Here is a 72,089-nt window from a genome sequence, read left to right on the forward strand (position 1 = left end):
GCCATTATCTTTAATAATGCTTCATCTCTTATCAAAAAGCAAATCCCATGTATTAAAAAGCAAATCCCATGTATCTTATCCTCTTGTAAGCTATATTCTTTTAATTTAAGATGTTCTGGTCCAAATCGCCCAATTCGAATGGATGAACCTTACCAACATTCCCTGTATGTTTTCGTTCACATAATCCTGAGTTGGAAGATTTTCTTTCAACAAAGAATTGCCCTCTTGTTTGGAGCTCCAAGACTGGCACAAATTCTTGCTTCTCCTGAGCCTTTCATCTTTCCTTCCATGAATTATGATCTCACCTTTGATGTATTTATCTTTATCTTAACCTAGGGAGAGAAAGAGAGAAAGGGAGGTGAGGAGGCTATGAGATTCCATACAAGTGTGTTTTGATTCTAAGAAGTGACCGAAGTCAAAACCCCAACTTTGTGTCACATCTTTTGGTGGAGTCGACGGGTAGGTTTTACTTAGATTTTTTCTATTTTAACCTCAAGGTCTCGCATGATTAAAGAAAAGTTTTTTTGAAATAAGTAAATTTTCCTTGTTGCTACTCATCTTTTGTGCAAGATGTTCAACATTCCGGTGTTCCAAGGATCGAAAAGAGAAGACCCGAGGAGTTATCTTTGAGAGTTTAACTGAGCATGCTGCTTAGTAACGGGTTGGTCTATGAAGGAGAGGGCAGAAATACTTCTAGATTTCTTGGAGGGTGTGGCCTTAACTTGGCATCATGAGGATTTGCCAGAGGAGTCCAAGAATGATTGGGAAAGGTTGAGCAAAGCAATGAAGGAGAGATTTGGGACACTGGAGTCACCAAATGCTTTACTATTGCAATTGCATCAGATTTTTCACCAAAAGAAAGGAGAGTCAGTTTCTGCCTTTTCATTGAGGTATGAAGCCTTATTCATCAAATATCAACAAGTTGTTTTACATGTTGTTGCTTCTTCTTTTTCACCTTCTATGGTTGATTCAATGAGTTCTTTAGCAATGGAGCACCTTAAGATGAGCAAGTTTTTATCATGGCTTTAGATCCCCGCTTGCATGGAAAAGTTCTTAGCAAAGATCCCACTAATTTTATAGAGGCTCTTCATATGAAGAAGGAGGCCACTCTTCATATTGAGTCCACATTCACAACACAAAGCACCTACAGACGTACACATAAACACGTTTACTCAACTAAAAAAAAACTTACGGGCGCGTCTATTTGCACATCTATTAGTGCATCTACAGACTCGCGTCTAAAGGCGCATTTAAAAGATAGCAAACAGACACACCTATAGACGCGCATATAGACGCACAAATAGATGCTCGGGGAAAAATTTAAAAAAAAAGATAGACTCATGAATAGACACGTTTATAGACGTAATTATAGACGTGTTTGTAGATGCGCAAATAGATGCTTCTTGAACAGACAGACGCGTATATAGATGCGTTAATAGATGCGCTACATAATATTTTTTAAATTTTGTGTGCTTGAACAGAATGCTATGTATGTTGTGTATGCTATGTAGTTACAGGAATCCCATTTCCACATTGTGTAATTCAATTCTTACAGCCAACCGCATTTTAATTAGCACTCTTGCAAGCACGTCTATAGCCGACATTAATTACAATTCCAAATAAAACATTACAACTCTAAAACGTTTAGTTACAAGGCATTAATTGTTGATAGCTCAAAAAGTGCTTGTATGTACATATAGCACGAAGCTAAGCCCTGTCCTGTGGCTTCAAGTACCAAAAATAAGAGGAGTGTATATACAAGAGGCACGAAGCCAAGCCAATGGCTAAGTACAAAAAAGAGTAGCTAGCACTACTTCTACGACTAATCTAAGTTCTCCACATCCTCGCTCCCTTCTGCGCTCCCTTCCCCACCTCCTTCTTTCTTGTCTTCTTCCTCATCTTCTTATGTAGGGTCCTGTAAACAAGGGACAACATATATCAATGTATAAAAAATCAAATCTTTATTTATAATATTAACATTATTTAATTACTTTCAAATACCTCGGGGGGACTCTCTAGTAGCCCGGATATACTAATCAACCTGTCATTATAGAAGTGCCTCCATGTATCTCCTTTGCGATGGTAGCGGTGGTAGGCTGTCTCGACAGGAGTAGGGTACCTGCCCACGATATCAAGCTGCAAGATGACACAATTTGCGGAGGGGTTAGTACAAAGAAACAACCTCCTAATAAACTACATAAACAATATAATTTGAGATCGATACTTACAAACTAGGCCTCCCATGATTCAACACCCCCTGCTCCAAAATGCATGCTTCCATATTACTCCATTCCACATGCTTTAGATTGGGTTCCTCCTTTGTTGACTTCATTTCTTTCTTCCACTCACGCTTGTGAGCGGTGTGGGGAGGGCCCCTTGGTGGTTGACCTCCCTGGAGCCTAGCAAGCTCCCCTAGTGCATGCCTCTTAAACGAAGATCTTTTATTGCTAAGTATCGAAACAATCTCTGACTTGGCCCATTTATCTATGAACTGAACATTGGGGGGGTTAGGATACCTAGAGCAAACAGCAGCAAGGGTCTCATCAGCCAACCTCTTTGGTTGATCTTTGTAGTGAGTAAAGCAATCTCTGTAATTGTTAGCAATTACAAAGCACATGAAGGCCATGATGTCCTTCCCCCGTGCATCCATCAAGATGCCTCCTATTTGAGTGATGTCATAGTAGATCGTACCATCACCCGCGGAGGCACATCTAAATCATCTGCATCATTCTCGTTCCCACCATCACCCCTCCCAAAGCACTGTGCCATGCATCCCCCACCGCTCTCCCTGCTACTACGCCTGCTATTGTGTCGTGTCGAGCTAGTACGCTGGCCACTCGTAGCTGGAGAACCAAGTCTCGATTGCACGGGAGTACGCCGATAGCTCTGCGAGGCAGAAGGGCCTCTTGACGGCATGGGGAAAGGGGCTCCGCTATGTAGCCGGTTGGGCTGTGTTGATCCACTAGGGTAATCTCAGCTGGTGTGGGGTTGGGGTGGTTTGGAGTCTGTAGTGCCGACTCCTCGGGGGTGTTTAGAGTACCCGTCATGTAGCCGTATAACTTCCCAGGACTGGGAGGGTGTCCCAAAAGGTTATATAACTCCCGAAAGATGGTCTCCCGAAGATCAGGTGAGCCTGAAGAGCTTCCTGGCCACATGATGAATTGGAAAAAAGAAAAAAGAAGATTACTGATGAACTGAGAAGAGAAAAAGAGAGAAAAAGAGAGAAGGAAAGAGAGTAGAAAAGGCATGCATAGCGGGGATAAAAGAGAGGAGAAAGAAGAGGAAAAGAGAGGAGAAAAAGAGGGGATAAAAGAGAGAAAAAGAGAGGAGAAAAAAAGAGAGAAAAAGAGAGGAGATAAGAAAGAAAAAGAGAGACAAAAAGAGAAGGAAAGAGAAGGATAAAAGAGAGAAGGAAAAAGAGGAAAATATAGAGTGCAATCCATTTTTTCAATCATGCTTTCCCTTTCCATCATTCATGCAATCCCCTTCTTCAGTCATGCAATCCCTTTCCATCATTCATGCAATCCCTTTCTTCATTCATGCAATCACTTATTTCCATGAAAGGAGAGGAAAAGAGAGGAGAAAAAGAGAGAAAAAGTGGGGATAAAAGAGAAGAGAAAGGAGAGGAAAAGAGAGGAGAAAAAAAGACAAAAAAAGAGAGGAGAAAAACAGCATCTATCTTCGTGTATTACTACGATGCAAAAAAAAGCTCTCTCTCTCTCTCTCTCTCTCTCTCTCTCTCTCTCTCACACACACACACACACACACACACACACAAAGAATTGGGATATTTTAGCCCTATATTGACTTTGCACTTGCAGCAAATTATGTATATTAATGAGTATCCATGGATTGCAAGCCAATCCTCCTACCATTGAGTGCACTCTCCACCACAAGATCATGATGTACTTCTTTGACTAGTCGTTGGAAGGGGGCACGTGGGATGAGAATATGGAAAGTCTTTTGGTATCCTCGGATCTCTCGAAGAGCCACTCTACCAGGCCTCCATTGGTGCTTAGGTTTCCTTTGAGGAGCCGAGAGTGCAAGCCGTGAAGCCCCAACTGTTGCGGCTGCTCTGTGGAAGAAGAGCCAGGCATCTCAGGCCTAGTTTTATAGGGATGAGGTTGCAAAGAAGTATGTTTTACACAAATCATTATAGTAACGAATAAAACAAAACTAGAAATTTAACTTATGTATATTAAAATTGGTCCACTTCATTACAAAAGTTCTATGTAGTGTAAGATTCCTCCCCAGCCTCTCAAGATGTCCAGCATCTTCCCCTGTAATCAATCCCCTCTTCAGAAATATAAAAGATCTTGTCTCTGCCTATTTTGACATAGAGAGAGAAAATCTTCTAGAGAGAGAATATTCAAATTTTGAATATTTTTAGATAGAAAAATTTCTCATATTATTAAAATGAATTTCCTTGAAACAGAAATTCAAAAAGAACTTTCCAATGTGCAATTGGAATTTATTGAAAATGGGTATAAAGGACCCTAGCCTAAGGGTCTAGATTTTTCGAAATTTTTAGATTATGGTCCAATTAAGGTTCCTGTGGGCCAATAGCATCAATCCATGTGTAGGGAGGAGATAAATCCAATTTGTAAAAGAAGATACCCAAAAATGAGTAAATGCTCACATAAGATGAAGAGTTGAAAATATACAAGGTTTATTAGTAAAAAACTATGAGCAATATTAAAAATATGAGATATTTTGGGTATCCAAAAATGAGTAAATTCTCACACAAGATGAAGAGTTGAAAATATACAAGGTTTATTAGTAAAAACCTATGAGCAATATTAAAAATATGAGATATTTTGGATATAATGATTCCATTTTGACACATATGTAAGGGGAGTTCTTTAAAGGAGGTGCATATTTCACATGCTTGAATGAGTTTTAAACTAAAAAATAATGTGATATTTTTATCTCTCCTCTCTCTTGAACCAAACCAAATCAAAATGGAACCAAACCGAATAAAAAAGTAACCAAACTAGATCCAAATCTAGTCCAAATTCAACCAAATTAAATTTGGAAAATTCTAGAATTCAGTAAGCTTTGGTTAGAGCTTCTCTCTCCTATAAATAGAACATGAGTCCTTTGAAAAAAATAGAAGAATTTTACTATACTAGAGTTATGCTCAAATAATGTCAATTTTTACTATTCTCTAAAATTCTCTCCAAATTGAAGAAATTGGAGCTTCCCTCTTTCTTCAATCCCCATTGGTGGCTCCATCAACATACTTAACCAATTGATTGGTTGGGGGTCTCTACCGCGAACAAAGAATCCAGCAATTTGTAAGGTAAATGGTGAATTCTGATCTTTTCTATAATTTCTCAATGCTTCTCTCTTCTCAACCCCTCTCAAGCTTGAGAAGCTTAATTGGAATGGTTTTTGAATGCTATTGAAGTTAATTGATGAATGGTAGTGAAGAGTTACATAATTTGATGAATGCTATTGAAGTTAATTGATTAATGATAGTTAAGAATTACATAAATTTCCATTTATGCTTAATTCAAATGGTTTTTATGGAATTTCTCTCTCTCACTCAAGAAATGGTCATACTCATGACTCATTCTCAATCCAAATGAAGCTTTTCATAAAGCTTTTCCTTAATCCAAGATTAATCTATGCTTGAGGCCAAAGTAATGGCTTTTTTCTATGCTTTTAGTTTATGTATTTCATGAATATTGATGATTCAATCCATTATGGATTAATGATTCAATTAGGGATCATTCTAATTATTTTCTTAATGATAAGCTTTATCCCTTAGAAAAATTGAGATTTATCAGCAGCAGCGGAGCTATGGCAAAATTTTTATAAAAATTACGCATAAAATAATTTCATTCAAAGCATAAAAAGAGGACTTCCTACCATATTCTAGGAATTATCATCCTAGATTAATTGAAAGATATTCATTATAATCCTAGAGAAATTGATTTTTATATTATGCATAATTGATTTTCATGCATAGAGGTATGCATAAAAGATTATTATTTTAACATAAAAGTGTTACTTTTATCATAATTAGATTTCATGCATAGAGGTATGCATAAAAGATTATTATTTTAATATAAAAGTGTTACTTTTATCATAATTGAATTTCAAGCATAGAGGTATGCATAAAAGTTAATTATTTTATTGTAAAAGTGTTACTTTTATCATATTGGATTTCATGCATAGAGGTATGCATAAAAGATATTCTTTTTTATACTAAAAGTGTGATTTTTCATCATAAATGGATTTTATGCATAACTTAGATGCATAAGAGAAATTCTTTTATTCTAAAAGTGTAATTCCTACCAAATTGAATTTATGCATAAGAAGATGCATAAAAGATTAATTTTTAATTCAAAAGTGTCATTCTCATCTAAATTGAATTTATGCATAGAAAAATGCATAAAAGATTAAAATTTAATTCAAAAGTGTCATTTTCATTTCAAATGAATTTATGCATAGGAAGATGTATAAAAGATTGATTTTTACTTCTAAAGTATTAATCTCCTTAAATAGAATTTATGCATAAATAAATGTGTAAAGAAATCTTATATCAAATATAAGAATTCTCTTGTATTCTATAAATAGATATGAGATGTGATAGGATGTGATAAGAGGTGTATAAGATGTGATAAGAGGTGATAAGATGCTTATGAAATAAGTTAGGAGGTGATAAGATGAATTAAGATGTGATAAGATGTGTATGGGATGAGGTAAGAAGTGTATGTGATAGGATAAGATGTATATGGGTTGTGATAGCGCGAGAATGGATGTGATGTAAAAGATTAGATGTGAAGGCATATGGAGTTATATGAATGGGAATGTGGAATTGGATGTATGTATGTGGATGTGTGGAGGTAGATATGGGAGTGTGGATGTATGAATGTGAAAATGGATGTATGCATGAAGATGTATATGCATAGATGTGAATGTGGATGTAGATGTGGATGTATAGATGTGAATGGGAATGTGGATGTGGATGTATGTGAATGTGGATGTAGATGTGGATGTATAGATGTGAATGTGGAACGTGGATGTGGATGTATGTATGTATGTGGATGTAGATGTGGATGTATAGATGTGAATGGGAATGTGGATGTGGATGTGTGTGAATGTGGATGTAGATGTGGATGTATAGATGTGAATGTGGAATGTGGATGTGGATGTATGTATGTATGTATGTGGATGTATAGATGTGAATGGAAATGTGGATGTGGATGTATGTGAATGTGGATGTAGATGTGGATGTATGTGAATGTGGATGTAGATGTGGATGTATAGATGTGGATGTATGTGAATGTGGATGTAGATGTGGATGTATAGATGTGAATGTGGAATGTGGATGTGGATGTATGTGAATGTGGATGTAGATGTGGATGTATAGATGTGAATGTAGATGTGGATGTATAGATGTGAATGTGGAATGTGGATGTGGATGTATGTATGTATGTGGATGTAGATGTGGATGTATAGATGTGAATGTGGAATGTGGATGTGGATGTATGAATGAGGACGTGATAGTGGATGTATGCATGTGGATGTGGATGTGGATGTGGATGTATGGATGTGGATATGGATGTGTATGTATGAATGTGGATATGGGATGTGGATGTATAAATGAGGATGTGAAAATGGAGGTAAGCATGTAGATGTGGATGTATGGATGTGAATGTGGATGTGGATGTGGGTGTATGGATGTGGATATGGATGTGAATATATGATATGTGATGTGAAGGAATCTGAAGTGAAGAGATGAAAAATGATACGATTGGATGAGTACACATATAAATGGAATGTGGACTAAGTAATGTGGATTAATGAGGGATAATGTGGAAAAATGAGAGTTAATATAGAAACTGTATTTGTAAACTGTTTGTAAATGCTGTTTGTAAATGGCTGTTTTATGTCAAGAATGCTGGGGAAGCATTTTGACCGTCTTATGATTAAGGTCGTGGAGACCTAACTGATAAAGTTGCAACTGCTGACGGAGAGTCAATGGAGGACGTCTCGCGTAGCAAAGTCGGCCGAGGTCTTGACTAGCCTCGGTTCGATTAAAATGGTGAGCTTCCGGTACGGTGGATGAGGGACCAAGGAAGCGGCCTATGAGTGAAGCGCTAGGTCACTTGCGAAGGATCCTAGAGGATGCTGACCATACGGTGCTCGGGCTCTGGGTCGCCTAGGATACCCACACGTGCGTCGAGGAAGATATTGGAACAAGGAGTAAGAGTTGTTTTTTGAAACCGGGCATGGATCTGGTTGATTGACCTTGCTGGTCTTCAATGGATGAGTCCATGGCTCTTTATATGGATCTGTTGGTTGATCTTGCTGATCTTCAACGAGAGTCCATCTTGATAAGTGATTATATTGCCGAGTATTATGGGCTAGGAACTATTGAAAAGGCCCCTGCTGATGAGTGGACAGGTGGTGAGCGTTCTAGTTGCCAATGATGCCATAGATACTCTAATGAAGGAATGATGGAAAATTAAGAATCAACTGGATAATCTGGAAGATTGTGATCAGTGATACTATGGTTCATTAAAGAATTGTTTTAAAACTGGTTGAATCTCTGAAAAAGGCAATTGACTATTGGGTGTGTAAGTAGTGTGACTAGTTTTATTTTTGCATGAACTTCCGGCTAGGGGGCCTGGGAACTCTTTCCCTGGTACCCGGGACAAAAATCAAATTCTAAATTGGATCCCATCACTACAGTGGTTTGGCGGTTGGCTAACCCATGGGACTGGATGGGGTTAGGCTGGACTGATGGATCCGTAAATCGAGACTCAAATTCTGTAATTATGATAGATGAAGTAAATTTCAGATAGTAATTGTTCTATGGATAGGAATAGCTGTGCCTCTTGATGGGAAAAAAAGCGTTGATCCAAATGATCCAAGTGCAAGTTTCTTCCTTGATCTGACCGAGTACCTTTATAGGTGCTGTCGGATCAGTTTGTTCAGTAATGGTCTTGACTACGTTAGAGTAAAGAGTTATCCTGGTGGAATCGCCCGTGCTTTCGGGGTAAAGGAAGTTTTTTCGTGTTCGATTTTGGATAAACCGACGGATTAGTCTCTTGTCCGGATATCCGTGGGCGAGGCCTCGAGTGTGGGACCCTGCCCCACGTAAGAAGTGCTACTTCCGCTGCTAGTACCCAGAATCCGTTGCGCGGTGGGAACAGGGATCTCACAGTTGGTATCAGAGCCAATTGGCTAATAAAGATTAACTGAGAAGCCAAATATGTCAAAAATTTATCAAGAAGCACAAAAAGATTGTAATTGTGTGATATAATTCATACAATTTGATGTTCAAACTGAAATTCGTAATTTGGTAATTGGGTCTTCAGATGGAAGTACCGCAATTATATAGAATCCCTTACTTGCTTGAGGCCTAGACATGATGGTATTTACCTTATAGTTCCAAGTATTATGATGACCCGTATATATCGAGGAGGGTATAACTGCAGCTCTTTACCGGCAGTATATACAAGTAAATCTAAGACTTGAAATTATAAGCGTTAATGTTATCTAGATGATGATTTCGAATGTGGTTGATATGATTTTAATTTTGTTTGAGAGTTGATGAATTGATTTGGATTCTGATTGAAAAATGACGATTTCTGAAATTTAGTTGAAATATAATAACCTGAGGAAAACCATAATGAGGATGAAATGGACGAGTCCCTGTGATGATAAATGATGATAATGATTTCAGCAAATCACTATGAGATTAGTGGATTGTGCTGTCAAATTGCTACTTATAATACTTGACCGGTAGATCAAGTTAAGGGATGACAAATTGAATACTTGCTTGACTGAAATTTCCGTGGAGGAATGTTCAGAATGAATATTTTCGGTCTAATGGACCATTATCATGTTAAAGATATGAATGATATGATCTGGATGAATTGTTATTTAATGATGAGTTCTATATAAGGGATATTTATCCCCGTATTCTGTTGGGTTGACCTGAATATAAGGAACCCCAGAATAAATTGGATCTTAAGAAAATGAGTTGTCCTCTACTTGCGAGATGAGGACATCTCGCACTTTTTAAGTGGGGTAGAATGTAAGATTCCTTCCCCCAACCTTCAAGGTATGCAGGAGTAAGAATCTCCCTTTCTGATCTTATAATTATTCCCTCTAAAATAAAAGAAAGATTCTGTTTAAAAAAGGAAGACCCTTTTCCTAGAATACTTCTCAGGAGTCCCACCTGTTTTAAGGATTCAGAACAATGAGTTCAGAAGTGAAAATCGGTGTTTTGGATATCAAGGTTTTGGTTTTCATTCGAGTACGGCCCAAAAGAAGTTCTTTATCTCTTAGGAAGTATAAGAAATTATCCCCCAGATATTGTGGACCAAAGAAAGTAGGTGACTTAGCCTACGAACTTCTTTTATCTCCTCATCTCAAAGTTCTTAATGCCTTCTATAGAAATTTGTGCCAAACCCAAATCATGGAGAGACGGTAAAACTTCAAAGGCAAGATACCCCGGTGGCTTCTAGGTTACGCTAGTTCCTTCTTTATATAAGTCGTAACTCTTACTTGGTAATCTTACTTCCATCGATCTCCTTTCTTTCTTAATCTCCTTTATGGCTTGGCAGCAGGAATTGGTTTTATCCATGATGATTTCTCACCTTCAAGATGCAAGTGAGTCTGTGAAGAAGGATTTTATAGAACTGTATGAGCGCTCACTTTTCCCTCACTTGGAAACTTCTGTAGCTCAGACCAAATGGCGGACCTATCAAGACATAACTAGGGTAACACCGTGGGGTCAACAGCACTTTTGTAACAATGTCGGCCTGGCTATGGTTATTGAAGCTTTGGGTTTGGGTCCCCGATACTATTGCGTGATGAGATCAAGACATGTTGGGTTTTCTGAGCGGGTCTTCTTACTGGCGTGTTTTCTTCCTCATCAGAAGATATGCCTTTATCCCATTTTTGGCTTGCCTCTCAGAGGTCCTTTTAATAGGTCACCTCATACCAGTGAGATAGGTGCGGCAATAACCAGCTGAATTATTCCCATAGATGAGTTACCTTATACGTGGGCAGCTTGTGAGTGCTACTTTTGTGACCATATGATGGACGGGCTTATGGAAGGATAAAGAGTTCTTCTATCTTTAGTGTTTATGTTCCAAGAATGAATAAAGTTGAAATCTTTATTCTTGTCTTGAGTCTTGCTCTCTTTGAGACTTTTCTTGGTGGTTAATCTTAATTAAAAATTTTCTCTCAGTCTCATATTCGTGCATCTTGCGAAATTACTCCCAGTTTGCGAGATGAGGGCATCTCGCGTTTTTCAAGTGGGAGAGAATGTAAGATTCCTCCCCAGCCTCTCAAGATGTCCAGCATCTTCCCCTGTAATCAATCCCCTCTTCAGAAATATAAAAGATCTTGTCTCTGCCTATTTTGACATAGAGAGAGAAAATATTCTAGAGAGAGAATATTCAGATTTTGAATATTTTTAGACAGAAAAATTTCTCATACTATTAAAATGAATTCCCTTGAAACAGAAATTCAAAAAGAACTTTCCAATGTGCAATTGAAATTTATTGGAAATGGGTATAAAGGACCTTAGCCTAAGGGTCTAGATTTTCTGAAATTTTTGGATTATGGTCCAATTAAGGTTCCTATGGGCCAATAGCATCAATCCATGTGTAGGGAGGAGATAAATCCAATTTGTAAAAGAAGATACCCAAAAATGAGTAAATGCTCACATAAGATGAAGAGTTGAAAATGTACAAGGTTTATTAGTAAAAAACTATGAGCAATATTAAAAATATGAGATATTTGGGTATTCAAAAATGAGTAAATTCTCACACAAGATGAATAGTTGAAAATGTACAAGGTTTATTAGTAAAGAACTATGAGCAATATTAAAAATATGAGATATTTTGGGTATAATGATTCCATTTTGACACATATGTAAGGAAGGGGAGTTCTTTAAAGGAGGTGCATATTTCACATGCTTGAATGAGTTTTAAACTAAAAAATAATGTGATATTTTTATCTCTCCTCTCTCTTGAACCAAAACAAATCAAAATGGAACCAAACCGAATCAAAAGTTAACCAAACTAGGTTCAAATCTAGTCCAAATTCAACCAAACTGAACTTGGAAAATACTAGAATTCAGTTAGCTTTGGTTAGAGCTTCCCTCTCCTATAAATAGAACATGAGTCCTTTGAAAAAAATAGAAGAATTTTACTATACTAGAGTTATGCCGAAATAATGCTAATTTCTACTATTCTCTAAAATTCTCTCCAAATTGAAGAAATTGGAGCTTCCCTCTTTCTTCAATCCCCATTGGTGGCTCCATCAACATCCTTAACCAATTTATTGGTTGGGGGCCTCTACCGTGAACAAAGAATCAAGCAATTTGTAAGGTAAATGGTGAATTTTGATCTTTTCTATAATTTCTCAATGCTTCTCTCTTCTCAACCCCTCTCAAGCTTGAGAAGCTTAATTGGAATGGTTTTTGAATGCTATTGAAGTTAATTGATGAATGGTAGTGAAGAGTTACATAATTTGATGAATGCTATTGAAGTTAAAATGATAGTTAAGAATTACATAAATTTCCATTTATGCTTAATTCAAATGGTTTTTATGTAATTTCTCTCTCTCACTCAAGAAATGGTCATACTCGTGACCCATTCTCAATCCAAATGAAGCTTTTCATAAAGCTTTTCCTTAATCCAAGATTAATCTATGCTTGAGGCCAAATTAATGGCTTTTTTCTATGCTTTTAGTTTATGTATTTCATGAATATTGATGATTCAATCCATTATGGATTAATGATTCAATTAGGGATCATTCTAATTATTTTCTTAATGATAAGCTTTATCCCTTAGAAAAATTGAGATTTATCAGTCATAGGAGCGGAGCTATGGCAAAATTTTTATAAAAATTACGCATGAAATAATTTCATTCAAAGCATAAAAAGAGGACTTCCTACCATATTCTAGGAATTATCATCCTAGATTAATTGAAAGATATTCACTGTAATCCTAGAGAAATTGATTTTTATATTATACATAATTGATTTTCATGCATAGAGGTATGCATAAAAGATTATTATTTTAACATAAAAGTGTTACTTTTATCATAATTAGATTTCATGCATAGAGGTATGCATAAAAGATTATTATTTTAATATAAAAGTGTTACTTTTATCATAATTGAATTTCATGCATAGAGGTATGCATAAAAGTTGATTATTTTATTGTAAAAGTATTACTTTTATCATATTGGATTTCATGCATAGAGGTATGCATAAAAGATATTCTTTTTTATACTAAAAGTGTGATTTTTCATCATAAATGGATTTTATGCATAGCTTAGATGCATAAGAGAAATTCTTTTATTCTAAAAGTGTAATTCCTACCAAATTGAATTTATGTATAAGAAGATGCATAAAAGATTGATTTTTAATTCAAAAGTGTCATTCTCATCTAAATTGAATTTATGCATAGGAAAATGCATAAAAGATTGAAATTTAATTCAAAAGTGTCATTTTCATTTAAAATGAACTTATGCATAGGAAGATGCATAAAAGATTGATTTTTACTTCGAAAGTATTAATCTCCTTAAATAGAATTTATGCATAAATAAATGTGTAAAGAAATCTTATATCAAATATAAGAATTCTCTTGTATTCTATAAATAGATATGAGATGTGATAGGATGTGATATGAGGTGTATAAGATGTGATAAGAGGTGATAAGATGCTTATGAAATAAGTTAGGATGTGATAGGATGTGATAAGAGGTGATAAGATGCTTATGAAATAAGTTAGGAGGTGATAAGATGAATTAAGATGTGATAAGATGTGTATGGGATGAGGTAAGAAGTGTATGTGATAGGATAAGATGTATATGGGTTGTGATAGCGCGAGAATGGATGTGATGTAAAAGATTAGATGTGAAGGCATATGGGGTTATATGAATGGGAATGTGGAATTGGATGTATGTATGTGGATGTGATGTAAAAGATTAGATGTGAAGGCATATGGGGTTATATGAATGAGAATGTGGAATTGGTGGATGTATGTATGTGGATGTGTGGAGGTAGAGATGGGAGTGTGGATGTATGAATGTGAAAATGGATGTATCCATGAAGATGTATATGCATAGATGTGAATGTGGATGTAGATGTGGATGTATAGATGTGAATGGGAATGTGGATGTGGATGTATGTGAATGTGGATGTAGATGTGGTTGTATAGATGTGAATGTGGAACATGGATGTGGATGTATGTATGTATTTGGATGTAGATGTGGATGTATAGATGTGAATGGGAATGTGGATGTGGATGTATGTGAATGTGGATGTATAGATGTGAATGTGGAATGTGGATGTGGATGTATGTATGTATGTATGTGGATGTATAGATGTGAATGGGAATGTGGATGTGGATGTATGTGAATGTGAATGTAGATGTGGATGTATAGATGTGAATGTGGAATGTGGATGTGGATGTATGTATGTATGTGGATGTAGATGTGGATGTATAGATGTGAATGGGAATGTGGATGTGGATGTATGTATGTATGTGGATGTGGATGTATGAATAAGGACGTGATAGTGGATGTATGCATGAGGATGTGGATGTATGGATGTGGATATGGATGTGTATGTATGAATGTGGATATGGGATGTGGATGTATAAATGAGGATGTGAAAATGGAGGTAAGCATGTAGATGTGGATGTATGGATGTGAATGTGGATGTGGATATGGGTGTATGGATGTGGATATGGATGTGAATATATGATATGTGATGTAAAGGAATCTGAAGTGAAGAGATGGAAAATGATGCGATTGGATGAGTACACATATAAATGGAATGTGGAATAAGTAATGTGGATTAATGAGGGATAATGTGGAAAAATGAGAGTTAATATAGAAACTGTATTTGTAAACTGTTTGTAAATGCTGTTTGTAAATGGCTGTTTTATGTCAAGAATGCTGGGGAAGCATTTTGACCGTCTTGTGATTAAGGTTGTGGAGACCTAACTGATAAAGTTGCAACTGCTGACGGAGAGTCAATGGAGGACGTCTCGCGTAGCAAAGTCGTCGGCCGAGGTCTTGACCAGCCTTGGTTCGATTAAAATGGTGAGCTTCCGCTACGGTGGATGAGGGACCAAGGAAGCGGCCTATGAGTGAAGCGCTAGGTCACCTGCGAAGGATCCTAGAGGGTGCTGACCATACGGTGCTCGGGCTCTGGGTCGCCTAGGATACCCACACGTGCGTCGAGGAAGATATTGGAACAAGGAGTAAGAGTTGTTTTCTGAAACCGGGCATGGATCTGGTTGATTGACCTTGCTGGTCTTCAATGGATGAGTCCATGGAACACCATATTGGGGAATATGGAAATTTCCCACAAGTTTGGGACACGTGGTCAAAAGTTTGGATTAACCATAACTTGAACACCACTAATCCAAAATGAGCGCTTTATAGCTCTTTAGATTCCATTTTTCAAGCGCTTTCCAACGATAGGTCATATGATAGGGTTTTGAGAAACTTACAAACATGTTATCCATGTCCCCTTTTTTAAGTATTCAAAAATGGGAATTGGGAAATTCCCAAATTCACTAATATGGTGTTATGGCTCTTTATATGGATCTGTTGGTTGATCTTGCTGATCTTCAACGATAGTCCATCTTGATAAGTAATTATATTGCGGAGTATTATGGGCTAGGAACTATTGAAAAGGCCCCTGAGTGGACAAGTGGTGAGCGTTCTGGTTGCCAATGATGCCATAGATACTCTGACGAAGGAATGATGGGAAGTTAAGAATCAACCGGATAAATTGGAAGATTGTGATCAGTGATACTATGGTTCATTAAAGAATTGTTTTAAAACTGGTTGAATCTGTGAAAAAGGCAATTTCATATTGGGTGTGTAAGTGGTGTGACTAGTTTTATTTTTGCATGAACTTCCGGCTAGGGGGCCTGGGAACTCTTTCCCTAGTACCCGGGACAAAAATCAAATTCTAAATTGGATCTCATCACTACAGTGGTTGGGCGGTTGGCTAACCCATGGGGCTGGATGGGGTTAGGCTGGACTGATGGATCCGTAAATCGAGACTCAAATTTTGTAATTATGATAGATGAAGTAAATTTCGGATAGTAATTGTTCTATGGATAGGAATCAACGGATGTGCCTCTTGATGGGGAAAAAAGCGTTAATCCAAATGATCCAAGTGCAAGTTTCTTCCTTGATCTGACCAAGTACCTTTATAGGTGCAGTCGGATCAGTTTGTTCAGTAATGGTCTTGACTACGTTAGAGTAAAGAGTTATCCTGGTGGAATTGCCCGTGCTTTCCGGGTAAAGGAAGTTTTTTCGGGTTCGGTTTTGGATAAACCAACGGATTAGTCTCTTGTTCGGATATCCTTGGGCGAGGCCCCGAGTGTGGGACCCTGCCCCGCGTAAGAAGTGCTACTTCCGCTGCTAGTACCCCGAATCCGTTGCGCGGTGGGAATATGGATCTCACATGTAGAGAGCTAGCTAGATTGTAGGCTAGTGTAAGGGGGTGGGGGTACAAGCCACCTATGTCCTATCCATGCATACACAAAGACATCACAGAAGGCACATATTCTTGTGGGTGATAGTGAGATGCTCGGCATGGATTGCAAGCCGATCCTCCTACCATTAAGCGCACTCTCTACCATAAGATCGTGATGTACTTCTTTGACTAGTCGTTGGAAGGGGGCACGTGGGATGAGAACATGGAAAGTCTTCTGGTATCCTTGGATCTCTCCAAGAGCCACTCTGCCAGGCCTCCATTGGTGCTTAGGTTTCCTTTGAGGAGCCGAGAGTGCAAGCCATGAAGCCCCAACTGTTGCGGCGGCTACTCTGTGGAAGAAAAGCCAGGCATCTCAGGCCTAGTTTTACAGGGATGAGGTTGCAAAGAAGTATGTTTTACACAAATCATTATAGTAATGAATAAAACAAAACTAAAAATTTAACTTATGTATATTAAAATTGGTCCACTTCACATTGGGCGGCCATCTCATAAAACTTACAAAATCCAAAATTTGATGTACAAAAGCATGGATGCTCCACAAAACAAAATTTGACATACAAAACCAAAATTTTATGTACAAAAGCTTAAAAATTATCATTTTACAAAAAAATACTCAAAATAAAATTTCATGAAATAAATGATACAATCGCTTTCATTACAACACAACCAAAATGATAGGCAACGATAGTGAATTGGGCAAGCACCGGCGAGACAAGGCATGTGGTTAGCTAATTTAACAAACTTCATATTGGCAATACAAAAAGATGCTAGAAATCCGCAATGTGATAATTCCTAATAACTCGAGCCTTCTTGGGGAAGCACACAATCAAGGCATGTTGTTATCCAACTCAAATGCATTGGCATTGTTGCGAAAACTTCACACTATATGCAAATCCTTGTTAGTCAAGGTTATGCGCTTGGCATGGATGGCAACATATTGCCCGTCATGTATCAAATCCACTAAATATGCTTCTGCTGTGCTGATTGTATGGCAAGTAAATCTACAACACACTAACAATGAGGAATTAAACCTTGAATATTCTTCCACCATCGGTTTATTGTATATATCCTACATAACTTCTCTCCAAACACAAGCAAATGTTGCCTTGGAATCAGCAATTGTTTGACTTATGATATTTTCTTATCTCCTCCTGAAGTGCTACAGCTTTGGGTCTCCATCTTCTCTTTTGTTGCTTGAAATGAGAAGGAGGATTTACCTTTGCCCCTTTCAACGGGCCTTTGGATAAATCCTTACCATCTTTCTTTGTAGAGCTGGTCCTTTGGATGGTTGAGATGGGCCTTTGGATGAACCTATACCAGCACCATTGGCGGTGGTGATGGCATGGTGAGGTGCAGGAGTAACCTTGGGAGATCTCCCTAGTTTTTTGACACATTTCTTTTGGTGAGCCATGGTTGCTATGTGAGTGAGATATGTGTGCAAAATAACCTCTAGTGTGTGCAAGAACAAGGGAGGTGCATAAATAAAGTTGTCTTCTCTTTAAAAGAGAAAATTGTAAAGTGTCCGTTCACACTTGGACAGTTTCCATTCACACCTAGCAAGTACCAGACATGCTTAGGAGGACAACCACATTCACCAAGAATTTCAAACTTAGCAAGTATCAAACATGAGCAACCACATTCACCAAAAAATTTCAAACTTATGATTTACACAAGTTTTTCAAACACGAGCAACCACATTCACCAAAATTTTCAAACTAATGATTCACACTTATCAAACACGAGCAACCACATTCACCAAAAACTTTCAAAATTATGATTGCATACAAACACATCATAATTCTATAAATCTCTAAGTATTAACACAATCCTCAAGAACATTATCAGTTTCATTGGGTACATCATGTATACTATGCAACCAGTTACGACCCACTCTATGTCAGCCTGTCCTCCATTCCGGGTGCCTCTCTCTTCTTGTAGAAAGGTTTTAGCTTGTTTTTTTTAAATTGTTTTCTTGCGATGGCCTCCACATCCACAGGTCTCTCTCTCAAATTTCTTAGTAAAGCGGACTGCAATCCTCCTGTACCACCATTGCACCAATCGAAGCATTGGATTGCTAGCAAATTGTGTATCACCACGAGCATCTTCATGACCGCTGTGAGATCACTGTCCCCACCATGCAATGGATTCGGGGTACTAGCAGCGGAAGTAGCACTTCTTGCACGGGGCAGGGTCCCACACTCGGGGCCTCGCCCATGGATATCCGGACAAGAGACTAATCCGTCGGTTTTTCCAAAACCAAACCCTGGAAAAACGTCCCTTATCCGGAAAGCACGAGCGAATCCACCAGGATAACTTTTTACTCTAACGTAGTCAAGACCATTACTGATCAAGCTGATCCGACCGCAACTATAAGATACTCGGTCAGATCAAGGAAGAAACTTGCACTTGGATCATTGGGATCAATGCTTTTTTCCCCATCAAGAGGCACAGCCGTTGATTCGTATCCATAGAACAATTACTATCCGGGATTTACTTTATCTATCGTAATAACAGAAATTGAGTCTCGATTTATGGATCCATCAGTCCAGCCCCATCCAGTCCCATGGATTAGCCAACCGCCCAACCACTGTAGTGATGGGATCCAATTTGGAATTTGGTTAGGTTTTGTCTCGGGTACCAAGGAAAAGAGTTCCAAGGCCCCCTAGCCGGAAGTTCATGCAAACATAAAACTAGCCACACCACTTACACACCCAATATGAAATTGCCTTTTTCTTAGCATCAGCTAACTTTAAAACAATCCTTTAATGAAACCATAGTACCACTGATCACAATCTTCCAATTTATCCGGTTGATTCTTAATTTCCCATCATCTCTTCATCAGAGTATCTATGGCATCATTGGCAACTAGAACGCTCACCACCTCAGGGGCCTTTTCAATAGTTCCTAGCCCATAATACTCAGCAATATAATCACTTATAAAAATCAAGATGGACTCTCATTGAAGATTAGCAAGATCAACCAACAGATCCATAAAAAGAGCCATTGACTCATCCATTGAAGACCAGCAAGGTCAATCAACCAGATCCATGCCCGGTTTCAGAAAACAACTCTTACTCCTTGTTCCGATATCTTCCTCGACGCACGCGTGAGTATCCTGGGCGACCCAGAGCTTGAGCACCGTATGGTCAGCACCCTCTAGGATCCTTCGCAGGTGACCTAGCGCTTCACTCATAGGCGGCTTCCTTGGTCCCTCATCCACCGTACCGAAAGCTCACCATTTTAATCGAACCGAGGCTGGTCAAGACCTCAGTCGACCTTGCTACGCGAGACGTCCTCCATTGACTCTCCGTCAGCAGTTGCAACTTTAACAGTTAGGTCTTCATGACCTTAATCCACAAGACGGTCAAAATGCTTCCCCAGCATTCTTAACATAAAACAGTCATTTACAAATAGTCACAAAATACAGTTTCTAAATCGAACACTCGTCTTTCCACATTATCCCTCCTTAGTCCACATTACTTATTCCACATTCCATTTAATGTGTACTCATTCTCATCCATTTCCTCATATCAACGACACATTATTTCGCATACACATTCACATTCACATCCATACATCCACATCTACATGCATACATCCATTTTCACATCCTTATTTATACATTCACATCCCATATCCACATTCATACATACACATCCATATCCACATCCATACATCCACATCCACATCCACATTCACATTCATGCATCCACATCCACATTCCCATTCACATCTATACATCCACATCTACATCCACATACATACATACATCCACATCCGTATCTACATCCATACATCCACATCCACATCCACATCCGCATTCACATTCACATCCATATATCCACATCCGCATTCACATTCACATCCATATATCCACATCTACATGTATACATCCATTATCACGTCCTCATTCATATATCCACATCCACATACATACATACATCCACATCCACATTCCCATTCACATCTATACATTCACACATCCACATACATACATCCATTTCCACATTCCCATTCATATATCCCCATATGCCTTCACATCTAATCTTTTACATCACATCCATTCTTGCCCTATCACGACCCATATACATCTTATCCTATCACATACACTTCTTACCTCATCTCATACACATCTTATCACATCTTAATTCATCTTATCACCTGCTAACTTATTTCATAAGCATCTTATCACCTTTCATCACGTCTTATACACCTTTTATCACATCCTATCACATCTCATATCTATTTATAGAATACAAGAGAATTCTTATATTTGATATAAGATTTCTTTACACATTTATTTATGCATAAATTTCATTTAAGGAGATTAATACTTTCGAAGTAAAAATCAATCTTTTATGCATCTTCCTATGCATAAATTCATTTTAAATGAAAATGATACTTTTGAATTAAAATTTAATCTTTTATGCATCTTCCTATGCATAAATTCAATTTAGATGAGAATGACACTTTTGAATCAATCTTTTATGCATCTTATTATGCATAAATTCAATTTGGTAGGAATGACACTTTTAGAATAAAAGAATTTCTCTTATGCATCTAAGTTATGCATAAAATCCATTTATGATGAAAATCACACTTTTAGCATAAAAAGAATATCTTTTATGCATACTTCTATGCATGAAATCCAATATGATAAAAGTAACACTTTTATAATAAAATAATCAACTCTTATGCATACTTCTATGCATGAAATTCAATTGTGATAAAAGTAACACTTTTATAATAAAATAATAATCTTTTATGCATACCTCTATGCATGAAATCTAATTATGATAAAAGTAACACTTTTACATTAAAATAATAATCTTTTATGTATACCTCTATGCATGAAAATCAATTATGCATAATATAAAAATCAATTTCTCTATTATTACAATGAATATCTTTCAGTTAATCTAGGATGATAATTCCTAGAATATGGTAGGAAGTCCTCTTTTCATGCTTTGAATGAAATTATTTTATGCGTAATTTTTATAAAAAAATTTGCCATAGCTCCGCTGCTCTATGTGACTGATAAATCTCAAATTTTCTAAGGGATAAAGCTTATCATTAAGGAAATAATTAGAATGATCCCTAATTGGATCATTAGTCCATAATGGATTGAATCATCAATATTCATGAAATACATAAACTAAAAGCATAGAAAAAAAGCCATTAATTTGGCCTCAAGCATAGATTAATCTTGGATTAAGGAAAAGCTTTATGAAAAGCTTTATTTGGATTGAGAATGGGTCATGAGTATGACCATTTCTTGAGTGAGAGAGAGAAATTACATAAAAACCATTAGAATTAAGCATAAATGAAAATTTATGTAATTCTCAACTATCATTAATCAATTAACTTCAATAGCATTCATCAAATTATGTAACTCTTCACTACCATTCATCAATTAACTTCAATAGTATTCAAGAACCATTCCAAGAAGAGAGAAACATTGAGAAATTATAGAAAAGATCAAAATTCACCATTTACCTTACAAATTTCTTGATTCTTTGTTCACGGTAGAGGCCCCCAATCAATCAATTGGTTAAGTATGTTGATGGAGCCACCAATGGGGATTGAAGAAAGAGGGAAGCTCCAATTTCTTCAATTTGGAGAGAATTTTAGAGAATAGTAGAAATTAGCATTATTTCAGCATAACTCTAGTATAGTAAAATTCTTCTCTTTTTTTCAAAAGACTCATGTTATATTTATAGGAGAGGAAAGCTCTAACCAAAGCTAACTGAATTCTAGAATTTTCTAAATTCAGTTTGGTTGAATTTGGACTAGATTTGGACCTAGTTTGGTTCCTTTTTTATTTGGTTTGGTTCCCTTTTGATTTGGTTTGGTTCAAGAGAGAGGAGAGATAAAAATATCACATTATTTTTGAGTTTAAAACTCATTAAAGCATGTGAAATATGCACCTCCTTTAAGGGACTCCCCTTCCTTACATATGTGTCAAAATGGAATGATTATATCCAAAATATCTCATATTTTTAATATTGCTCATAGTTTTTAACTAATAAACCTTGTACATTTTCAACTCTTCATCTTATGTGAGCATTTACTCATTTTTGGATACCCAAAATATCTCATATTTTTATTATAGCTCATAGTTTTTTACTAATAAACCTTGTAAATTTTCAACTCTTCATCTTATGTGAGCATTTACTCATTTTTGGATACCCAAAATATCTCATATTTTTAATATTACTCATAGTTTTTTTACTAATAAACTTTGTACATAGTCAACTCTTCATCTTATGTCAGTATTGAAGGGACTCTCTTTCCTTACATATGTGTCAAAATGAAATCATTATACCCAAATATCTCATACTATTAAAATTACTCATAGTTTCTTACTAATAAACTTTGTACATAGTCAACTCTTCATCTTATGTGAGCATTTACTCATTTTTGGGTATCTTCTTTTACAAATTGGATTCATCTCCTCCCTACACATGGATTGATGCTATTGGCCCATAAGAACCTTAATTGGACCATAATCCAAAAATTTCTGAAAATCTAAACCCTTAGGCTAAGGTCCTTTATACCCATTTCCAATAAATTTCAATTGCACATTGGAAAGTTCTTTTTGAATTTTTGTTTCAGGGGAATTCATTTTAATAATATGAGAAATTTTTCTATCTAAAAATATTCAAAATCTGAATATTCTCTCTCTAGAATATTTTCTCTCTCTAAGTTAAAACGGTTAGAAACAAGATCTTTTATATTTCTGAAGAGTGGATTGATTACAGCCTCATCTCGCAAACTGGGGGTAATTTCGCAAGATACATGAATATGAGACTGAGAGAAATTTTTTTAAATTAAGATTAACCACCAAGAAAAGTCTCAAAGAGAGCAAGACTCAAGACAAGAACAAGATTTCAACTTTATTCATTCTTGGAACATATACAGCAAGATAGAAGAACTTTTTACACTTCCATAAGCCCGTCCATCATATGGTCACAAAAGCAGCACTCACAAGCTGCGCACGTATAAGGTAACTCATCTATGGGAATAATTCGGCTGGTTATTGCAGCACCTATCTCATTGGTATGAGGTGACCTATTAAAAGGACCTTTGAGAGGCAAGCCAAAAACGGGATAAAGGCATATCTTCTGATGAGGAAGAAAACACGCCAGTAAGAAGACCCGCTCAGAAAACCCAATATGCCTTGATCTCATCACGCAATAGTATCGGGGACCCAAACCCAAAGCTTCAATAACCATAGCCAACCAGACATTGTTACGAAAGTGCTGTTGACCCCACGGTGTTACCCTAGTTATGTCTTGATAGGTCTGCCATTTCACGCCCGTAACTCCCAAAGTGTGACCTGACCACGAATACAGGTATGGGACTTGTGTCTTCCCTTGACCTCCTCCCTCTTCTGACAGATCCAAGACCCTTAAGAGTAGCCACATTGACAAATCCATCATCAGCTCCAGATATAAGCAAGGATTCGTCATCCGAGAAAACAAGGCATGTTACAGGTTTATAATGAGCAGCCCAAACCCTTAGCAATCTCCCAGTTGAGACCTCCCAAATGTAGATTCTTCTCGAAATGCCTCCACCCACAATATATGACCCATCGCTTGTGCACGCAAGAGGTCCTATAGGTTCAACAGGGTAACTTTTGAACTCAGGCTGTGACTTTGTTGTGTTTGAAAATGTGTAATCTTTGGCAGCTAACAGTATCCCAAAGGCATACTGTGCAATCCTCTGCAGCAGCTGTTGATGTTCTCAAAGCCTCTTTTTGAAGCTCTTCCTTTAAGTTCTTAATACTTAGAAGATCTGCCTCATACTGTGCAAGAACGAGCTCACAAGCCTTCAGCTCTGCCTCAGCTGCCCTTAGTTCTTCTTCCATCAGCAATGTAAATGTTTCCTCTGGTGATGTAACCTTGGCATTCTCTGCATTGCTACCATCTTTTAAAGCTTCTACCATCCCAGAGAAACGTTCATAATGCCATTTTGCATGGATGCATCTTCAACCATATTATCTACTCCCTCTCTAGAAGTGATCAGTTGCTGGTCCTTCAATCTTTCTTGTGCCTCCATCAAGATCAAAAACTGCAACTAATCCCTCTTTCTTGTCAGCCCCATAAGAAAGTGATGCTGCTTTTGGTTCATTGATAATTCGTGCTACCTCAAGGTTCACCATAAGCATAAAAACTCCATGATTCACACCACACTTATGTACAGAGGCTTCGAGACCTGCCTCAGCTCGTCTTATTGAACCTCATTTACAATATGAACATATGTACATTCATAAAATGACTCAAGTCATGGCACTTAATCCCATGCATCTAGATTTATATTTAATGGCCTCACATGCATAGTTTCACACCATAGACGTGCCATGGCACGACATCCGCCCCCTCTAAACCTGCACATCCTCTGGTATGTGCCAAATCATCATCAAGATGCACATATATCTGGATGTCGTCTTCATCTCCTACATTACCAGGAAGATCATCCTCTTCCTCTTCAACCATATCCATGCTATCACTATCAAGCCTCTCATCTTGAGTCCCCTGTGAATCAAAAGGATCACTGTCATACCTTCTTTTAAACATCTTGATCCTTTTGCCTGCTCTACAAGATTCTTTATCTCTGTTCCATCAAGCTCACACAGGGTATACGTGGCATTTCCATGCACATGCTTGACAATGTAAGGGCCAAACCATCTTTTTGCAAACTTCCTTTGCACACTGAACTGGTTGTCAAGACTACTATCATACATTAGGACCCAATCACCTTCTTCAATGGGTTTTGGCCGGAGTCTGTGTCTTCTATCAAATCTTTCTTTATTTTTCAACCTTGCATCTTTCAGACGAGCTTTAGCAAGCTCTACATCTTCAGGCCTTCTCTCCAACTGCCTCATTCGCAATGCAAGGAGGTCTTCCCTAATCAATTCTTCCACCCAGGGTAATACATTCCAAGTTGGGACTACTTCTTCAACTGGCATTACCGACTTCTGACCATACATTAATTCTGCAGGCATGTAACCTGTCACTGAGCTATGAGTTGTACGGTCAGCCCATAAAGCATACGGTAGCAGCCTTGGCCACTCTTGCATTCTTCCTCTGCACGCCTTAGCCAAAGCTTTAATGATTGGAGGATGTCCTCGCTCGCTTTTACCATTGCCCTCAGGGTTGTAAGCACATGTTAGGGCCAATTTGATGCCAATTCTAGAAAAGAATTCCCTTGCTTCTTCAGCATCTAGCTCACCCCTGTCAGTTGTTATTTTCCCAACACAACCATACCGGCAAATCACATCTTCCAAGAGAAATTTGCATATTGTTTCCGTGCTCTTTGTTCTAAGAGCATGCCCTTCCACCTGATTTGTCACGTCTTCTCTTGCAAGTACTATGTACCGCATCTCTGAGATTCCCAAGGGCATTGTAACTAGATCCACTACCCACTTGTAGTGCATGGCAGGTGGGTAGGTTGGTTGCAGGCCATCACGATGTCGCACATTCGAGTACATTTGACATACCATGCATGTTTCCACATATTGGAATACATCCTTGTACATTCGAGTACATTTGACATACCGTGCATGTTTCCACATATTGGAATACATCCTTGTACATTCCTTTCCACCAATATCTTTCCTTTATTTTGGTAAAGGTGGCCCACACACTTCGATGTCCAGCCCAGAGACTCTCATGGAATTCTTTCATGAGCTTCCCTTGAGTCTCTTTATCACATATAACTCTCTGTGGCATAGCATTCCTCTGCTTAGGATGCTTCCACAGGTATCCATTCTTTAGAAAATACCCATATGCCTTTCTGCGGATCCTCTTGAATTCTAAGTCAGATCAATTTTCCTGCCTTGTCAAGGTACTCAAGTATTGGCCAATAAGCAACCAATTTCCTTCATATATTTCCTCAGTAAAAGACTCAAGTGCATTTGATAAGCAAGCATGGTCCCCTTTTGCATGTGCAGTAGTATAGAACTTTGTGCCTACATCATCAATGTCACTAATCATCCCTTCTTCATCTTCATGCCTCGCTCTTGATAGCATATTTGCAACTGGGTTATCCTTCCTTGCAATATGCTCAAACTCAGGATTTAGTGACTTGATATAGGCAATCCACCTGAGCATAGCGATATCTGGAGGGGTGCAGCTTGCAATCATCCCAAGGAGTGGCAACAAGCAGTCAGTTTCCACAAGCACGGATGCCCCAATGAGATATTCTTTTTCACATTTTAAGGCAGTGACTACTCCCCATAACTCCCTCTTGGTTGATTTGCGGATAATTTCGTTGGTGGCAAATGCTTAGTACCTTTGCTCCAAACCTGATTACATATATGTGATCATCCTCATCATCTTTCCCTACTGCCCATCCTATCCCAGTAGGACTAGTATCAACTGTTACAATCACAGGCCTACCACACTCATAATCTACCTTCCTTAGAGTAGGTGATGTTTGGAGCAGACATTTCAGCTTCCGCATAGCTTTAATATGTGCAGCACTCCATAAAAATCTCTGATTTTTTCTCAAAAGTTGGTAGAGAGGATCTGCTACATGTGCATAATGTGGGATCCATATAACATAAAAGACACATGCACCAAGAAATCTCCTCACCTCTGTAACATTAATGCATATCTCTTTCATTCTCTGTATTGCATCTATCTTGGCTGGACAAGGTCGGCGTCCATTAGTATTACAAAGATGCCCCACGATTAGTACTTCACCAACCCCAAACACTGATTTCGTTCCAGACAAAGTAAGATTCACCTCTTCAAGCCTGGATAGGATTTTGTCACAATCCTTTATATGATTTGCCACAAATTTGCGGCACCCCCTCAAATCCAAACCCCCATCTTTATCTTTTTCATCACAGCCTTTTATGGGCACATCATCCAGAAAAGGCACACTTATTTGTGGAATGAAGTCTTGCAAGACTTTATTCATACCATTCATCATATGTGCCATTGAGTTGGTGGCTCCCTGTGGTAAGGTGCACATCCTTACCAAACCCAAAGGAGTTTTCATCATGGTCAAGTCCGTGCTTCGTATATCCAGCTGGAACTAATCATATCCCGAATATAGATCACCCATAGAGTATATAGCTTTCCCTGCAAATGCTTCTGCAAGCTCGTCCACAATCGGACCTGTTCCCACGTTCCTGATTGTGACCTTGTTTACAGGTTGCATGTCTTGAATGAAGCGCAATGCTCCATTTTTCTTTGGCACGGTGAACCATCTATTGGAGTATGGAGCGCATGATGGCTCCAAAATTCTCATCCTGATCTTTTCTTTTAATAATTCCATTAGCTTTGGCAAGAGAGCTTTTGGTACTGGAATCGGCCGCCGCCCCCGCAGGTTCCAGGACACATGTGGAACAGTGAAGATCACCATTGGCGCTATTACGCTTGGATCAACACAGCCTATCTCATGCGGCTAAAAAGCAAAGGCCTTCCCATGTTTTACAAGCATTCCTTTTCAACTAGTAACAGGAAATCCTTGTCACCGATTTTCAGCTCTTTTAGGGTTCCCTGTGTAAACTTATGCCCAATTTTCTTCGAATCTTTGAGATTCGGTTGAATAGAGGCTTCATCTATCTTCTCCTTGCTTTCTGGTGGCAAGGGCAAGGCAACTGGTTTCACCTTCTTTGCAACCGTTTTACTTTGTATCAACACGAGCATCCATCTCACAATACATGTTTTTACATTCTATCCCCTCAAATTCCGAGACTATATCATACATTCCCATAGATGACACTTTTACCATCTCATTTCCACCCTGTAAGCATGTGCTTTCCATGGTAGAAAGCTCATCCATAGTATCCACAAATGACACCTCGTCAAGCACACCTGAAATAAACTCATTTTTCTCTAAAAGACCACACTGTTCAAGATTTTTTTGTACATTTTGTACATATCGATGCATACCACGCTTCAAATCCTTGCTTTTTACAAAGACTATTAACCGATAGCTAGAGGATCCTTGAAAATTTGCTGAAAAGTTATTTACATTGATTGAGTCTTGCGAGAACTCATTGCCCCTTGTACCATTGCAATCCCGCTTTACAATGGCACCTAGCCAAAATCCCTCATCTCCCTATAGTTCATGAATTCTCTGTTTATCTTTGGGAGTGACTGTTCTCGAAGAGACTCACGGTTCCTTTCATGGTTGATGCAAACTGTCAAGAACTGAACAGCTTTCTTGCCATCTTTGCTCTTTATTCTTGCATATGCTGAGCCATCATCTAAGACTTTTGTCTCCATCCTCACAGCTGTAATATAGGGTTGTCCAAGGATGAGGGGATACGATGACATCTCCTGGTGGACGAAGAAGTTCTGATCATCTTTCACATCCCCTATAGTTATCCTTACATTTGGACAAGCTGCATAGAGCTCTCCAGATGAGTTATTAGTCGCCTTAATCATCCACCCATGATCTACATCCACCATTGGCCACTTACATTTGTTGTAGAGGTTTTTAGCCATAAGATTTATTTCAGACCCATGATCGATTAAAGCAACATACGGCTCTTCCAAGTCTCCTATCTTGACAAGGGTTTCAGTGGTGGCCCTTGCCCAATGGTTCCTGGAGTAATGAATTTTTGCAAGAACTTCTTTTTCATCACCCTCACCCACAAAGCACACTTGTCGTGCCCCTTCAGCAGAGTGATTACATTACACCACATTCTCTCTCTCTTCCTTTTGCTGTACCTGTACTTCATGAGTCTTGGAAGTGCTTGTCTCCCCTTGTGATGGAATAGATTCAATTATGGACTGCCTTTTCTTCGTATAATATCGATTATCTCATCATGGAATTCTTTCTTTGCAATCCCCAAGACTTCTCCTAATGTAAATTCCACCCTACTGTTTAGAATCCTTTCTTCTAGCACCTTTTTGAGATCCGTTGCGGCTTCAATATCAGATTGGAGCTTGTAGAGCAGACTTTTCCCTTTACCCTTCTCCTTCTCATGCTTCATCTTTGCTGGCGCTTCTTCCATTGATACTTCCTATGGAGGCTAGTTATGTGGCGGAGGCACATGTGATGGCCCAGGGTCCTTCTTTCCACTACCACGAGTGACCCTTTTTGATGACCCTCCTTCCTCATTTTTCCTCTTACGCTTTTCCTCTACCTGTGCCTCATTATTCTGGCATTTTGCAATGTAGGCATGAATAGATAAAGAATCCACAGGTTCTTCCCAGCCAATCTCAAGACGTATACAGTCTCCTGCCTCATGCAAAGCCTGCTTAGACACCTTCTTTGATGCAATTAGCTCCATTTGTTGATGGCCAAAAATCTTCATTCTCATAGTCTTCATCCTTCTTAGATTCCTCTTTTGATAGTCTGGCTTTTAACCCATAGGTTGCTGCCTCAACCATAGAGATGGCATGGCTAGCAGCCATATCCTCAACTAGCTTTTTCATCCCTCCTTTCCCAAAGTTTGTGCTTAACGGAAGACCAGTCTCTGTAAGGTGGATTTTTCCATCTTTGAAAAATACAAGTTGGTTTCTGAGAGCTTCCTTTTAACTAGCACAGTCTTTCTTCGCATGTTCTGGGTCACCACACCATATACATTTGAATGTAAACCCTTCTTTGCTTTGAGGCCTTTGCATAGAAGCTTGCCCTAATGGTAGCCCTTTTTCCTCAATCCTGGACATCTTCAGTTTTAGGTCTCGCATGCCCTTAATAAGCTCATCCATCAGCCCTTCTACCTTTGGGATTGCAGCAGCAGGTTTTGGTAGATTCTCAGGGGTAACAGTTGTAGGAGTTGCCGAGCTCATCACCATTTTATCCCTCCTTTGCTGCTTTGCTAGCGGGTGACCGCATCCTCGACATCATTCCAATCATTCTTTAACCCCTGCTCCGTATCCTTATCGTCAAGGAGAATTTCCAGTTTTTCTTGGAGATCTTTCCCAGCTACTTGTAAGAAAAGCTCTGTTTTTTCCCTCTCTAAAGTTGTGCGCTCTATCCTTGACAGCTGGGCATAGTGCTTCTCAAACTCTCTTAGCAACTTTGTGGTAGAAATTCCAATTTTGGGTTTTGTAACCCACTCCAAGAAAGTTCGCTTGGTCACCCGCTCGGAATCCTCCATGAAATAATCATCCTTCAAAGCAAGCTTGAACTCCTCCCAATTTCTGCCACCATGTGCTGCCTGTAATCCTCTTATGCGCTCTCTTATTTCGGGAACACATACCAGCTCAAAGCTTCGAACCATATCCTCCTCAGTCACCCTGTTTAGCTCCATTTCCTTTGTGTAATTGCGCAGGTACTTTGTGATGTCTTTACCATCAAATTAATCCACCTTCTTCACGATTGACTACAGTGCTTTAGTCGTGGAAATTTTCCCCCTCTCAGCCGCTTGCTGCTGTTGCATATACATAGTAAACATTTGAAACATTTGCATAACCTCGAGGTCAAAATGAACCCCCTGTCCCTCAGGATTCTACATTACTTATTCCACATTCCATTCAATGTGTACTCAATCTCATCCATTTCCTCATATTGAGGACACATTAATTCACATACACATTCACATTCACATCCATACATCCACATCTACATGCATACATCCATTTTCACATCCTCATTTATACATCCACATCCCATATCCACATTCATACATACACATCCATATCCACATTCATACATACACATCCATATCCACATCCATACATCCACATCCACATCCACATTCACATTCATACATCCACATCCACATTCCCATTCATATCTATACATCCACATCTACATCCACATACATACATACATCCACATCCGTATCTACATCCATACATCCACATCCACATCCATATTCGCATTCACATTCACATCCATATATCTACATCTACATGTATACATCCATTATCACGTCCTCATTCATATATCCACATCCACATACATACATACATCCACATCCACATTCCCATTCACATCTATACATTCACATCTACATCTACATACATATATACATCCACATCCGCATTCCCACTCACATCTATACATCCACACACATACATACATCCACATCTACATCCACATTCACATCTACGCATATACATCTTCATGCATACATTCATTTTCACATTCATACATCCACACTTCCATCTCCACATTCACACATCCACATACATACATCCATTTCCACATTCCCATTCATATATCCCCATATGCCTTCACATCTAATCTTTTACATCACATCCATTCTTGCCCTATCACGACCCATATACATCTTATCTTATCACATACACTTCTTACCTCATCTCATACACATCTTATCACATCTTAATTCATCTTATCACCTGCTAACTTATTTCATAAGTGTGAGATCCCTGTTCCCACCGAGCAACGGATTCAGGATACTAGCAGCGGAAGTAGCACATCATGCGTGGGTAGGGGTCTCACACTCGGGGACTCACCCACGGATATCCGGAGAAGAGACTAATCCGTCGGTTTGTCCAAAACCGAAACCGAAAAAACTTCCTTTACCCGGAAAGCATGGGCGATTCCACCAGGATAACTCTTTACTCTAACGTAGTCAAGATCATTACGGATCAACTGATCTGACTGCACCTTTAACGGTACTTGGTCAAATCAAGGAAGAACTTGCACTTGGATCATTGGGATCAACGCTTTTTTCCCCATCAAGAGGCACAGCCGTTGATTCCTATCCATAGAACAATTTCTATCCGGAATTTACTTCATGTATCGTAATAATAGAAATTAAATCTCGATTTACGGATCCATCAGTCCAGCCTAACCCCATCCGATCCCATGGGTTAGCCAACCGCCCAACCACTGTAGTGATGGGATCCAATTTGCAATTTGGTTAGGTTTTGTCCCGGGTACCAAGGAAAAGAGTTCCAAGGCCCCCTAGCCGGAAGTTCATGCAAACATAAAACTAGCCACACCACTTACACACCCAATATGAAATTGCCTTTTTCTTAGCATCAGCTAACTTTAAAACAATCCTTTAATGAAACCATAGTACCACTGATCACAATCTTCCAATTTATCCAGTTGATTCATAATTTCCCATCATTCCTTCATCAGAGTATCTATGGCATCATTGGCAACTAGAACGCTCACCACCTGTCCACACAGGGGCCTTTTCAATAGTTCCTAGCCCATAATACTCAACAATATAATCACTTATAAAAATCAAGATGGACTCTCGTTGAAGATCAGCAAGATCAACCAACAGATCCATATAAAGAGCCATGGACTCATCCATTGAAGACCAGCAAGGTCAATCAACCAGATCCATGCCCGGTTTCACAAAACAACTCTTACTCCTTGTTCCAATATCTTTCTCGACGCATGCGTGGGTATCCTAGGCGACCCAGAGCCCGAGCACCGTATGGTCAGCACCCTCTAGGATCCTTCGCAGGTGACCTAGCGCTTCACTCATAGGCCGCTTCCTTGGTCCCTCATCCACCGTACCGGAAGCTCACCATTTTAATCGAAGCGAGGCTGGTCAAGACCTCGACGCACGCGTGGGTATCCTAGGCGACCCAGAGCCCGAGCATCGTATGGTCAGCACCCTCTAGGATCCTTCGCAGGTGACCTAGCGCTTCACTCATAGGCCGCTTCCTTGGTCCCTCATCCACCGTACCGGAAGCTCACCATTTTAATCGAACCGAGGCTGGTCAAGACCTCCGCCGACTTTGCTACGCGAGACATCCTCCATTGACTCTCCGTCAGCAGTTGCAACTTTAACAGTTAGGTCTTCATGACCTTAATCCTCAAGATGGTCAAAATGCTCCCCCAGCATTCTTGACATAAAACAGTCATTTACAAACAGTCACAAAATACAGTTTCTAAATCGAACTCTTATTTTTCCACATTATCCCTCATTAATCCACATTACTTATTCCACATTCCATTTATATGTGTACTCATCCAATCACATCATTTTCCATCTCTTCACTTCTGATTCTTTCACATCACATATCATATATTCACATCGATATCCACATCCATACATCCACATCCACATCCACATTCACATCCATACATCCACATCTACATGCTTACCTCCATTTTCACATCCTCATTTATACATCCACATCCCCTATTCACATTCATACATACACATCCATATCCACATCTATACATCCACATCCACATGCATACATCCATTATCACGTCTTCATTCATACATCCACATCCACATACATACATACATCCACATCCACATTCCCATTCACATCTATACATCCACATCTACATCCACATTCACATACATCCACATCCACATTCCACATTCACATCTATACATCCACATCTACATCCACATACATACATACATCCACATCTACATCCACATACATACATACATCCACATCCACATTCCACATTCACATCTATACATCCACATCCACATCCACATTCCTCATTCACATCTATACATCCACATCTACATCCACATTATACAGCTTCATACATACATCCATTTTCACATTCATACATCCACACTCTCATCTCCACATCCACACATCCACATACATACATCCATTTCCACATTCCCATTCATATAACCCCATATGCCTTCACAACTAATCTTTTACATCACATCCATTCTCGCCCTATCACAACCCATATACATCTTATCCTATCACATACACTTCTTACCGCATCCCATACACATCTTATCACATCTTAATTCATCTTATCTCCTCTTATCACCTCTTATACACCTCTTATCACATCCTATCACATCTCATATCTATTTATAGAATACAAGAGAATTCTTATATTTGATATAAGATTTCCTTACACATTTACTTATGCATAAATTCCATTTAAGGAGATTAATACTTCCGAAGAAAAATCAATCTTTTATGCATCTTCCTATGCATAAATTCATTTTAAATGAAAATGACACTTTTAAATTAAAATTCAATCTTTTATGCATCTTCCTATGCATAAATTTAGTTTAGATGAGAATGACACTTTTGAATTAAAAATTCAATCTTTTATGCATCTTCCTATGCATAAATTCAATTTAGATGAGAATGATACTTTTGAATTAAAAATCAAATTTTTTATGCATCTTCTTATGCATAAAGTCAATTCGGTAGGAATTACACTTTTAGAATAAAAGAATTTCTCTTATGCATCTAAGTTATGCATAAAATCCATTTATGATGAAAGTAACACTTTTATAATAAAATAATCAACTTTTATGCATACCTCTATGCATGAAATTCAATTGTGACAAAAGTAACACTTTTACATTAAAATAATCATCTTTTATGCATACCTCTATGCATGAAATCCAATATGATAAAAGTAACACTTTTGATATAAAAAAATTATCCTTTATGCATACTTCTATGCATGAAAATTAAAAATGATAAAAGTAACACTTTTGATATAAAAAAAATTATCCTTTATGCATACTTCTATGCATGAAAATTAAAAATGATAAAAGTAACACTTTTGATATAAAATTTTTCCTTTATGCATACTTCTATGCGTGAAAATTAAAATTTGATAAAAGTAACACTTTTATGTTAAAATAATAATCCTTTATGCATACCTCTATGCATGAAATCCAAATATGATAAAAGTAACACTTTTATGTTAAAATAATAATCTTTTAAGCAAACCTCTATGCATGAAAATCAACTATGCATAATATAAAAATCAATTTCTCTATGATTACAATGAATATCTTTCAATTAATCTAGGATGATAATTCCTAGAATATGGTAGGAAGTCCTCTTTTTATGCTTTGAATGAAATTATTTTATGCATAATTTTTATAAAAATTTTGCCATAGCTCCGCTGCTATGACTGATAAATCTCAATTTTTCTAAGGGATAAAGCTTATCATTAAGAAAATAATTAAAATGATCTCTAATTGGATCATTAATCCATAATGGATTGAATCATCAATATACATAGACTAAAAGCATAGAAAAAAACCCATTAATTTGGCCTCAAGCATAGCTTAATCTTGGGTTAAGGAAAAGCTTTATGAAAAGCTTGATTTGGATTGAGAATGGGTCATGAGTATGACCATTTCTTGAGTGAGAGAGAGAAATTACATAAAAACTATTAGAATTTAAACATAAATAGAAATTAACTTCAATAGCATTTATTAAATTATGTAACTCTTCACTAACATTCATCAATTCACTTCAATAGCATTCAAAAAAACCATACCAATTAAGCTTCTCAAGCTTGAGAGGGGTTGAGAAGAGAGAATCATTGAGAAATTATAGAAAAGATCAATATTCACTAATTACCTTACAAATTGCTTGATTCTTTGTTCACGGTAGAGGCCCCCAACCAATCAATTGGTTAAGTATGTTGATGGAGCCACTAATGGGGATTGAAGAAAGAGGGAAGCTCCAAAAACTAGTGAATTATTAAATAAATTCACAGTTCTTGGCTTAGGTGGAGTAGAGTAACGATGCATAAACACTATCTATTTTTCAACAAGGGGGAGGCTTCTATTTATAGGAAAAATTGAGCTCCTAACCAAACAAACTGATTCTAGAATTTTCTAAATCAGTTTGGTCAATATTTGACCATTTTTAGGTCAGTTAAGCTAACTTTTTGGAACTAGACTTGAATGAGGAGAGAGGAGAGATGAAATATCTCAATTTTTATGAGTTTAAAACTCATTCAAGCATGTGAAATATGCACCTCCTTTAAAGAACTCCCCTTCCTTACATATGTGTCATAATGGAATCATTTTAATATTGCTCATAGTTTTTTTTACTAATAAACCTTGTACATTTTCAACTCTTCATCTTATGTGAAATATGCACCTCCTTTAAAGAATTCCCCTTCCTTACATATGTGTCATAATGGAATCATTTTAATATTGCTCATAGTTTTTTTACTAATAAACCTTGTACATTTTCAACTCTTCATCTTATGTGAAATATGCACCTCCTTTAAAGAATTCCCCTTCCTTACATATGTGTCATAATGGAATCATTTTAATATTGCTCATAGTCTTTTACTAATAAACCTTGTACATTTTCAACTCTTCATCTTATGTGAGCATTTACTCCTTTTTGGATACCCAAAATATCTCATATTTTTAATATTGCTCATAGTTTTTTACTAATAAACCTTGTACATTTTCAACTCTTCATCTTATGTGAGCATTTACTCATTTTTGGGTATCTTCTTTTACAAATTGGATTTATCTCCTCCCTACACATGGATTGATGCTATTGTCTCATAGGAACCTTAATTGGACCATAATCCAAAAATTTCTGAAAATCTAGACCCTTAGGCTAAGGTCCTTTATACCCATTTCCAATTAATTCCAATTGCACATTGGAAAGTTCTTTTTGAATTTCTGTTTCAGGGAAACTTATTTTAATAAGATGAGTTATTTTTCTATCCAAAAATATTCATAATCTGAATATTCTCTCTCTATAATATTTTCTCTCTCTAGGTTAAAACAGTTAGAAACAAGGTCTTTATATCTCTGAAGAGGGATTGATTACAGGGGAAGATACTAGACATCAAAAGGGGGTTGGGGGAGGAATCTTACATTCTACCCCACTTAAAAATGCGAGATTTCCTCATCTCGCAAACTGGGATAATTTCACAAGATGCACGAATATGAGACTTAGAGAAAAATTTTAATCAAGGTTAACCACCAAGAAAAGTCTTAAAGAGAGCAAGATTCAAAATAAGAACAAGATTTAAACTTTATTCATTCTCGGAACTTATACAGTAAGGATAGAAGAACTCTTTACACTTCCATAAGCCCGTCCATCATATGATCACAAAAGCAGCACTCACAAGCTGCGCAAGTATAGGGTAACTCATCTATGGGAATGATTCTGCTGGTTATTGTCGCACCTATCTCAGTGGTATGAGGTGTTCTAACAAAAGGACCTCTGAGAGGTAAGCCAAAAACGGGGTAAAGGCATATCTTCTCATGAGGAAGAAAACACGCCAGTAAGAAGACCCGCTCAGAAAACCCAAGATGTCTTGATCTCATGACGCAGTAGTATCGGGGACCCAAACCCAAAGCTTCAATAACCATGGCCAAGCGGACATTGTTACGAAAGTGCTGCTGACCCCAGGGTGTTACCCTAGTTATGTTTTGATAGGTCCGCCATTTGATCTGAGCTACAGAAGTTCCCAAGTGAGGGAAAAGTGAGCGCTCATACTGTTCTATAAAATCTTTCTTCACAGACTCGCTTGCGTCTTGAAGGTGAGAAATCATCATGGATAAAACTAATTCCTGTTGCCAAGCTATGAAGGAGATTAAGAAGAAGGGAGATCGATGGAAGTAAGATTACTGTGAGCGACAAGTAAAAGTTACGACTTATATAAAGGAAGGAGCTAGCGTAACCTAGAAGCCAACGGTAACTTGCCACTAAAGTTTTGCCGTCTTTCCATGATTTGGGTTTGGCACATTTTTCTATAGAAGGCATTAAGAACTTTGAGATGAGGAGATAAAAGAAGCTTGTAGGCTAAGTCACCTACTTTCATTGAATTCAGATAAGATTCACAATATCTGGGGGATAACTTCTTATACTCCCCAAGAGATAAAGAACTTCTTTTTGGGTCGTACTCGAATGAAAACCAAAACCGTGGTATCCAAAACACCGATTTTCACTTCTGAACTCATTGTTCTGAATCCTTGAAACAGGTAGGACTCCTGGGAAGTATTCTAGGAAAAGGATCTTCTTTTTTTTTCTTTTTTTTCTTTTTTTTTCAGAATCTTTCTTTTATTTTAGAGAGGGAATAATTATAAGATCAAAGGGGAGATTCTTACTCTTATATACCTCGAAGGTTGGGGAGGAATCTTACATTCTACCCCACTTAAAAAAGTGCGAGATGTCCTCATCTCGCAAGGTAGAGGATAACTCTTTTTCTTAAGATCCAATTTTATTCTGGGGTTCCTTATATTCTGGTCAACCCAACAGAATACTGGGATAAATATCCCTTAGAACTCATCAACAATTCATTCAGATCATATCATTCATATCTTTAACATGATAATGGTCCATTAGACAGAAAAATTTCCTTCTGAACATTCCTCCACGGGAATTTTAGTCAAGTAAGTTATCAATTTGTCATCCCTTAACTTGATCTAACGGTCAAGTATTAATAGTAGCAATCTGACAGCACAATCCACTAATCTCATAGTGATTTGCTGAAATCATTATCATCATTCCAGTTATGAATATCATCACAGGGACTCGTCCCATTCATCCTCATTGAGGTTTCGCTTAGCTTATTACATTTCAACCAAATTTAAAGGATCATCATTTTTCAATCAGAATCCAAATCAATTCATCAATTCTCAAACAGAATTAAAAATCATATCAACCACATTCGAAATCATCCTCTGGATAGCATTAACGCTTATAATTTCAAGTCTTAGATTTACTCGTATATACTGTCAGTAAAGAGCTGCAGTATACTCTCGGTATATACGGGTAGTCACGGCCCTTGAATTTATAAGGTAAATACCATCATGTCTAGGCCTCCTGAGTCACTGTATGGCATGCTTAACCATGGCAATGATGGGGGAACACCATGAGAAGAGGAGAGGGGGGCTCCCGAAAAGAACTATTGTTGATTTCCTTAGTCTGACTCATAGAATAAACACTTTTGGAGTTAAATAATTAGAAGATGGAATATTTGAGTAGTTTGTGATATAACCTTCATTAGGGGCTATTTTGGAGTTAAATAATTAGAAGATGGAATATTTGAGTAGTTTGTTACTAGATTTTAGATATAACCTTCATCAGGGGCTGTTTTGTGAAGAATTTATCTCTCCATGTATTTAGAATCATATTTTTGCATAAAGACAAAAGTTTAGACGACAGAAAACTTTACAAGAGTGTATGAGATGCTAGAAAGGCAAAACCCTTTCGTTTCTGAGTTATTCGAGTGCAAAGTGGGACACCTGAGACATGCTTTATAGAGCATTAGAAGTCCTAAATCTTTGTAGTTTTGACTTTTCTTTAATTCCAAATGGATTGGAAGATATTACTCTCCCAAAGACACCAGTTATTAGGCTTTGCCTTAGAAATTGCTATCTTATCTATATAGACCAGATGGACTAATGCATAAGAATAGTTAAGACTTAGCTATAGTGAGTAGGGATAACCTCGCTCGTTAGAACATGATAATTGATTATGTTAAAAACAAGGATTCCCATGTGACTTAAAAGATAAAGATTATTTAAATTAAAAGCTTATTTTATACTTGAAATTGATTATGATTGATTTGAATATGCATGCCTTAAAACATTATGGACTAGAGATGAGCGTGAGATGATATGTATGAGTTCTGATTGCTTTGTTTTGAGATGAATGATTGAGATGCACGCGTATGAGTGATTGATATGCATGTGTATGATGAGACTGGACATGAGATTTTGAGATTCGGGCGGGCCATCCTTAGATAGGGAATGCCAGATAAAGAACGAGATTTATGCCCTCTGGGAACCATGTGGTAAAACCCAGAGAGGATGAGATTCAGAAAGAGGCATACCCGGGATAGCCGCGATGTCCAGTGTGGAGGTTGGGTGGACGAGCATCGAAGAAAGCCCTAGATTGGCTGGATTTTGGTCATTAGGGCTAACCATGTTGTCGAGCATGGTGATCATGGTAGAATCTTGAGATAGACACATACATTGTGATTAATTGAGATGTTATGCTGTAATTGATAGAGATTTATATCATGTGAATGTTTGTTTGAGATTACATGATTCTTTGCTTATGTGATAAGAATCTATATTATTCAGTCTCCTTGACCACAGTTGCAGCAACTTTTCTCTTGCTCCACGAGCATTTTCATTACTTGAAAATCCACGTACATTCTCTTACACATTTTGCCTTGTTTTTCGATCTCTTGTATTTAATCTCTCACGCACCTCACGTGATGCTGCCTTGTTTTTGCACTCATTAGTTTTATGAATCTATTCTAAACAACGGAAACATAGGCCTTCATGCCATGCCTTTTTTATCATCTCTGGAAACAAATATGTGACCCATCTGCATTCTCTTATTCTGCATAAAATTTACCTTCTCATCATAAAATGGATTTGTGAGCCATCTTGTGACTATACAACAAAATTGCAAAAGCTTTTTTAAAGAAAATAAACTTATGTCTGTATCATAGGAAAAAAAAATATCAAATACCCAAGACCTGCAACATCCACTTAAGTGCGGATTGCCCAACCTGTGCTCTGATACCAACTGTGAGACGGTCCCATATTCTAAATCATATAACTTAATCTAAAAACATGTCAATGCTGCTATTCATGCAGGTAATTCATGCAGGTAAGGCCAAAAACCAAGATTCAAAAATTAATATTCCTATCAAGATTGTGAATAATGTATTTCAAGTGTTGAAAAATTCAAGAAGCATGCATAGTTTTTAATCACCCCACATGGTAAAACAATTAGGAATAACTTAATTTTGTTAGAAGAAGCTTATGGTAGAGCTTGCTTTGAGAAATTAACAAACATGTAAGGAGTATGTCAAGAATATACCTTTTGTATAGATGACCTCAAGTCAAAGTGGCTTTCCATGTGTTGGCTTTGGGAAGATATGACGCCATATTATGAATAGATTGGTTAGTGCCTAGAAAGGCCAAGATATTATGACATGAAAATCAGGTTTACATGATTGGAGATGATGGTAAAGATTATTGCTTACAGTGTCAAAGATATGATGTAGAATTTAGAATGATGTCGACTTTGCACAGTAGAGCAAGAAAAGGATTTCGTATAGTATACTATTTGCTTATTAAATAGTAAGTTATCATTGTGAAGTTAATAAGTGTAGGTTGAAAAATCTCTATCTACTGTGGAGGTTGCAAATCCATCAATAGAAAGATTATGTAACCACATTTTTTTGTAAAGTTTGAAAGTGTTTGGCTTTCTAAGCTTGTTAATTGAAGAAAGAATAGAGGATTGTTCTCTTGTGGAAGAAATTTGACCAAGTCTAAAGCTACAAGCAAAGTGAAAATAAGAGTTTGCAAATTGTTTGATTACCTTGAAGTTTAAGACAATACGACGATAATGTTTTTCATCAGATGTATTATTGTTTATTAAGTTGTGATTCCAAGAAGGCTTGTTTATGACATAGATAGTGACTGATTTACAAGATCAAGATACTTTGTGTAATGCCTCAAGATCTATCTAGTTTCTTATTTGGAGTTAAATTTTATGAAATTAAGATGAGTTTAGGAGACCTACTGAACTCTAGCGTATACATGATTAGCTTGACATATAAAATCGTTTATCCAAGATAAGATTTATCGGAGATATGAATGAAAGAGAGCACAATAGTGAGAGAAACGAATGATATAGTATTGAGAGTCTAATAAATGCAGTGAATATCGAGTATATTAATTTTATCCAAGAGATAGGTAAGAAATGAAGAATCAAGTTAAGAGCTTATTATATCAAGTTAAGATCTTAGACAAGCAAGTCGTCAAGTCGTTCTTTCCAAGGCTACTTAACAAAATCTCTAGACGAAAACATATGGATATTTATAGTTTTCTTGAAAGTCAAAAGCATGCGATTTTTCTTGAAGAAATATCAAGACGAATACATATAGATATTTATAGTTTTCATGAAAGTCAAAGGTATACGACTTCTCAAGTACTATATCAAGTATAATAGTTGAATAAGAAAAAACTATTTCTCAAGGTCTAAATGATTGAGGATAAGATATTTTTATCGTCTCGAGGATGACGATTTCTTAACGGGGGAGGGAATGTAACATACCTCCGAGATTAACCAAGTATGATTAAAGATAATCCTAAGTTTTGAATATTACAAATTTCAGTAATAATGAATTCCAGCAAGTTTTCAGTAGGTAAAGATTCTAAGTGTTAAAATTAAGTGAAAATTAAAGATTGAGTTTTCAATTAGTTAGTATGCTCAAAGGAAGCATTTAAGTGGGTAGATGGACATGAAAATCAAAATTTAATTTAAAAAAAAGTAAAACGTGACCTATTTTTGGAGTCAACCTTCACATATAGCTGATTTTGGCGATTTCGCCAGTAATAAGCTGTAGACTGTACATGTTCTAGTACTTTTAAGTACCCACATGACTTAGTTCTGATAATTGTGCGTAAAGTTATACCTGTTGTTGCAGGTTGTAGCCCCCCCTGATAGCAGATCTGAGAGACTTGCCAAATCTACAAACAGCTCTTCCACAACTTCTGGAGAGTAGACATGGATTCTCAATCAATCAAGATATCAGAAAATATACCGAGAAAATACACAAACACTCTTTCTATTATTTTGCTTTAAATTCTTTTGAGATTAAATAAATAAATTGATAAGTGTGTATATGAGAGAATCTGAGTTAATGTACGACATCCTTAACCATGGCAATGATGGGGGAACACCGCGAGAAGAGGAGAGGGAGGGGGGTTCCTGCTAAGAGATATTATTGATTTCCTTAGTTCGACTCATAGAATAAACACTTTTGGAGTTAAAGAATTAGAAGATAGAATATTTGACTAGTTTGTGACTAGATTTTAGGTATAACCTTCATTAGGGGCTATTTTATGAAGAATTTATCTCTCCATGTATTTAGAATCAGATTTTTACATAAATACAAAAGTTGTAGATGACAGAAAACTCTACAAGAGTGTATGAGACGCTAGAAAGGCAAATCCCTTTCGTTTTTGAGTTATTCGAGTGCAAAGTGGGGCACTTGAGACATGCTTTATAGAGCATTAGAAGTTCTAAAACTCTATAGTTTTGACTTTTCTTTAATTCTAAATAGATTGGAAGATATTACTCTCCCAAAGAGACCAGTTATTAGGCTTTGCCGTAGAAATTGCTATCTTATCTATATAGACCGGATGGACTATTGCATAAGCATAGTTAAGACTTAGCTATAGTGACTAGGGATAACCTCGCTCGTTAGAACATGATAATTGATTATGTTAAAAACAAGGATTCCCATGTTACTTAAAAGATAAAGAGAAGTAGACTGTTTAAATTAAAAACTTATTTTATACTTGAAATTGATTGTGATTGATTTGAATATGCATACCTTAAACATTATGGACTAGAGATGAGCATGAGATGATATGTATGAGTTCTGATTGCTTTGTTATAATTGATATGCACGCATATGACTGATTGATATGCATGTGTATGATGAGACTCGACATAAGATTTTGAGATTTAGGCCGCCGGCCGTCCTCCTTAGACAGGGAACGCCGAATAGAGAAGGAGATTTATGCCCTCTGGGATGCGTATATTTTACAGATAGGTATAAAAAGAGAGTTGAAAATTAGAAACACAAAAAGGAATGCAAGAAAAAAAATTGAGAGAGGAGAGAATTGAGACTTTAAACATGATTCTAAAAGAAATGTATGGCCAAGATGGAGTTTGAAAATGAAAAAAAAATGAAAGAGCAAGCATCCCACTTTGACTTCATAAAGGAATCTTCTTTAATTTGGATTAATTTTATAGAGTAACAAGAGTGCACCAACTAAGAAGAGAAGCGTAATGCTTGATTTCTTTCATTATGGAAATAGTGTGGGTTGAAAGGAAAAGCTTTTAGAAATCTTTAGAGTTTGTGGCCATAATTTAACTTGATAATTTGTGTTGTAGTCTATGAAAAACTCCTTTATTTCTACTTCAAAGAATGACTTATGCAATAATAATTTTCAAAGTTTTGGGTGAATGTGGTTGCTCGTGTTTGATAAGTGTGAATCATTAGTTTGAAAATTTTGGTGAATGTGGTTGCTCGTGTTTGAAAAACTTGTGTAAATCATAAGTTTGAAATTTTTTGGGTGAATGTGGTTGCTCATGTTTGATACTTGCTAAGTTTGTAATTCTTGGTGAATGTGGTTGTCCTAAGCATGTCTGATACTTGCTAGGTGTGAATGGAAATTGTCCAAGTGTGAATGGACACTTTACAATTATCTCTTTAAAAGAGAAAACTTTATTTATGCACCTCCCTTGTTGTTGCACACACTAGAGGTTTTCTTGCACACATATCTCACTCACATAGCAACCATGGCTCACCAAAAGAAATGTGCCAAAAATCTAGGGAGATCTCCCAAGGTTACTCCTGCACCTCACCATGCCACCGCCAATGATGCGAGTAGCTCACGCACTATCTCGAACAATGCTGGACATGGCAAGAGTGGTGCACCTCAACAAGGTGATAGTATGGGTTCATCCAAAGACCCATCTCAACCATCCAAAGGACCAGCTACAAAGAAAGCTGGTAAGGATTCATCCAAAGCCCATTGAAAGGGGAAAAGGTAAATCCTCCTTCTCATTCCAAGCAACAAAATAGAAGATGGAGACCCAAAATTGTAGCTCTTCAGGAGATAAGAAAGTATCAAAAGTCAAACAATTGCTGATTCCAAGGGCAACATTTGCTTGTGTTTGTAGAGAAGTTAAGTAGGATATATACAATAAACCAAATATGAGTTGGTGGAAGAATATTCAAGGTTTCATTCCTCATCTCGTTAGAGTGTTGCAGCTTTACTTGCCATACAGTTAGTAGAAGTAGAAGCATCTTTAGTGGATTTGATACATGACGGGCAATATGTTGCCATCCATTGCAAGCGCATAACCTTGACTAATAAGGATTTGCATATAGTGTGAAGTTTTCACAACAATGCCAATGCGTTTGAGTTGGATAACAACATGCCAAGGCTAGATTTATTAGGCATTATTATATTGCAGACTTCTAGCATCCTTTGCCAATATGTAGTTTGTTAAATTAGCCAACTGTCGCCATTGCTTGCCCAATTCACTATTGTTGCCTATCATTTTGGTTGTATTGTAATGAAAGCGATTGTATCGTCTATTTAATGAAATTTTATTTTGAGTGTTTCTGTGTAAAATGATAATTTTTAAGCTTTTGTACTTCAAATTTTGGTTTTGTACGTCAAATTTTGGTTTGTGGAGCATCCATGCTTTTGTACATCAAATTTTGGATTTTGTAAGTTTTATGAGATGGCCGCCCAATGTGAAGTGGACCAATTTTAATATACATAAGTTAAATTTTTAGTTTTGTTTTATTCATTACTATAAACATTTGTGTAAAACATACTTCTTCGCAACCTCATCCCCTTAAAACTAGGCCTGAGATGCCTGGCTCTTCTTCCGCAGCAGCCCAAGAGGTGGGGCTTCACGGTGTCGTGAAGTGTGCGGTACAGCCAGGAAAGTACGAAACTTCTAGCTGTGAGAGTGAATGTCAAATCCAACAAGGAATTTCACGCACAGAATTTCCCAAGGAGTATTGAACATCACTACTTCCAATGACAAATACATGTGTCAATTTGCCTCAATACATCCTTGAATTCACCCAGATGATTGCTCAGAATTGCATGAAATCCTTTGAACCATTCACATGTGTGTATAACAAAGCCTTCCAATTTTTCCAATATACATGTGGCCAGTTACATCCATTACATCCAGTGTCATCAAAACCATTATATCATGATGCTCTTTTTCACCTGAAAACCTGCCTTATTGTTCTAACATATAATTTGAATGTGCTAAGAGGATACCTTTTTCCACAAAACTTCAAGTTCTAAATTAAACAACCATTAGCTTGTTCACCAAGCTTTCCCAACTTCGAATCCTTTAAGGATTTATGGTTTTACCCTTTTCTCAAGTCCAATAAGGTAAAAAAAAACTTATCTGAACACGTGGATTTAGACATTGTTTTTCTTAAACTTAAGCTTGTCTCCAAAGTCGCTTCGATGTAGATTATATGAGGAAGAAACGCGGCGCTGCTCCCGCTTCAGTATTGGTTTATGAAAATGGATTTTCACATAATTATGTCATTATGTAGTACAAGATTTACTCTCTAAATCTAATACCTACAAAGCGCATACAAATTATATATATTTGAAATAGAAATGTCTGGTCTTTTTGACGCTGTTCTCCAACGCTGCAGAAAACTCTCTATCACTCTGGTTTTCGCCGTGAGCCTCCGGTCCTTTTTCTCCTTCCTTCCCGCGGAGAAGTCGCGCATACCACCTTTTTTGCACTACTGATGCGGGAGTTTCCTATTCCAAAAGCTGCGCTCCAGAATTTTCCAAATAAAAGAAATATTCTTCTCTCTTCCACGTGCGCTGCCATTCATTATATGTTTCTTCTAACCTTAGCATTAAGGTTATGCCACTCATTATATGTTTCTTCTAACCTTAGCATTAAGGTTAGAAGTCTCATTGTAAGACATAACCTTATATTCCCTTCTTTTTAACGGTCACAACAATTCCCTCAAGCACTTCAACATGGATCTTTGTATTTTTGTTGCTTCCAGAGGGTATATAAAAAATTTCTTGTCTGGCCTCCACATGACATACATTCACCCATAAGGCATTTTAGCCAATGATACTTTGAATTCTCTGCTTTGGCACAAACACAAGATTCCCAAGGCATTCTCACACCTATGAAGACACAAGCCCCATGTTTTTTATCTCCATATTTTCCCCACATTCAATGAACTCCTCGGCACTGTGATACTCATTAAATCTCCATTTCTCTTGATACCTTCATAGTTTATAAATCATCATGTCGGCCCATATGATTTATAGAATCCCCAATTGCTCATTCAAGTATTTCTCCATGCCTTCATAAATGCATTCCTTTGTGCATTGGTATGCCCTCATGCCATCATATATAACTGGATGCTTCTAATCTGCCCATGAGCTCTGAGTAACAGCAAAAACATCATCCTCCATACTCATATACAAAAAACTCCTAAATCTGACTCAGCCTCAGCTTGTCTTATTGAACCTCATATACAATATGAACATATGTACATGGCATCATATAATGACTCGTCATGGCACTTAACCCATGCATCTGGATGTGTATTTGATGAACTCACATGCACGGTTTCACATCATAGACGTGCCATGGCACGACATCCACCCCCTCTAAACCTGCACATCCTCTGGTATGTGCCAAATCATCATCAAGGTCCACATATAGCTGAATGTCGTCTTCATCTTCAGCAGTTCCAGGAAGATTATCTTCTTCCTCTTCAATCATATCCATACTACCACTGTCAAACCTCTCATCCTGAATCTCTTGTGAATCAAAAGGATCACCATCATGCCTTCTTTTAAATATCTTGATTCTTTTGCCAGCCACAAGATTCTTTACTTCTGTTCCATCAAGTTCACACAGAGTATACGTAGCATTCCCATGCACATGCTTAACAATGTAAGTGCCAAACCATCTTTTTGCAAATTTTCTTTGAACAGTGAATTGGTTGTCAAGGCTACTATCATACATTAGAACCCAATCACCTTCTTCAATAGGTTTTGGCCGGAGTCTGTGTCTACTATCAAATCTTTCTTTATTTTTCAGCCTTGCATCTTTCAAGCGAGCTTTAGCAAGCTCTACATCTTCAGGCCTCCTCTCTAACTGTCTTATTCGCAATGCAAGGAGGTCATCTCTGCTCAATCCTTCCACCTAGGGCAATACATTCCAAGTTAGAATTACTTCTTCAACTGGCATCACTGGCTTCTGACCATACATTAATTCTGCAGGCATGTATCCTGTCACTGAGCTATGAGTTGTACGGTCAGCCCACAAGGCATATGGTAGCAGCTTTGGCCACTCTCTCATCCTTTCTCTGCATGCCTTAGCCAAAGCTTTAATGATTGGAGGATGTCCTCGCTCACTTTTCCCATTGCCCTCAGGATTGTAAGCACATGTTAGAGACAGTTTGATACCAATTCTAGAGAAGAATTCCTTTGCTTCTTCAACATCTAGCTCGCCCCTATCAGCTGTTATTTTCCCAACACAACCATATCGGCAGATCACATCTTCCAAGAGAAATTTGCATACTGTTCCCGTACTCTTTGTTCTAAGAGCACGCCCTTCTACCTGATTTGTCAAATCTTCTCTTGCAAGTGCTATATACCGCATCTGCCAAATTCCCAAAGGCATTGTAACTAGATCCACTACCCATTTGTAGTGCATGGCAGGTGGGTAGGTTGGTTGCAAGCCATCACGATGCCGCACATTTGAGTACATTTGGCATACTATGCATGTTTCCACATATTGGGAAATATCCTTGTACATTCCTCTCCACCAATATTTCTCCTTTATTTTGGTAAAGGTGGCCCACACACTTCTATGCCCAGCCCAGAGACTCTCATGGAATTCTTTCACAAGCTTTCCTTGAGTCTCTTTATCACATATGACTCTCTGTGGCATAGCATACCTCTGTTTAGGATGCTTCCAGAGATACCCATCCTTTAGAAAGTAACCATATGCTTTTCTGGGGATCCTCTTAAATTCTGAGTCAGACCAATTTTCTTGCCTTGTTAGAGTGCTCAAATATTGACCAATAAGCAACCAATCTCCTTCATATATTTCCTCAATAAAAGACTCAAGTGCATTTGATAAGCAAATATGATCCCCCTTTGCATATGCTGTAGTATAGAACTTTGTACCCACATCATCAATGTCACTAATCATCTCTTTCTCATCTTCATACCTGGCTCTTGATAGCATATCTGCAACTGGATTATCTTTTCCCGCAATATGCTCAAACTCAGGATTTAGTGACTTGATATAAGCAATCCACCTAAGCATAGCAATATCTGGAGTGGTACAACTTGCTATCATCCCAAGAAGTGGCAAGCAATCAGTCTCCACAAGTACAGATGCCCCAATAAGACATTCTTTTTCACATTTTAGAGCAGTGACTATCCCCCATAATTCTCTCTTGATCTGTGGATACTTTCGCTGCCGAAAGCTTAATACCTTTGCTCCAAATCTAATTACATACCTATGATCATCCTCATCATCTTGCCCTACTGCCCATCCTATCCCAGTAGGACTAGTATCAACTGTAACAATCACAGGCCTGCCACACTCATAATCTGCCTTTCTCAAAATGGGTGATGATTGGAGCAAATATTTCAGCTTTCGCATAGCTTTAATATGTACTGCACTCCACAAAAATTTTTGATTTTTCCTCAAAAGCTGATAAAGAGGATCTGCTACATGTGCATAATGTGGGATCCAAATAACATAAAAGACGCATGCTCCAAGAAATCTCCTCAGCTCTGTAACATTAATGCATATTTCCTTCATTCTTTGTATTGCATCTATCTTGGCTGGACAAGGACGGCGTCCACTAGTACTACAAAGATGTCCCACTATTAGCACTTCACCAACCCCAAACACTGATTTCTGCCCAGATAAAGTAAGATTCACTTCTTCAAGCCTGGATAGAATCATGTCACAATCCTTTATATGATTTGCCACAAACTTGCGGCACCCCTTTGAATCTAAATCCCCATCTTTATCTTTCTCATCACAGCCCTTTATTGGCACATCATCCAAAAATGGCATAGTTTTTTGTGGTATGAAGTCCCGTAAGACTTTATTCATTCCATTCATCATATGTGCCACTGAGTTAGTGGCTCCCTGTGGTAAGGTACACATCCTTACTAATCCCAAAGGAGTTCTCATTGTGGTCAAGTCCCTGCTTTGTATATCCAGCTGGAACTGATCATATCCCGAATACAGATCACCCATAGAGTATATAGCTTTCCCTGCAAATGCTTCTGCAAACTCATCCACAATTGGACCTGCTCCCACGTTCCTGATTGTGACTTTGTTTACAGGTTGCATGTCTTGAATAAAGCGCAATGTCCCATTTTTCTTTGGTACAGTAAACCATCTGTTGGAATATGGGGCACATGAAGGCTCCAAGATTCCCATCCTGATCTTTTCCTTTAGTAATTCCATCAACTTTGGCAAGAGAGCCTTTGGTACTGGAATTGGCCGCAGATTCCAGGGCACATGTGGAACAGTAAAGATCACCATTGGTGCCGTTACACTTGGATCAACACAGCCTATCTCATGCGGCTGAAAGGCAAAAGCTTTCCCATGTTTTACAAGCATCTCCTCAAAGCATTCCCTTTCAACTGGCAACAGAAAATCCTTCTCACCAATCTTCAGCTCTTTCAGAGTTTCTTGATTAAATTTATGCCCAATTTTCTTCGGATCTCTAAGATTTGGCTGCATAGAAGCTTCATCTATCTTCTCCTTGCTTCCTGGTGGCAAAGGCAAGGCAACTGGTTTCACCTTCTTTGCAACCGTTTTGTACTTTGTATCCACATGAGCATCCATCTCACAATTCATGTTTTTACATTCCACCCCCTCAAATTCCTGGATTATATCATACATCTCCACAGATGACACCTTTATCATTTCATTTCCACCCTGTAAGCATGCTCTTCTCATATCAAAAAGCACATCCATAGTATCTATAAATGACACCTCATCAAGCACCCCTGAAATAAACTCATTCTTCTCCAAAAGACCACACTGCTCAAAACTTTTTTGTTCATTTTGTATATGTTTCTGCATGCCACGCTTTAAATCCTTGCTTTTTACAAAAACCAGTGACCCATAGCTGGAGAATCCCTGAAAATTTGCTGAAAAACTATTTACATTGATTGAGTCCTGCGAGAACTCATTTCCCCTTATACCATTGGAATCCCGCTTTACAATGGCACTTGGCCAAAATCCCTCATCTCCCTGTAATTCATAAACTCTCTGTTTATCTTCGGGAGCGACTGTGCCCTAAGAGACTCACGATTCCTTTCATGATTAATGCAAACTGTCAAAAACTGAACAGCTTTTTTGCCATCTTTACTCCTTATTCTTGCATAAGCTGAACCATCATCCAAAACCTTTGTTTCCATTCTTACAGCTGTAATGTAGGGTTGCCCAAGAATGAGGGGATACGATGACATCTCCTGAACAAAGAAATTCTGATCATCCTTCACATCCCCTATAGTTACCCTTACATTTGGACATGCTGCATAAAGCTCACCAGATGAATTATTAGCTGCTTTAATCATCCACCCATGATCCACATCCATTGGCCACTTACATTTGTTGTAGAGATTTTTAGCCATAAGATTTATTTCAGACCCATGATCAATTAGAGCGACATATGGCTCTTCCAAATCACCTATCTTGACAAGGGTTTCAGTGGTTGCTCTTGCCCAATGGCTCCTGGAGTAATGACTCTTTGTAAGAACTTCTTTTTCATCATCCTCTTCCACAAAGCGCACTTGTCGTGCCCCATCAGCAGAGTGATTACATTCCACCACATTTTCTCTCTCTTCCTTTTTCTGTACCTGTACTCCATGAGTCTTGGAAGTGCTTGCCTCCCCTTGTGATGGAATAGATTCAATTATGGACTGCCTTTTTCTTCGTATAATATCAATTATCTCATCATGAAATTCTTTCTTTGCAATTCCCAAGACTTCTCCTAGTGTGAATTCCACCCTGCTGTTTAGAATCCTTTCTTCAAGTACCTTTTTGAGATCTGTTGCAACTTCAATATCAGATTGAAGCTTGTAGAGTGGACTTTTCCCTTTACCCTTCTCCTTCATTTTTGCTGGCACTTCTTCCATTGAAACATCATGTGGAGGTCTGCTATGCTGTGGAGGCATATGTGATGGCCCAGGATCCTTCTTTTCACTTCCACGTGTAACTCTTTTTGATGGCCCTCCTTCCTCATTTTCCCTTTTTTGCTTCTCCTCTACCTGTGCCTCATTATTTTGGCATTTGGCAATATAGGCATGAATGGATAAAGAATCCACAGGCTCCTCCCAGCCAGTCTCAAGACGTATACAATCACCTGCCTCATGCAAAGCTTGTTTTGACACTTTCTTTGATGCAATTAATTCCATTGTTGATGGCCAAAAATTCTCATTCTCATAATCCTCATCATTCTCAAATCCCTGCTTTAGTTGACCAACCTTTAATCCATAGGTTGCTGCCTCAACCATAGAAATGGCATGACTAGCAGCCATATCCTCTACTAGCTTTTTCATCCCTCCTTTCCCAAAGTTTGTACTCAATGGAAGACCAGTCTCTGTAAGATGTATTTTCCCATCTTTGAAGAACACAAGTTGATTTTTAAGAGCTTCTTTATAGCTGGTACAATCCTTCTTTGCATGCTCTGGGTCATCACACCATATGCATCTATATGTAAACCCTTCTTTGCTTTGAGGCCTTTGCATAGAAGCCTGCCCCAATGGTAGACCCTTTTCTTCAATCATGGACATCTTCAATTTTAAATCACGCATACCCTTGATAAGCTCATCCATCGGCCCATCTATCTTAGGAATTGTAGCAGCTGGCTTGGATAAATTCTCAGGGGTAACAGCAGCTATGGGGGTTGCAGAGCCCATCACCATTTTATCCCTCCTCCGCTGCCGCTTTGCTAACATAGTGACTGCATCCTCAACATCATTCCAATCACTCTTTAATCCCTGCTCTGTATTCTTATCCTCAAGGAGGATTTCCAATTTCTCCTGGAGATCTTTCCCAGCTGCTTGCAAGAAGAGCTCTGTCTTTTCTCTGTCCAAAGTTGTACGCTCTATTCTTGACAACTGGGCATAACGCTTCTCAAACTCCCTTAGCAATTCTGTGGCAGAAATTCCCATTTTAGGTTTTGTGACCCATTCCAAGAAAGTTCGTTTAGTCACTCGCTCAGAATCCTCCATGAAGTATTCATCCTTTAAAGCAAGCTTGAATTCTTCCCAATTTCTACCACCCTGTGCTGTCTGCAATCCTTTTATGCGCTCTCTTATTTCAGGAACGCATACCAACTCGAAACTTCGAACCATATCCTCCTCAGTCACCCTGTTTAGCTCCATCTCCTTTATATAATTGCGCAGATACTTTGTAATGTCCTTCCCATCAAATTGATCCACCTTTTTCACAATTGATTGTAAGGCTTTGGTCGTGGAAATTTGTCCCCTCTCAGCAGCTTGTTGTGCCGTTGCATGTACATGGAAAACATTTGGAACATCTGCATAACTCCGGGGTCAAAATGAACCCCCTGGCCCTCAGAATTCTCAGCCATAGCTTCCCTGTATATTTCACCACACTCTCACCCCAGCAGTTTCACGTCGGGTTCACCAAAAGATGTCGTGAAGTGTGCGGTACAGCCAGGAAAGTACGAAACTTCTAGCTGTGAGAGTGAATGTCAAATCCAACAAGGAATTTCACGCACAGAATTTCCCAAGGAGTATTGAACATCACTACTTCCAATGACAAATACATGTGTCAATTTGCCTCAATACATCCTTGAATTCACCCAGATGATTGCTCAGAATTGCATGAAATCCTTTGAACCATTCACATGTGTGTATAACAAAGCCTTCCAATTTTTCCAATATACATGTGGCCAGTTACATCCATTACATCCAGTGTCATCAAAACCATTATATCATGATGCTCTTTTTCACCTGAAAACCTGCCTTATTGTTCTAACATCTCATAAACAAAAGATGGCATAACATGCTCATGGTTTCCAGAATTCAATCAAGCAGAAGATAGACCACAATCCCGTAATTTGAATGTGCTAAGAGGATACCTTTTTCCACAAAACTTCAAGTTCTAAATTAAACAACCATTAGCTTGTTCACCAAGCTTTCCCAACTTCGAATCCTTTAAGGATTTATGGTTTTACCCTTTTCTCAAGTCCAATAAGGTGTAAAAAAACTTATCTGAACACGTGGATTTAGACATTGTTTTTCTTAAACTTAAGCTTGTCTCCAAAGTCGCTTCGATGTAGATTATATGAGGAAGAAACGCGGCACTGCTCCCGCTTCAGTATTGGTTTATGAAAATGGATTTTCACATAATTATGTCATTATGTAGTACAAGATTTACTCTCTAAATCTAATACCTACAAAGCGCATACAAATTATATATATTTGAAATAGAAATGTCTGGTCTTTTTGACGCTGTTCTCCAACGCTGCAGAAAACTCTCTATCACTCTGGTTTTCGCCGTGAGCCTCCGGTCCTTTTTCTCCTTCCTTCCCGCGGAGAAGTCGCGCATACCACCTTTTTTGCACTACTGATGCGGGAGTTTCCTATTCCAAAAGCTGCGCTCCAGAATTTTCCAAATAAAAGAAATATTCTTCTCTCTTCCACGTGCGCTGCCATTCATTATATGTTTCTTCTAACCTTAGCATTAAGGTTATGCCACTCATTATATGTTTCTTCTAACCTTAGCATTAAGGTTAGAAGTCTCATTGTAAGACATAACCTTATATTCCCTTCTTTTTAACGGTCACAACAATTCCCTCAAGCACTTCAACATGGATCTTTGTATTTTTGTTGCTTCCAGAGGGTATATAAAAAATTTCTTGTCTGGCCTCCACATGACATACATTCACCCATAAGGCATTTTAGCCAATGATACTTTGAATTCTCTGCTTTGGCACAAACACAAGATTCCCAAGGCATTCTCACACCTATGAAGACACAAGCCCCATGTTTTTTATCTCCATATTTTCCCCACATTCAATGAACTCCTCGGCACTGTGATACTCATTAAATCTCCATTTCTCTTGATACCTTCATAGTTTATAAATCATCATGTCGGCCCATATGATTTATAGAATCCCCAATTGCTCATTCAAGTATTTCTCCATGCCTTCATAAATGCATTCCTTTGTGCATTGGTATGCCCTCATGCCATCATATATAACTGGATGCTTCTAATCTGCCCATGAGCTCTGAGTAACAGCAAAAACATCATCCTCCATACTCATATACAAAAAACTCCTAAATCTGACTCAGCCTCAGCTTGTCTTATTGAACCTCATATACAATATGAACATATGTACATGGCATCATATAATGACTCGTCATGGCACTTAACCCATGCATCTGGATGTGTATTTGATGAACTCACATGCACGGTTTCACATCATAGACGTGCCATGGCACGACAACGGTTTGCACTCTCGGCTCCTCTAAGGAAACCTAAGCACCAATGGAGGCCTGGCAGAGTGGATCTTCAAGAGAGCCGAGGATACTAGGAGACTTTCCATGTTCTCATCCCACGTGCCCCCAATGACTAGTCAGAGAAGTACATCACGATCTTGTGGTGGAGAGTGCACTCAATGGTAAGAGGATTGGCTTGCAATCCATGTCAAGCATATCACCATCACCCACAAGGATATGTGCCTTCTGTGACGTCTTTGTGTATGCAGGGATAGGACATAGGTGGCTTGTACCCCCACCCCCTTTACACTAGCCTACACTCTAGCTAGCTCTGTGACGTCTTTGTGTATGCAGGGATAGGACATAGGTGGCTTGTACCCCCACCCCCTTTACACTAGCCTACACTCTAGCTAGCTCTCTACATAGAACTTTTGTAATGAAGCTCTCTACATAGACTTTTTGTAATGAAGCTCTATTGAGCCCTTTTGTACTCATTTATATAGCAATGGAATGGAAAACAATTTCTATCTTGTATTTGTCATTATTTTTTACATTTTTCATTATTGTTTAAGTTAATTTGTTTGAAGTATACAAGCATAAACAAGCAATTGTACAAAAGTGTAAAGAGAAAGCAAAAGAGTTTTTATTAATTAAGAAAATAAGTACATGGCTTCGATTACAAAAAGGTGAAGCAAAAAATGTCGCTTTGATTACAAAGATGAAGCATGTAAACGTGCTTTGAGTACAAAGGGTGAAGATACGTATTGCCTAATCATATCTACGTCTCCTGCTTGGCCCAGGGGAACTGCTAGAGTCATCCTTTTTGGGCGGGGAAGATAGTGGGCTTGCCCTCAATTTCCCTCAATATCACTTGAGGTGTCCTCTATCGCTACCACCAAACCCATGCCCACAAGCCAATGGACACTTCTGGATCACAACTAAGCAAAAAGGTAAAGAAGCTTGGACTGGCGTATAAGAACAACCTTGTTGAAGCTTGAATTGGTGGGGATGGTCTTAAAAGCCCCAACCTTGGTGGGGATGGTCTTAAAAGCCCCAACCTTGGTGAGTGCCTTGATCTTCATGAGGCTAGTGGCACCTTCAGCCAGGTGAGCAAGATTTGTGAATGATGACCACGTCGTTCACCATGTGGCCAATGTACTACTTCAACAAAGAATCCACCACCCGACCTTGGCCTCTAGTTCTCCTAGCTTGCCTCGATGAAAACTCATTAATATACATAACTTGCTGCAAGTACAAAGTCAATATAAGGCTAAAATATCCCAATTCTTTGTGTGTGTGTGTGAGTGAGAGAGAGCGAGAGAGAGAGAGCGAGAGAGAGAGTTTTTTTTGCATCGTAGGAACAATCCCAAGAGACCACATTGATCTGTCTGGACAATGGGAGTGGGATTCAAACACATGACACGTGTTGAATACCAACTCCATGAGCTAACCAATCTACCACACTGCAACAAAGATGTGTGTGTGTGTGTGTGAGCTTGCGCACCGCAAGGCTTTTGCTTGGCACATAATAACAAAACATGGGTTTTCTTTTATAATTTTGGCATCACATGGTATTATAATGGCCTCCTATAGCATTTTCTCCACTCTCTGACCCTCCAGGAACCCCCAGACTACCAGCTCGGAGTCTGGCGTCTCGGGCATACTTTTTCTGCATACTTCATACTTTTTCTACAAAAGTATGCCCCAGGCACTAGACTCTGGCTAAGCAGTCTGGGGCTTCCTGAAGGGTGCAACAAAAGTATGCCCCAGACACTAGACTCTGGCTAGGCAACCCGCCACTTCCTAGAGGGTCAGAGAGTGGAGAAAGTGCCATAGGAGGCCATTATAAGCCCATGTGATCAAGAAAATGTGCAAAAGTGATAAAAAATAGCAATTATAGCCTTGCAGTGCAGTGCGCACGCACACACACACAGCTTTGTTGCTCTCTCTCTCTCTCTCTCTCTCTCTCTCTCTCTCACACACACACACACATATTTGTTGCTCTCTCTCTCTCTCTCTCTGTCTCTCTCTCTCTCTCACACACACACACACACACACATTACCATTTATGATATGAATTTTGCTCCGGGGGGGGTCACTTAGCAAAATTGCCTATATCACGTGCGTTCATGGCCTATTTTATAAATCCCTATGTAACCTACACTAGCCATTTTTTTTAACCCTTTCTGTAACTTTTGATAAAATATATAATTCCCTTTTTGTCAATAAAATATATAATTCCCTTTCTGTAACTTTTGGTAAAATATATAATTCCCTTTCTGTCAATAAATTTTTTTTATAGAATAATTTTAAAATCCCTTGTGTAAGAGATATGTAATTCATTTTAAGTCACTCTAGAAGTATTGGGGGGTTTTGAAAGTGACAAATGCAATTGTTTTGAACTATGAAATTCGCTACATTGTAAGCTCTTCATTTGTGATATTTTGAACAAGCTACTAAGAGTATAAGTCATAGCTCTAATGTCCACAAATGAGAGTACAACCCACAGTATCTAGCTTCATGATACCAAATTGCATAGCAAGAGAGTAGCTCTATGCATATCAATAGATCAACTAACCATGAGTTGTTTAGAACCACAAGTCAAATCCCATGACCTATCTTGCATAAACTCTCAATGCATATTCTCAATCAACTAGCTCAATCTAGAGCTCTCCCAGTGGATCCAAAAGTATCCACCAAGTACTTTCCCAATGTCCAAAACAAAAGCTCAAGCAAGCTCTAGGCAAAACAAATGCTAAGAGTAAACAATGTATAAGCATAAACTACTATTACTCTTATGCATTGTTTATGCTTGGCAAACAATGCCAAGCATAAACAATGCATAAGCTCAAGACAAAAACTTTTGACTATAGCTCCCATTGAAGTCTCAAAACTCCAAAAGATTACTCATCAATCCATGGAGCATACCATAACATACATGACCAACACGATCCTCAAAGCATTTGAATCCAAAATGTTATATACAGATGACCAAAAAAGTATCACTCCTAATCAATAAGCACAGCTTGCCAAACATTTAGGAGTCATCAAGGGCCATAAGCATTTACAGTACATTAGCCCCAATGTCCACTACTCAATGAGACCATGCAAGTCCCATATAAGATGCAACCAAAAATACATACACAATGCTCCAACACTCAGCATCAACACTTGCTCAAACACTAAGTATCAACACTGCTCAAACATTGGTCCAAGACAACAATGACTTGAGATTTCCAAGCTGAGATTATATCAATCTCCCACTCCAACATCAAGCATTTACTACTAACAAATCACAGTGATTACAGATCACATTGCGTCAACATGCATCAAACATAAATTGTGGACAACAAATTGGTTGAGAAACCATGATGTTCATGACCTGTAAATGGCTGAAAATTATCAAATGTACACTTTCATTCCAACTGCTCAAGACCAACACTAATGGCCACATCAAAATGACCCTAGCCCATGTCCAAATGCAGCCCAAAAGTGGCTTGAATGGCGACCACAAGCTAGAGATGAAATGACCCAGCTGTTGCCTTCGTAAAATGTGTCAGAAAGTGTGGGGCTGATTTGCTGCTCATTGCTGGCTACAATGTCCCACATCAAGGCATGAAAATCCTTGGCCAGAAAGTGTGAGGCTGATTTGCTGCTCATTGCTAGCTGCAATGTCCCACATCAAGGCATGAAAATCCTTGGCCACTAAAAAGCCCTTGTGTAAACTCAAAGCCTCTGATCAAGTATAGGGAGAGATCTCGACAAACAACTCATAAGCTTTCAAGACACAAACAAAAGTGACTCCGTTAGCCTCATGCTAAATCCATTGAAACAACCACAATAATTTCTTAAATATTATCCGAAACATCCACTTGCAGCATGGTTATAACAAAATTACCATGACATTGTCGATACATCTTGCTCAAATCATACATATGGGACCTATACATCTCGTACACTCTAAAATTATTTTTGTAAAAAATAAGATGGAATCTTGTGGACACATCTAGCAAAACTAATACATCTAATAGCTATACATTTTGTATAATCTGTACCGATTTTTATAGATGTACAAAAAGATAAATACACATTGTCGATGGTCACCTTCTCAAAATCTGAAGATTTCATTCTCCAATTCAAATTCCTGCATGAGACAAAGAAGATGTTGAGTCAATGAGATTTTCATATTTTGAATTATTTTTCAAACTCATACAAATCAAACAAAGAAAAAAAAAATAGATGCATCCTTTCTGCGTACCTAGTGATCCCTCACAAAATCATTAAAGGCCTTCCAATCATTCTCATCAAGTTCATACTTGTTGCTGCCACAATCATATGTTACAAGGTTTGCGAGAGCGATATCAATGCTTATCATATCAAGGTCAGTTAGGTCATACGTAAAGCACCTAGTTCCTTTTGCTTTTTGATACCAACCAAGTTGAACCTCCACCCCTGATGGCCTATCTGAAAGGCTAAATCCTCGCTTATATTCCACACATGCACCACTAACCATTCTTCTCATCTTTTGAACTCGTCCCAGATACCATACACTTTTGGATTTCTTCTTGCCTCCTGAAGAGCTTGGCTTACATGACCTTGTGATCTTCCCTTGTACTATTTGTTCATGAAAGAACATAGCACAATCTGAACCAATGCCAAATAAATTCTCGTTTGTCTCCATATACTTTTTTTCTTCTTTGGCATAGTACACACCTTGTCGGACCCTGTAAGTCTATCCTTTGACAAAGTTGGACTGCCATTGAGCTAGCTTATTGTCTTCAACTTCAATGTAGACTTGAAGAGAAACTTATTGTCTTCAACTTCAACAACCGGGTTCACCTCTTCTTTCTCATCCAAAATGGAATCTACTACATGCCTTATTTCACTTGTAGAAGCATCCTCATCTGAATCTAATGCATGGCCCACCTCAGTAGGATATTCCTCATCTGTATCAAAGTCTTGTAGATTTGAATTTGCATATGTGTCAAACACTCTAATGGACCAAGGCTGCACCCACCATTTCTTGTCCTCTTTACCTTTTGGTCTCATGTGTAAGCATTCACATAATTCTTGGGCGCTTTGCAATCCTTTTTGCAAGGTAGCAATGACCTTCTCATCAGTTGAAACACAATCATAGTCACCTAAATTGGCTTCTTGCAAGTCCTCGTTAAGATTTAACTCTCTCCATATATGTTCCTGCTTCTTGTGAGCTCTTATGAATGCCACACCATCCTCCTTGCATTCAAAATGGGCAAGCCTATTCAAAATGCCTATGCTGTGAAGCATGTCCATCAAGTCATAAGTACGCTCTTGCCCAACCATACTTCTGACTTTGCTGAAGAAGATTTTAGCCGCATTTGTGCCGGTGAGATATAGAGGGCACTTCAAGCTTGGGTGAAAGTCTCTGAAATACTTTATTAGCAACACCACAAAATGGCAAGAGATTTGCACATCCAAGAATGTCTCCTTGCTAATGAAGTTTGCTGATAGTGTATATGTTGGATGTTGTAATATCCAAGATCTCCAAATCTGAAAGAAAAAGTTCACTTTGGCTACTAAATGAACTCTCCCTGCCAAGCTCAAGTGTGGAGACAAGAAAATGTCAATATATTCTCCACAAATTTCAAGGTAGGCTTGGGTCCCTACCATACTTCGCTCTTTTCTGTGCTGCCCATTGTTTGCCAACTCTCCCAAACACCATTGTGCAATGAGCAACCAAAACTAAGCGTGGAAGTGCTTCATGAAGTGGGTTTGCCACAAAAACTCTTGCATAACCACCAATCACATGATTCTCAAATGCTTTAACAATTATGTCATAGCCTATTTTTCCCGCTCCAACTTTGATTAAGCTTGACGTTCCACACTCATGGCTCTCCACCTTGTATCCATCAAATCCAACAAGCGTGTCATCTTTTGGGTTCCACCTACAATATTAAGATTGAAAACATAAAATATGTAAGAGCCACTAGGATTCAACATGTCTCATCAGCACTACTTTTGCATTATACTATGTTTACCTTATCCCTTTCTTTATGGCGGTCTCATCCTCCACCAGACAATTTACATGTAGATACACTCCACAGCAAAATGGAGTTGCTGAGTGGAAAAACAGGCACATTGCTGAGATTGCGCGAGCATTGATGGAAGAGAAAAATATGCCGCATAGCTATTGGGCTGAGGCTGTTTCTACAGCAGTATACATCATGAACGGGACTTTAACTGCAGCCATACATGATGTAACTCTAGAGGAGAGGTTTACTGGCAGAAAACCAGATCTGTCTCATCTGAAAGTCTTTGGATGCATTGCATATGTGCATGTGCCAGATGAGCTGAGAACTAAGCTAGATCCAAAAGCTGAAAAATGTGTGTTTATTGGATATTCCCTTGAGCAAAAGGGATACAGGTGTTATAACCCTGCTACACGTGAGTTGAGGGTAAGCAGGGATGTTGTTTTTTATGAGATGAGCAGCTGGTATGCTGCTGAAAAAGAAGCTGTTGGGGCTAATGTGAGTGGAAGTGTGGTTGCATAGAATGCAGGTCAGCAATCACAGTCTTTGAGTGGACCAGGATCTAGTGGGTCTGTTGATAGACCATGGAGTGGCAGGCTGCGTCATAATACCAGTCCTGCAAATGTGATTAGTACATCACGTAAAGGAAAAGAGAAAGTGGTTGAGCCCCTTGGTATGCCTGACATTTCTACAGGGCATTCTCATGTTGATGGAGAGTCTAGTGGCTCAGATATGAGCCTTGATGAGGAGCTTGGGATCCCAGCTATGAGAACACCTGGTGTAAAGAAGGCTATGGAAGCCATGAATGAAAAGCTGCGAAGATCTGGGAGAGTGAAGAACCCTGTGCAGAGGTTTACCTATGATGGTTATGTGGCACATCATTATGCATATATGGCAAAGGTTGTGCAGGTTGTAGAGCCCACATGCATTGATGAGGTTGTTGGAAATGTGTGTTGGGAGAAAGCTATGGATGAGGAGATGGATGCACTATATGGAAATGAGACTTGGGATTTAGTGCAATTGCCTGAAGGCAAGAAAGCCATTGGATGCAAGTGGGTGTACAAAGTAAAACATAACAGTGATGGAAGCATAAACAGGTACAAGGCTAGATTGGTAGCCAAAGGGTATGCGCAGACATATGGCATTGATTATGAGGAAACTTTCAGCCCAGTTGCCAAGATGGCAATAGTGAGAGTTGTGATAGCAGTGGCTGCATCAAAGCAATGGTCTTTACATCAGATGGATGTAAAGAATGCATTCTTGCATGGGGATTTGCAAGAAGAGGTGTATATGTTGCAGCCACCTAGTTATGAGGATGTGAGTCACCTGGAGCATGTTTGCAGGTTGAAGAAAGCCTTGCATGGCTTAAAGCAAGCACCAAGAGCATGGTCTGACAAGATTTCTGAATATCTTGTCACTATTGGCTTTCATGTTGCCAATGCAGATTTCTCACTGTATGTGAGACATGGTGATAGAGGGTTTGTGCTTGTTGTCATCTATGTAGATGACTTGATCATTACGGGAGACCATGATGCAGAGATCTTTGATGTTAAGATCTTGCTTAGACAAAAGTTTGAGATGAAGGATCTGAGGGAGCTCAGATATTACTGTAGAGACAGTATGGCTTGGACATGTTGTCCAAGTATGGTATGACAGGCTGTAAGCCTATCTCAGTGCCATTGGATCAGAATGGCAAGTTGAGTGCAGATTCAGGAGAGATATTGGAGGATCCTACTATGTATAGGCGCATAGTAGGAAGCTTGATCTATATGATGATCACCAAACCAGATTTGAGCTATGCTGTTGGGTTGGTGAGTCTGTTTATGCAGGCTCCACGGAAATCGCATTTGGATGAAGTGAGACGCATACTGAGGTATGTGAGGTCTACTTTGCATTGTGGACTATTCTATGAGACTGGGACAGAGATATGTGTACATGGGTACACAGATGCTGATTGGGCTGGTAGTATCTCAGATAGAAGATCTACCAGTGGATTCATGTTTTCTTTGGGGAGTGCTGCTGTGACTTGGAGTAGCAAGAAGCAGCCTACAGTTGCTTTATCCAGTACAGAGGCCGAGTACAGAGGAGCTGCTATGGTAGCATGTGAGGTAGCTTGGTTGAGAAAGCTACTTGCAGATTTGGGTCTATCAGTGGATAGACAAGTTGTCATTTTCTGTGACAACATTAGCAGTATACAGTACTGCTAATGGTAGCATGTGAGGTAGCTTGGTTGAGAAAGCTACTTGCAGATTTGGGTCTATCAGTGGATAGACAAGTTGTCATTTTCTGTGACAACATTAGCAGATAGAAGATCTACCAGTGGATTCATGTTTTCTTTGGGGAGTGCTGCTGTGACTTGGAGTAGCAAGAAGCAGCCTACAGTTGCTTTATCCAGTACAGAGGCCGAGTACAGAGGAGCTGCTATGGTAGCATGTGAGGTAGCTTGGTTGAGAAAGCTACTTGCAGATTTGGGTCTATCAGTGGATAGACAAGTTGTCATTTTCTGTGACAACATTAGCAGTATACAGTTGGCCAGGAACCCAGTCTTTCATGCTCGTACGAAGCATATAGAGGTCCACTGCCATTTCGTCAGAGAGAAGGTCTTGGCAGGAGACCTTGACCTTGTTTATACAGTTACAGTTGGCCAGGAACCCAGTCTTTCATGCTCATACGAAGCATATAGAGGTCCACTACCATTTCGTCAGAGAGAAGGTCTTGGCAGGAGACCTTGACCTTGTTTATGTCAGCACAGAGGATCACGTAGCTGACATCTTCACCAAAGCATTGGGTACAGAGAAGCTCCACAGATTCAGGGCTTCGCTTGGTGTACATGAGATGGAGTTGAGCTCGAGGGGGAGTGTTGAGATATCGAGCTCGTCTAGTGAGGCGGTGGACACTGATGACCCGCCTAGGGGATAGGCCCCGCACTTACACCACTGGCATGGTTGGTGAGATCTTGGGTGATATGCGGCCAGTGGGATGACAGGCTGTGTGACAACCATTCTAGAGACTGGCATAGTTATAGCGCCAGCTCATTTAGTTGGGTTCACACTATAGAGGACCCGTGTATGTATTGGTTGAGTACCTTTCATATTGTGTGTACTCTTATCTTGTATATGGTGTGTTGGGTTCACACTATAGAGAACCTCTGTATGTATTGGTTGAGTACCTTTCATATTGTGTGTACTCTTATCTTGTATAGGGTGTGTTAAGTGTTTGTGAGTGAAGAAGAAGAAGATATTCAGCCTCTCACCTTGTGTGTTCTCTATTAGGGTTATGTGAGTGTGTGTGTGCTTGAAAGAGCTCAAGCTCTCTTTCCCCCTGCATCTTTTCAAATGTGACATGGATAACAATTGGGGATGGGTATTGACACTTGTCTACCCACTATCTACAATGAAAGTTTTAACTTTTTGTGGCTTTTGGATGGTGGTATAGGTAACAGCATGTCCCCTTCATGTATGGAGCCTAGATGGGTAACTTTTGCATCGATGATTTATTTCTAGTCTTCTAAGTACCTCTAGACTGTTGTAATCTCGAAACTTAAAGATTAATGATTCTATCAAACTGTTTTAGTACTCTAGCTTTTTTATACATTAGTGGTGGTATTCTTCAACCTTTACTAATAACTTTGAAACTAGTTCTTGTTGAACACTAACACCTTGGGTAATTGTTTTAACTGTGGGGCTATTACTACTCACACACATACACACACACACACATAAATACACACACACACAGACACGGCTATTGTTCTCTCTATTCTTACAGCTCTCTATTCTTACAGCTCTCTATTCTCATGGCTATCCAAGATAAAGTTAAACAAATGGGGTTCTCCATATAGTTGCACCACCTCCTTACGCACAAATGTGAGATCCCAAAATGCCTAACGAGGTCAATGATGAGGTTTAAGCAAGTAAAGTCTATCATCTTCAAAATCTACATCCATCGCTAAACAAGTCCCCATTGTGCATTTTCCAGCGAGATGGTATGCAAAGCACAAGCATAATGTTTGTTGAGATTAATGTAGTACCTATAAAATATCACAAACATGGACAAGCTAACAATTAACAGCTTCTATCAAAATTCTTTTTCCAAAAAAGTAGGTGTTATTATAGCATCAAGAGAACGCGTTTAAGATGCAAACAATACAAAACTAGCATTGATTAAGACATTAGCGCAATATTTACTATACTTGGATGATACATGTTGAGGTGAGGCTCGACATTCAACTATTTGAGCAGGATCATGGCACACCTTCTTCTCCTAGATCATAGCACACCTGCTTCTCCCACGCCTCTCCTAGTAGGTCACTTAGCCATTTTGGACTAATGAGCTTGCAAGCGCAGAGATATTTGGTTCTCCGCAAGCTTGGACATGATGCAAAAACATTTGAGAAAATAACTTAAATGGCATGGCCCAACTTAGATGAGCCCACCTGGTGCCAATGGAGAACTTCATGGCACCCTTCATGTCTGACACAATCTTGTGCCTATAAGATCCCACCATGAATTGGTACAAGCATGGATAATCCATTTGATTTATTGAAGGAACTAGAATGGGCTACACTACCCCCTTCTCCTTTGGGCCCTTTGGCACTTCATAATGAGCATCATAAAACTATATGGCGTGTTTTACCACTGTGCTTGCAAGTATGCCTACATATATTATTTCACCCACCTCCCTATGTAAAACAATGCATTTACTTGTAAATGACTCCACACTTTGTCACTCATGGACATAAGAAAGATATATGGCTGCATGCAGACAAACACATACATACAAATCAATAAATCATAATCACTAAAAAATGAAGCTTAATCAACAATATAAAACATCAAGTAGAACACAATACTTACTATTTGGTCTAGGCACTTTGGGATGTGGAAACACATCCTTGTGCATGTAGGCATGTTGGACTAAAGCTTCAATTCGGTTACCAAAGGCACGACAAAATTCCAAGATGCATCTCTTCCAATGCTTGCTCCAATCATTCACTTCCGTCTTCTTGACCCAAGACACTCATTTTCTACTGAGCTGCATCAGCACACTCAATCAAGCTTGTTGTACACTTCCTTCACCCATTCACCATTCTAATCCTTGGTGTTAGGAACTTTAACACCATTGATAGAGCATATGGATTTTCTGCACTCAACCATTTTTCTGCAATACAATTTGCACCATTAAAAAAAGAAATGCCTCGCCAATGAGACACATTAGCCTAAAAACACCAAAGCACTAAAATACTGGCTCAACAAAAAGTAAGATAATGCGATTACCCAAGAACTAAAATGGGTATAAGCAGCAAACTTACTCTGTGTTGTCATTGGTCCAAATGCAATTATCCAAGCACTCCCTCACTATCAACTCTACAAATCCGTCAACAAAATGTGCAATGATTAGAAATAGAAATACCCGACTAATGAGACACATTAGCCAAAAAATACAAGTTATATTCACGTGTTAAGATAATGCATACTCTATGATTACTGGTGCATATGAGCTGAACCCTAAAATACCCAAGTACTCCTTTTGCAAAACCAGCAAACAAGAAAACAATATAAGAGTAACCTATTCATTTAGATAATGAACATGAACAAGAGGAAAATATGTGAAAGAATGGAATCCTAGACTTACAAGGACTCTACATAGCTAAATTCAATAACTTTGCACAGGATGCTCCTATGAGGCTGAAATTTTACCAGTACATATCTTTGCTAAAGAGTATTAAGAATATAAATTATCTTTAAGAAATAAGCATTAGAGCAAGAGATATGGTGATTTTGAATCTTGCCTAAAAAGAAGATGAAAGTGAGAAAGGGGGGAGTTTGTTTTGTAATATTTTGAATATAGGAGAAAGATTGAGAAGGTAAAACTAGGAGGTGGGGATTGGTGGTCAAATTGAAAAATAGAAGTTTGGTGACCTGTATGAGGACCACTAGGTGCATTAACTCAACCCCTCTATTATTTTAAGATTTAGTCTTATTATTTTTTTCTTTTGGAGCTATCGACATGCAGAGGCCCATGTAGATGGGATAGAGAGTACCCCCGAGGCCCGTGTCATTATTCGAGAGTATCATTTCTATATCAGTGATGATCGTTCACATGATGTACATTTTGTGCAACACTGTTTTCGTCTCCATTTACGAGATTGTGCTATCACACGCGGCCAGTGAGATGGGTTTGGTCGGATGATTGTGGCGCACAGTACAAGTCATCACAATAATTCTATTGGCTCTATAGGTAGCTTATGGTTCTCTTATATTCACAATTAAACTAAATTCACTAGAACATCTTAAAGAAAACAATAACTAAGACTTTGTTTTATGGATTTATAGGTGGCATGTGCAGTCTAGTATCCCAATGATTTGGTCATTCTTTGAGACTCGTCACACGGGAAGGGAGAGCATGATGGTGCGGGCACGTGTGTGAAACGTGCCCTGAGGTGTCATCAGAGGTGGCATGATGCAAAGCGGTTCAGAGATGCAGGCCATGTAGTCAAGTGGTGCTCCCAACACTGTGTGGGAGTGAAGCATTATCTTATCATCCCAAACATGATGCTCGGATTGTTAGGAGATTTTTTTGGCATGTGGATGGTGGCATGATTGACCGTAGAGCCTCCCATGATTGTGACACAGTACCTGGCACCTTGGGCTTACATTCCATCAAGATCACGTGCATGGCGGCCCCAGGATTTACACATGACGGTTTGCATGCTTCAGTGGAGCATGTATGGATGGCGATTGGTCACATTGTGCCTCCAGAGGATGGGCAGATGCATGGATACAAACATTCCTCTCCCCCGAGCATCCTTCACATCCAGTGTTGTTCTATGAGCACACAGGTCCTCCATTCATGGCCACCTATGATGACTTGATAGATTTGCTAGGAGGGTGATGTATTTGCTGTTATTGTCAGTGAGGGGCAATAGCAAGGGATTAGACTACTATCTAATGAGTTGCAGTAGGCCAAAGTGCATCCTTGACTAGGATACAATGGATGATCATGGGTTTTCTTTTGACACCCATAGCATGATTGTGGTAGGACGATTCTACCAGCAGATTCGACTTCATTGGCGGGGAGTCTTGATTTCTAGCAGTGGAAGTGGGAGTTAGACGCATTTCAATTCTCTCATCAAGTGGTTGGTACCACGCTCACTCTTGATCGAGTACAGAGCCGAAAACACATTTTTGGCCCTCGTTTTTGGCTTCGAGTGGATGACCATGAGAGCTAGAGAGGGTGCTATTGACTAGATCTCTTTCTTGATAGTGACTAAACTCAGACTACCTGGGTTAGCTCACTTACATTGTACTTAGATTTATTGGGAGTGACTAACCTCAGAATAGCTGGGGTAGCTCATTTTAATTATGCCTTGATCTTTTGAGTTAGTGGCTAAACCCAGAGTGGCTGTGTTATCTCACATTCTGATGTACTTAATTGATGTTTTTATCATTATGAGTTTCTCATTATTGAGGATCATTGCATTTTAGTTGATGTTCATGGTTTTTTGATTTTTTAACACCTTGGCTATCATATCGTTTGTTGAAAATCAACAAACTTTGCAAGCACTGGGCGCTAATTACTAACCTGAACATGCTCCGATGGTGGCCAAACTTTGCAAGCATGTAGGAGTGCCCCCCCTCCCCCCCCACATACTTTCAAAGTTTGGTCCCCATATAAGCATGTTTGGGTATGATGGTATGGGGAAGACCCAGATTTTCCATGGCCTCTTAAGCACCAAGAGACTTGAAAAATCTGCATTGGGCACTAATTACTAACCCAAACATGCTCTGATCATGACCAAATTTTGCAAGCATATGGGGGTGTCCCCCCCCCACATTCTTGCAAACTTTAATCCCCATTGAAGCATGTTTGGGTACGATGGTATGGGAAAGACCCGAATTTTCCATGGCCTCTTAAGCACCAAGAGACTTAAAAAATCTGCACCACGCGCTAATTACTAACCCAAACATACTGTGATTTTTATGACTAAACTTTGCAAGCATGTGGGGGTGGGTCCCTCCCACATGCGCGCAAAGTATGGTCCCCATCGGAGCATGTTTGGGTATGATGGTACAGGGAAGACTCGGATTTTCGATGGCCTCTTAAGAACCAAGAGACTTGAAAAATCTGCACTGGGCGCTAATTATACTAATCCAAATATGCTTCAATTGTGACCAAACTCTACAAGCATGTGGGAGTGGGTCCCTCCCACATGCTTGCAAGCATGCTTGCAAGATATGGTCCCCAACGAAACATGTTTGTGTACGATGGTATGGGGAAGACTCGGATTTTCCATGGCCTCTTAAAGCACCAAGAGACTTGAAAATCCCGTACTAGGTGCTATTTACTAATCCAAATATGCTCCGATTGTGACCCATGTGAGGGGCCCACCCCCACATGCTTGCAAAGTTTGGTCATGATCGGGGTATGTTTAGGTTAGTAATTAGTGCCCAGTGCAAATTTTTCAAGTCTCCTGGTGCTTAAGACACCATGAAAAATCCAGGTCTTCACCATACCATCGTATCCAAACATGCTCCGATTGTGACAAAACTTCGAAAGCATGTGGGGGTGGGTCCCCCCACATGCTTGCAGAGTTTGGTTTTCATCGAAGCATGTTTGGGTTACAATGGTATGGTGAAGACCTAGATTTTTCATGGCCTCTTAAGCACCAAGAGACTTGAAAAATCCGCACTGGGCACTAATCACTAACCCAAACATGCTCCAATCATGACCAAACTTTCCAAACATGTGGGGTGGGTCCCCCCACATGCTTGCAAAGTTTGGTTCCCATCGGAGCATGTTTGGGTACGATGGTATGGGGAAGACCTGGATTTTCCATAGCCTCTTATGCACCAAGAGACTTGAAAAATCCTCCGCACTGGGTGCAATTACTAACCCAAACATGCTCCAAACCAACCAAACTTTGCAAGCATGTGGGGGTGCCCCCCCCCCCCATGCTTGCAAAGTTTGGTTCCCATCGAAGCATGTTTGGGTACGATGGTATGGGGAAGACCTGGATTTTCCATGGCCTCTTAAGCACCAAGAGACTTGAAAAATCCACACTAGGTGCTAATTACTAACCCAAACATGCTCCGATCATGACCAAACTTTGCAAGCATGTGGGGGTGCCTCCCCTCCCCCCCCACATGCTTGCAAAGTTTGGTTCCCATCGGAGCATGTTGGGTACGATGGTATGGGGAAGACCCGTATTTTCCATGGCCTCTTAAGCACCAAGAGACTTAAAAAATCTGCACACCGGTGCTAATTACTAACCCAAACATGCTCTGATCATGACCAAACTTTGCAAGCATGTGGGGGTGGGCCCCCCCACATGCTTGCAAAGATTGGTCCCCATCAGAGCATGTTTGGGTACGATGGTATGGAGAAGACCCGAATTGTCCATGGCCTCTTAAGCACCAAGAGACTTGAAAAATCTGCACACTGTGGGTGCTAATTACTAACCCAAACATGCTCTGATCATGAGTAAAATTTACAAGCATGTTTGGGTACGATAGTATGGGGAAGACTGGATTTTCCATGGCTTCTTAAGCACCAAGAGACTTGAAAATCCGCACTGGGGGCTAATTACTAACCCAAACATGCGCCAATCATGACCAAACTTTGCAAGCATGTGGGGCTACCTCCCCCCCGCATGCTTGCAAAGTTTGGTTCCCCCATCGGAGCATGTTTAGGTTCGATGATGGTATGGGGAAGACCCGGATTTTCCATGGGCTCTTAAGCACCAAGAGACTTGAAAAATCTGCACTGGGTGCTAATTACTAACCCAAACATACTCCGATCATGACCAAACTTTGCAAGCATGTGGGGGTGGGCCCTCCCCCACATGCTTGCAAAGTTTGGTCCCCACCATCGGAGCATGTTAGGGTACGATGGCATGGGGATTTCAACAAACAATATGATAGCCAAAGTGTTAAAAATTTAAAAAAACCATGAAGATCAACTAAAATGTAACGATACTCAATAATGAAAAACAAATAAGTACATCAGAATGTGAGCTAACCTAGCTACACCGGGTTTAGCCCCACTAACTCAAAAGATCAAGGCATAATGAAAATGAGCTACCCCAACTAGTCTGAGCTTATTCACTGCCCATAAATCTAAGTACAATGTAAGTGAGTTAACCTAGCTAGTCTGAGTTTAGTTATTATCAACGGCAACCCAATCAAAATCGTCATCTCTGACTCTTGGTCGATGTGTGCGTCGAGGCTGCTGTGCACGTTGAGGAGGCTGTGCGGGCTGTGCTGGGTTGCAGGGGGTGTTGAATATCTGTGGGGAGGCCTGTCTCAAAAGAAGGATCATGAGCTGGTGTCGATGTACTGAAGAGCTCACGAGTACCATAAGCTGCTATAGCCCTCTCCCTCTCTATACATCATGCTATTGCAAGGCATATTTGTTGTTGCAAACCCAAAATCTATAATCAGCAATGGTACATGTCTGCCACCACTCTGCGTGTGTAAGCTCCTCTACTTTAAGGACACGTTACTCATGTGAGAAGCAGCACTGCTGCTAGCACCATCACTCGAGGTGCCACTAGGGCCAGCACGCACCACCCACACACTCGTGTGATGTGATCTCGCTCTCGTGAAAGGACTCTCTGGTATGCATCAAACTCGTGTGCACTCCACTCAATCTCTAGAGGCACCTCAAGCTCCTGATCTCTATCATCGGCGGCATCGAGTCTCCCAAGTCAGTAGTAGCTGAGGTAAAATCAAGAGGCCTGCCAGTCCTAGCATCTACTCGAGCAAAGCATGGGTGAAGAGCATCAATGCCCAAAACTTTGTATGTTGCTAGGTCGATGCATGCGCAACAAGAGGGACATGCTGAGAAGCGTACTA

The sequence above is a fragment of the Cibotium barometz genome, chromosome 31 (genome assembly GCF_041138505.1).
Source record: "Cibotium barometz isolate CiBa-2024 chromosome 31, ASM4113850v1, whole genome shotgun sequence".
In the NCBI taxonomy this organism is placed as follows: Eukaryota; Viridiplantae; Streptophyta; class Polypodiopsida; order Cyatheales; family Cibotiaceae; genus Cibotium; species Cibotium barometz.